A 59,675-nucleotide genomic window follows, 5' to 3' on the forward strand; every position below is an offset into this window, starting at 1 on the left:
TCAAAATTAAAACTAATAAAAAATTACTTAAGAACTTCGATGGGACAAGAACGGCTGTCAGACATCTCACTATTGTCCATAGAGGCAGAAACTTTAGAAAAACTAAAATCATCATCAGCCATAAATGATTTAATAAATCAGTTTGCCGATAAAAAGGCAAGGAGAGTGAATATTTAAAATTCGATTTTTATTTGTAAAATGGGTAAATTATGTGATAAATAAATATTACTTCTCACAATATTTTTTTTCTTTTGTGAAAAATCTTTACCTCCATATAAGGGCCTCCAAAAAAATTTTTATACGGGGCCCCGACAAGGCACGCTACGCCACTGTTGAGGGCCAATAGGGGTGTAAAAGCTTCTTTCGATATGTTATAGAGAATGAATTTAGCACAACTTCACAATAACAGGATTTTTTTTTCTTCGAAAACTGTTGTATGATTATATATTTGTTAGCAAAATAATTGTTTCAATATAAGGATGAATTTTTGTTGACTTCAAGTTGAGACATAGTTATTTAAGAGTGGCTATTTAAGAGTGGATATTTTTCTATTTTTACGTGACGTCAAAAAACAAACGATTGCGTCATCTACACTGTCTATACATGGTATTTCAACAACTAACTCAGTCAATTGTTTGTTTTCACTTGTTTTTCTTATGCATTATTTTCGTCATGGTAGATGTAGAAAATAATGAATTATAATGATACAAATAGTGCACAAGACCTTTGACAAAATTTCCACTATTTAAGACAGAAGTAGTTTGATGTAATTCTAGAACTCGTTTACTCTCATTATCCTTGAAAGACGGAAAATAAGACAATTATATTTTTACAAGTATAAAAATAAATAAATATTTTGAGTAATTTGTATTTAAATATCCAGTTGATGGGTGTTGAATGCTGATTGTCTGCCACTCTGCTAAAGTTGTTTATAATAATTAAACTTGTTTGAAAAAAAAACTACTATTTTAATTGTTTGTTCATTGGTGCAATAATAAAAATTTGTAAAAATGAAATTGTTTTTATTGTTTTCTCTCGTGTTGTTTGTGCGGGCGGAAGTCGAAAAGCAAAATAAAACTGGTGGTATGTAATAAATAATCCATTCATTTAAGGATGTACGAGCGCCAGGACAATTTTGGATAAAAGGCTTGATTTTTTTCTATATGAAGTTGGGCTGAGTCTAAATCAATTCTGAAAATTTTAGGGGGGGGGGGAGGTTACCCCATTATTCAAATAAATAAGTGACTTCAAAATTATCCATATTTAGCATTGGTCTTATGGAAAAACGGTAGATTGATGATATGTTTTCATAGATTTCTCCAAAACTAGTCGGTAGAAATTAAAAGAAAACTATTTAAGTTAAAGTTAAAGCCTTCATAAATTATTGAAAAATAAAAAAAATCCATTGTGCCTGACTACTTAAGAATGTACGAGCCTTGTAGTGGGGCACAAAACAAAAAATTAAATGTATTTTCTATGTTGATGGTAAATTATGTTAAATTATAACTTGACAATATAAAAGACGAAAAGTAAGAATACAATTTTTCGATATCTGGAGTAATTTTCAAAATATCGAAAATTTTGTTAAATTACTTAGCCTTTTATTTTTTGAGGCAGATATCGAAAAAATTTATTTATATTTTTCCCCTTCATTCATGAAGTTATAATAAAACCCATCATCAAAGTTGAAAATAAGGTACAAATAATTTCAGCCAGAAGTCTAAACTTGCCTTGGCGCTCGTACTACCTTAAGACTGTGTTTAATTGTGTTGATATATTTTATTTAAATAATATTTCAGGTTTTGGTTCATCTTTCAGTGGCATAACTTCAAAAGAGGTGAGTGAAATATTACATTTTAATTAACTTCCTGCATGCTTTGCGTGGTTGGTTTTCATAAACTGATTAATTTAATTCGGATAAGATGTCTGATAGCTTCCCAGACTCGCGCAGGTTCGTCATTTTATTCCAGAATTAATAACACAGAACAAAACCTCATGTTTTCAGATAATAAACATTTTAAAATACATTACGACCAAAACTCTTTGATTATGACTTAATACATGCTTCAAATCTTTCATACCTTTCAAGAATTTTTATTTCGAAAACTAAGCGTTTAGAGAAAAAATAGAGTGCTTTTTTGCTTAAAACTGATCAAAAAAAAAGTTTTTATTCACAATTTTAACGCTTTAGTGTACCATGTCCTTAAATCGGCCAAAAAATATTAATGATAATTGAAATCTAAAAATTGTTCAAATGTGAGAGATACTTTTCTAACTATCAACCCAACTTTTGTATATGCAACGCTTTTTAATGTTTAATTTTATATATTGCGACTAAAATTATTTATATTTATGTAAATAAAATTTTGAATTCAAATTTTGAATAACAAGAATTTGAAAAGAAAAAATTAATATAATAAAATAATAATTTTACTGATGAAGACGGCAATTTCAATCACGGAAAATTAATTTTCTTGCAGGGTACGATTGATTCAAGTGAAACACAACCAGTGGAAGTACATGATCAAAATGAGGACATAAACCACCCAAAATTGCTATCAGAACCACCAAAAAAAGAGAAAGGTCGTTTATCTGGTATAGGTCGTGGGATTGTTAAAGCAACAGGAAAAGGAATATCATCAGTTGCAGACACAGTAGGAAGCGGAATTTCATCAGCAGTGAAAGCAGGCACTTCATTCATACCAACACCAAAAACTGGTGGTTTCGATTCTATTATCGATAAAATTCCTGGTGCTGACACATTTGGGAAAGTTGCTGATGAAATTTTGGATCGTGCTCGTGCAATTTATCCAGGTTATAACTTTAAACTTGTAATAATGTAATAATCAAATGCATAATTATTGAATTTTATTTTGAAACTTTGCAGGAACTAAATGGTGCGGAGGGGGAAATATTAGTAAATCCGATCATGATTTAGGATTGTTTGCCGATACTGATGTTTGTTGCCGAGATCATGATATGTGCCCCAACAATATTGCCAGTGGGACAACAAAACACGGGCTTTATAATAATGGACTTTTTACACGGTACGATTATGAAATTTATTTTCCAACTTGTACTGCAGTGACATAATTAGCAATAAATAATTTGCCTTCTTTCCTGCAAAGGCATCTACCACTCCTTGATTTTTTTTTTATATTAAAAGAAAAATTGACTAAAAAGATTTTTAATTACCTACAATTTAACTATCTACAAAAAAGATTATTACCATTTTTGGCTTAAAGTGTACAGTTACGGGGTTAGAGGTTGTAACGTTTTTTCTAAAAATGGAGACACTTCCCCCATCCAAATTTGTAAGTGTTTGTAATGTGTATTTACATTCAGTACGTGATACTGAACCTATTTAAATAAAAAAATAATTTACTTAATTTAATGCAGAAAAAAATTATCTGTAATCTGAAGTAGGTACCGAAACACTACCCGATGTGTATCGCCTGAAGTCGAATTGAGGCTACATCTACTAAAGAAGGAAGTTAAAGGTCAAGTCCGTGGAATAAATATTTATAAAAACTCATGATAATTTAGAGAATAAGAAAACTCACAGATCAAAAGTAGGGGCACAATCAATAATATCAAATAATTTTCATGTTTTTCAGGTCTCATTGTGATTGCGATACTGAATTTTATGATTGTTTATTAAAAAATTCAAAATCTTCATTACCTTCATCACAATTGGGTATAACATATTTTAATATTCTTGGACCTCAGTGTTTTAAAGAAGATTATCCAATCAAAAGTTGTTTGAAATCAGTTGTAACAGACAGGTAAGTGTGACCTGAAAGCTCTAAAAAGCTTCTATTTATAATTAATAAATTAAATAACTTTGTAAAATATCTTATACTATTTTTTCTTTTCCAGTAATTTAACAAAGTGTACGGAATATGAGCTTGATACTTCATCTAAACCAGTTTTCCAATGGTTTGATAACAAATTGTTTTGGGGTGTTCCCTTAATTAATGGATAAATAAATAAAAATACTTCCAATGTTATTTAGAAAAATGAAAGTTAAATTATGTTTGTACAAAAATAAAAAATACTTTTAAATACTCGAATGTCGAATGTTTTAATATTATTTTTAATTATTCTAAATAATAAAACAAACGTACTAAAGGAATCCAAAATGTATCCAAAAATGAAGGGATTTTGTGTGTTACAAATTATTTATATATAAAATAAATATTTACATAAAAAATTAATTGATTTCAGTCATTTTAAAATGCAAGGCCAAAGTCAGAGGTCACAAATTTATCAATTTTGATTAAATTTTTAATCTCAGGCATCACTATATACTATTTCTCAAGTGATAGGGTAATGCTTTTTTTATTAAGGGGGGACATGAGTATGAGATATAAAAAAAAAGGGTATTTATGTGATTTTTTTGTAAACTGATAATTGTAACTGTATAAATTATTAAGTATTATTCTAAGAATATCTTGCTAAATTTTCAATATTTTGTTTTAGCAAAATATTCTTAGAATAGTACTTAATAATTTATACAGCTACAATTATCAGTTTACAAAAATATCACATAAATATCCTTTTTTTTTTTGGTATCTCATACCCATGTCCCCCCTTAATAAAAAAAGCATTACCCTTAAGTGGAACTGGTGAGAACCGAGCTAGTAAGGATTGTTTCATCTGAAATTAAAAAAACCAAAGGGATTTCTTTAGTTCACAAGTTTATCTTGAATTTGAAGGAAGGAATTAACAAAATATTTCTTTTTGAAGTTTAGGTGAAGGTGCATCCAAAAAACTTTGATTTTTGCCAAAAATTGCCCAAAAAGAGCGCTCAGAGACTCAATTGTTTCAATTTGTCTGTTTTGATCCAAATGATTTAAAATTTTCCAAGAATAATAGTATTAGAAAATAAAGAATAAAAATTCAAAAACTAATTAAGTTTCTTAAAATTTTCTTACTCTGTTTCTTTAACGGAGAAAAAATTCAAAAGCACCTCAGTCTTTTTCGTATTTTTTCAAACTTTAAATAATTAATAGCTCTGAAACTTTTAATTTTTTGGAATTTTAAAAAAAAATCAGTTTATTAGTTTATTATATTATAAATTTTCAGTACTTACATATATTTGTGCTTGGATACTTAGATAAATATAATACTTAGATAAATATATATGCTATGGTAGATGAATGCAAAAGAAAAATTTTGGATTTCCGAAAAAAAACATTGTGGCCTTGACCCTTAAGGTTATCACAATTTTAAAAATATAAGAAATGGTTATTACTTCCGTTATTTCTATAAAATGTTACTATTTATCAATTAAGTTACTGTTTGTTATGCATCTTTGAATAAATAATATCGAAATTTATTCTTTGTCCCTTCAACGCATATAGTTCTAGAGATGTAATGTTTCCCTTCGTAAATACGATGATGATTCGATGTTTGTGTTTCGGCTGAAAAACTCCTAAACAAGCAAGTGGCCGTCGGAGTCAGAGGATGATGTGCTTCTTTTGATAATTTTTATAAATCAACTTATAAAAACTACTTCGAATCGATGAGAATTGAAACAAAAAATTTATTTCATTTGCTCAAAAACGAATTATTAGTTAGTTCTGTTGCTACCTACATTTGGGTATGTTTACTTTTTCAAAATATCGAAAATTGAAAATTTTGTTTAATTATTCAGCTTTCGATATTTCGAAAATCAAGGCATATATTCTATAACATTGCTTTATATGTTTACTTTCTATTAAAAAGTTTCTTTTTAATTCATTCCAAGTGTAAATTATCAAAAATATGTCGTTTTTTGAGATTTCTCTATAAGAGCCAATGTATTTTATATCAAATTTCAAGAACTTTTTTTTTTTTTAAATTTGCATGGGTACCACTGCCTATAAAAAAATGTTGAGCCTTTAAATCAAAAATTGTTGTCATGCTCATACATTCTTAAAAACTCAAAAATGTTTATCAAATTTTTATTAGTTTTGAACTTTTATCAAACTACGGAAGTAGTTTGATGTTATTATTATATAATATCATCACGTTTTACTCTCATTACCCTTGACAGCTATGAAAGAAGATAAGACAAAAAAGAGTATAAATATATTTATTTTGGGTAAATAGAATTTTTAAAATCAGGAACTGATTATCAGCTTTGTCCAAGTTTAATAATTTAATTTGTTGTATTTTTTATTGAAATTTGTTATTGGTGGAATTAAAAGAAATTTTGAAAAATGAAATTGCTGCTATTGTTTGCTTTGGTGATGTTCGTTCAAGCGGAAGTGGAAAATCAAAATATAACAGAAACTGGTATGTCTTTAAATCATAAAATTTTTTTCATTTTTACTAAAATTTTTTTTTTTTTTTTTTTGATTTTCTAGGATTTAAAAGCTTTCCATTCAATAAAATATTTTCAAAAGGGGTAAGTATGTGGATTATTTATTATTTTGAATTTTTGATATTTATGATATCCCAAAAAGATCACATTTAAATATTAGTGTCATAAAGAGGGTAAATTTATTGCTCTTGAATGCAATATTTCATTTTTTGGTACATTAAACGTATATATCTCCCTAAATAAATAGAAAAAGACTTACAAGTCAAATTGTATTAAATTTTACTTATTTTCTAAAATTTTTCTCATAATTAAAAATTAATTTGGCTTATATAAATCAGTAAACTAAACTTTCTCTTTAAAATGGGGAGGGTTATGTGTTTGACTGATATACATTTATGTTCATCTGTTCGGACCTAGCTTCTAAACTACTTAGCATAATTTGGATGAGGTATCGTTGGAATCATCTTGATTGCCCGCTGGTTATAGACTATGTGGCGTAACATTAAATTGAATATGGCGCCTTCTAAAGGACATAATATTATGATCGAAAAAGCGATTTATAAAACGATAAACAAATTTACTTTAAGGGTGCGGGTGAAATAAATAAAACCGAAGAGACTACAACACGTGACCCAAATATAGTGGTTGCACCACCAAAAAAAGAAAATGGTCGTTTGTCTGGAATAGGTCGTGAAATTGTAAAAGCAACAGGACATGGAATATCATCAGTAGGAAGTGCAGTAGGAAGCGGAATATCTTCGGCAATAAAGGCAGGCACTAAATACATACCATCATCAAATACCGGTGGTTTCGATCAATTTATTGGTAAAATTCCTGGTGCACATGCGCTTGGAAAAGCTAAGGATGAAGTTTTGAGTCGGGCTCGTTCAATTTATCCAGGTTATATCTTTAAACTTATGTAATAATCAAATGCGTAATGAATGGGATAGGTATATATATTTATTTTTGTTTTGAAACTTTTTAGGAACTAAGTGGTGTGGAGGCGGTAATATTAGTAAATCTGATAACGATTTGGGTTTGTTTGCCGATACTGATGTTTGTTGTCGAGAACATGATATGTGTCCAAGTAATATGGACGCCGGTGCAACTAAGCATGGTCTTTACAATACTGGACTTTTTACACGGTAGGATTCAAATTTTTTATAAGTTTCTAATTCTCTCATTTCGTTTGCCATATTTTTTAAGGTAGCACTATCACCAGTCAGAAATAGTTCACAAATATCTGAATTTTCAATATACAAGTATAAACTAATCCTCAATAATCAAGAAGGAGGATTACGCCAAAATAAGGATTTTAAATTAGGAATATGTATCCAGAAATGCGTTTTCATAAATCTCATAAAAATTTCTAAACTTTTGTTTTGAATGTCCTTTTTTAAATATTCAGTTTCTCAAAGCAGTTTTTTTAAATATTTTAGTTTCTTTTAATAAAGGAGTTTCAAATTTTAAATTTTAGATATTTTCTATGTGTAGCCTTAAATGCGTAGATATAGGCATAAACTTGTTTACTTTAAACTGATGGCAAGAGGAAGTATGAAACAGCCATGTTTTGAAGGAGACACTTTTTGACAGATAATTTTTCGAATGTACAAAGATTTTGAATGTTTAACAATCCTTTAAAAAAACTGAGACTGCTAAGGGATACATTCAGAAACGCTCAGTTCAAAAAAATATGGCTCTTTCATGAAGACTCTCCTGACGAAATAAAAATTATTTACATACCCTTAATACCAGGTTACTGTTATCTTCTTAAAGTGGGTACTAAAAAATTTTTATTTACCTGGAAAAAGAAGAAACAATTAATGAAAAATTTTGAGTTATATTTGTAATAATCTGCACTTGGTTTTGGAAATTGTTACAATTTAAACTTTCAACTTTATTTATAATTAAAATTGTTCAAAATATTTAGTTTATTCTAAATTTTCAATTTCTAATTCAATTAAATTTTTTTCAGATCCCATTGTGATTGCGATACTAAATTTTATGACTGTTTATTAAATAATTCCAAATTTTCAATACCGTCATCACAATTGGGTGTTACATATTTTAACATTCTTGGACCTCAATGTTACAAAGAAGAATACCCAATCAAAGGCTGTTTACAATTCGTTGTAACAGAAAGGTAAGTCTTTGTCGAGTTACAACTTCTTTTTCAGAATTATCTATAGGATGTACAATTCCAATTTGAATTAATACTTTTCATTGTATTAGAAAATTAATTTACAAATTTTTTTAATTATTTATAATTTAATTATTATTTTCCAGTAATTTAACAAAGTGTACAGAATATGAGCTTGATACGACATTGACACCAATTTTCCAATGGTTCGATAATAAAATATTTTGGGGTGTTCCTTTAATTAATGGATAAATTAAAATCAGTATTTATTAACAAATGTTTTAATAAAAAATATTTAATATTTTAATAATTTTGTTAATTATTAAATTCCCAGTATGAAAATTATCCAAACATTCCCGCATCTTTACGAAATTATTTTGAAAATTGAACTCTTTAAAATGATAAAACGAGTACTTTCTGAGAAATTCGATTAATTCATTTGTCCGTTTATTTGGTAATAAAAATATTTTGTAAGGACGATACATAAGCTAACTTTACATTCAATGAGCCACCGTTGCATTACGACCGTTGAATTATCCAACCGTTTTCCTAGGAAAGTAAATCTTGCGCAGTGTTAAAAATGCAAGCGTTATATTAAAAAAATATTACTAAAATTATTGAAAATTTTAAACTATGGAATATGCAAATTTGTTGTCAGACAAATGAACTAAAGATTATTTCACAGCACGTATACAATAAGAGAAAAACTAATCATTGAGTCTTATAATTAGTTGATTATTCATGCATTTGCCATGTAAAATCATTTTTATTTTATAGTAACCTCCATTATTATTAGCCTATCGGTGCTTAATTCACGCTGGCGTACTAGTGCTTAATTCGTATTGAGCGGTTTTCTCATACTGGTGGTTTTTAACCACCGAACCATAAACAGGGGTGTTATAAGGTGATATGTGAGTGTGTCTTTACCCCTTGGCTTCTGTTGACTCTTAATAATATTATAACACATTGTATAAGCGTGTAGTAAATTTTAAGGTCAAATTATAATGATATTCAAATATGTAAAATGATTCCTTTAATGTAGGTTAAAATTATCCCTATTTTATGTGTAAAATTACAATATATAATATATAATAGGTAAAATGATATTTTTAATTAATTAAAGAGGTTATTTTGATTAATTTAAATACTAACCATGTTTCCTAAATGACGCCAATAGTTCCTGAAAACGTACTCTAATATTTCCTATTCTTCAAATACTTGGAAAAAAAAGTTTTAAAAATTAAATCAGATTGATACACCGGTGCATTAATAAGAAGTACGATTGTGGCAACTTTAATATTTCTGTAAATTATTAAATTTTATATTTCTGGATCTTTGTTACGTTTTTTTTTTACCATGAGCTGTTATTTTGTATAAATAGTTCTTGGAATTATTTGTCTAATAATGCGACTGTATCGTTTACAAGTGTTCACAAAATTTTGAATACTAAAGGCAGGAGTAGTTTGATGTTTTCCCACACAATTACCTACTCATTTCTAAAATTAACCATGAAAGCCAGAAAATAAAATGTATAAAATTTACTTATTTTAAGTAATTTTTTGTTTGTATTAGCGTTGTTATTGGTGAAATAAATTGAAATTTATAAAAATGAAATTTTATTTATTGTTTGCTTTTATATTATTTGTTCAAGCGGAAGTGAAAAATCAAAATAAATTGAGTGGTAAGAGTTTCATTTTCAGCTAATTTTTTTCCCACATTTAAATATTTAATTTTATCTTCCAGAATTTGGAGGTTTTCCATTGAATAACGTATTTTCAAAGGAGGTATGTGAAATTGTTTACACATATACTATTATATTTTTGGCAAATAAATCGGCACAACTCCATCTTTTCAAAATATCTCATTGATATTGATCCCAAATGAATTTTTAATTTTTTTTTACCCATTACACATTAACGTAACATATGAAGTAAATTTATTTGAAGGGCATTAGTGATTTAAATAAAACACATCTGGATGATTCACATATTCCGAATGACAATATAAATCACGCAAAAATAATAACAGCACAACCAAAACTAGAAAAAGGCCGTTTATCTGGCATGGGTCGTGATATTATAGTACATGCAGCAGAAGTAATGTTATTGGCAATAAAACCGTTCATACCAAAGCCCAAAACGGATGGTTTCGATACATTCATTAGAAAATTCCCCGGTGCAGAGCAAATAAAAAACGCTACGGCGGAAATTTTGAGACACTCTCGTGCAATTTATCCAGGTTATATCTTTGAAAATTTAAGGTTCTTGAATAGTTGGAATTTATTTTGATATTTTGTAGGAACTAAATGGTGTGGAGATGGAAATATAAGTGATTTTGATAATGATTTAGGTTTGTTCGCTGATGCCGATGTTTGTTGCCGAGAGCATGATAAATGTCCCACTTTTATTGTCCGTGGTGGAAGTAAATTTGGGCTTTATAATAACGGACTTTTTACAAGGTAGAGTAACTGAAATTTTCTGACTTTTTGTGTAAAAATTTAATTATAAAGAATATAAAAGCAAAATAATATTTTGACACCAAAAATAAAATTGCATTAGAAAAAAAATTTTCCCAGTTATAATTTTCGTTACTTTATGGCATTGTCATAGCTGCCCTTTTTTTGATCGAAAAAATTTTCATCATAGCTCTGATTCGATACACTTCATCGCTTAACCCGAAATATACTGTTAAAAAAATTCACAAAAGCTTATAAGAAAACATGCTGCAATTTGAATAAAACAGAGCCGCAGCAGATTTACCTATGCATCTTTGTCCTATAATTATTTATATTTTTGTCCTATATTTCAAAGTAATTTATTTCAGGTCACATTGTGATTGCGATACTGCTTTTTATGAATGCTTATTAAAGAATTCCAAATTATCATTACCGTCATTACAATTAGGTGTTACATACTTTAACATTCTTGGACCCCAATGCTTCAAAGAAGATTATCCAATCAAAAATTGCTTAAAATCAGTTTTAACAGTAAGGTAAGGCACATTAAATTCGGAATAAGTTAATAACTATTCCTTAATCTCTAAAAATTACCAAAGTAAAAGAGAAGCTAATTTGATTCTAATATGAAAATCGATTCTTCACTATTAAAATTTTCTATTATTGTTCTTTTTTTTTCTAGTAATTTAACAAAGTGTACGGAATATGAGCTTGATGCGACAGCTAACCCAGTTTATCAATGGTTTGACAATAAACTGTTTTGGATTGTTTCATTGCTCAATTGATAAAGTTTTTTGTATATTTGTGGTAAAAATATGTTAAAAAAAAATAAAGTCAGACTTTCATCAGTAAATCACTGATGATCTGTATCCATGAAAATCATATTACTCACCAACTGAGACCTTAATCTTATATCGCTTCGTTTTAATAAAATTATTTGTCTTGTTAAAGCTGCTTGACTAAAATTAGGATCATGGATTAATTTAGAATTAATTCATATCTTGATTTCTCTAATTTTGTGTGATGTATCGAACGCATTACGTATTGAATATTTCAATATCTATCAAACCATAAAATATAATTATATTTCATCTTTCGATATAAAAATCTATTTTTCATCAAGAAATACACAGTTTATTGGTAGCTACAGAAGAAAATAATGTATTAACAATTATCGATTTATTATCAGGAATATTCTTCAACCTTGTAACTTTATAATAAATTCAATTATTGTAACAATTAAAATAATTTTTTTTAATAAAAATTAATTATGAAATTATTAACTTTATTGTTATTGTTCATTGTCATTTTACATGCGAATTGCAGTGGATTACAGGTATGTTTTTTATTTGATAATTGATATTTTTGTTTATATATTAGAAACATTCCGCATTTCATTATTTTCGGACATTGATTTTACGTTTTTAACAGTATTTTTTATATTATTCTAGTAATTCGTTTTAACCCAAGGGTCAAAAGATTCATTTTAGCCCCTTTTTGTAAATGTTTGACCTAACTTATTTTATACGTTATAAAATACACAATGATTCAAATTATACATTCTTTTATATTTTTATCTCTAGGGATAAAAATGTTTCTCCATTGCACTCACAGTACATGCTTGACTAAGGCCACTGATCTTATTTAGTTTTTCGGCGACTTGACTTCTAATTTTTTGCTTTCCTAGCCGAAGTTTTGAGTCTTCGTATACATATTAAAATGGGGACTTGAAATTCTGCAGTTTACATATAGATAATTACCTCTTTTATTGTCACCCATATTTTACTAAATCAGTTTACAAAATTTCTAGAATATGTTACTAGTTTTATATAGAATTTCTTTTTTAATATTTTGTAGCTTGCAAATAAGGTCTTTTTAAATTAAATGACTCTTTTTTATATGCATTCTATTTTATATATCCAATCTTCGAAAGGACAAAAATAGAATTAAAAATTTTCCGACTAGTGCTCATTTCCTATTTAAGTATTACCTAAAATATTTATTAGTTGCCTATCAAGGAAAAAACGAAAAATAAAATGAACGTATTTTTAAAGGTACCACGTTTTGAAACTGCTACACCTAAACTAGAAAAAGGTCGCTTATCAACGCAACGTGACATAGCAAGTAAAGCGATTGATGGAATAAAAGATATTATTTCTGGAGCAATAAAATTTTTACCAATTGATCCCCTTGGAAGTTTGGATACACTTCTTGATATAATACCAGGCAGCGATGAATTGAAAAAAATTCAAAACATTATCTTGTCTGAAGCTCAAGTCATTTTTCCAGGTAAATCAAGTAACAACATGGAAGCTAAAATTTCAAAATAAAAAAGTTATTAGAAGTTTTCTGTCTCGATGTACCATTAATGAAAAAATTATTCGTTAATTTTATAATAATTTTTTAATAACACTAGGTCAATCATTTGCAACACAATTTTTTTTCAATTTAATTTTCTATACCATCTGTATTGTATTAAAGCTCGGAACACCTTATACACAGAAACCAAATTAAAACTAAACTTTTAGGAACAAAATGGTGTGGTGATGGTAATATTAGTAAATGCGAGGAAGATTTAGGTTTATTTTCGAGTACAGATGCATGTTGTCGATCACATGATATGTGTAATAATTTTATTATGCCGGGTGACCAAAAATATGGACTAGAAAATAGTGGTTTATTTTCACGGTAAGTAGTAAATAATTTCAAATTCATGTTAAAACGGAAATATATTGCCAATGACAAAAGAAGGGATTGTTTATGGCTTCAAAAAAAATTATGCAAACTACTTGAACTCGTAAACGTTGTATGGAATTTCCATAATGGAAAGTCCAGTTCATTTGCACTGACATCAATTGTGTAAATTACATGAGCGTGTAACCTTAGCCATTACTACTAATTTTTCGAGTAAAAGCATTTCATGTTGAGTAATAAAATTATTTAATTTTCTAAAATTTTTAGTTTCCATTGTGATTGTGATATAGAATTCTATGATTGTTTATACGAATCTTCGAAAACTTCAATAGTGTCTACCAATATTGGTATTACATATTTTAATATACTTGGCCCGCAATGTTTTAATGAAGAATATCCAATCAAAAGGTGTATGGAAACTATCATCACTACAAGGTAAAATATTGTTCCGATTTCCAAGTGTGAATATGTTTGAGTTAGTGAATGTGATAATCTAGTAGTATCAATGAAAATAGTGATGATTAAAAGTTTGTCCTAAAATTTAAACAAAGATTTTCAATATTCTCTTTTCCCGGATTAATATAAAATTAGAAGATATTTTTATATTTGTTGGAAACTTATAAATAACCATTTTAAGATACTAGATTTGATCATTAGATGTGGCCGTGTAAAGATTAAAATAAATAAATAATGTTGATAACACCGAAAGCAAACATTTACCTTAAAGTTTTTCCTTCTGGTTACTTGCATTGTAATTGTCTAAACTTGTCTAAAGTCTAAAATTGTTCAATTTTCAATAAGCACAGATCATATGATAACTTGGCACATCAAAGCACAGGGAATAAGACATATACCGTGGTATATCTTCCATTACAGCACTGCTTAAACGTACAGTTTAACTATTATATTATCTAAACTTAATACATGTTTTTGTTTTAGCAACCTAACAAAATGTGCATTGTACGAATTGGATACAACTGCTAAACCTGTTTATCAATGGTTTGATAGTAAATTATTCATTCCATATTTAATAAATCCAATGAAATGAAAGGTGAGTTTACTTGACGTAACACTCTTCAAGTTTATATCACCTTTTGAATAGAATATTTGACTTATATCTGGAAACCATCTCAAATTATAAGATGATATTTATATTTTGAATTATTTGATGTATTTTTCATCAAAACAATATTTGTAATATAAAATACTTATTAAATAAAAAATATAATTTTTCTGCCTCGAAAGGAACCCATCGATTAGACAATCATTTTTCTCGAAATAGTAAACAACTTTTTTTATATATTTTTTTATTTTTTTTTATTTTACTAACTTTTGAAATGTTATCCATAGGCTTTAAAAGATACCAAGATATTAAAATTCTTCATTTAATAAGGACCAAATAAGGTAAAAAAGATCGAATAAACACAAAAATCTAAATTACATGCAAACTAGATGAATAGTTCTCCAGATATCGCCGAAAGAGTGGTTGAGTTTTATCGAAATTGGGGATAACAAAACCTTTTTCAATTATTCACAAGTTTTTATATCCTTAGTGGCATGCCCAAAAATGTTTTGAGTCTCTCTTTAAATATTCTTCTAGAATAAACTTAAACATTTATTTTCATGAAGTCTTTGGAATCAAAGAAATAATAAATATAAATTTTTGATTGAACAAAATAAAGTCGTTTGCCACAGAAACTGATTAAAAATATGATAATGCAGATACTTAATGAAAATGAAAATGTTTTTAAAAAAAAGTTGTATGTAGTATCCAATAGCATCCATATATACGATTATTATTATGTATCATTTATCGTCGATTAATATACCATATTTTGCTTGATATATTGTTACTTTATGCACCAGTTCTAACATTCTAAACTAAAGATTTTCTATGCGAAGGAAAATTTGATAAGAAAAATTTTTAATGGAGAAGATGGCGAAAATTACGAAGATGTTTGTTGAAAAAAATTAGAAAATAGGTTCCCTTATTTTTTAACTAGAAGTACCATATTCCGACTGAATAGAAACATGAAAATCTTTTTCAAAAAAAAGGAAATTTAAACTATATTACCTTTTATAAGATTACTACAATAAAAATATAAAAATTTCAACACGTGGCTCAAGAGTTTGAGGTTTAAAAATTTTTTAAACCTTTTTGCCATTAGGCAATGAAGTAAAGGCGCCTTAACTACTGACTGGGAGGTTAAAATTAGTATCCCTTGATATGTTTCATATAAACATGATATAAAAAGCTTTACAGTAATATACAGAGGTAAAAAATGAAACATTTTAACAAAGATTTTGAACAAACGTGACATTTTTACCACAACACTGCGATTAAAATGTTTTACTATGACATCACCATAATGAGCATTAAAAATTTAAATTGTTGTTATCATCAAAGGCATATAATACATTTTATAATCTACAGAATGAGATATCTTTTATATTATTTTTGTAATATTAAGCTTTACTTGGTAAGGCGGATCATCACGGTACTTGATAATGATAAAATATAGTATATATATATATTTTAGAGCCTTTTCTAAATTTGTATATACCGCTGATTACAAATCACGTTTCCGTTTTTTAATCTTTAATTTTCATATACTAGTTCAGGTATCAGTTCGATTTTTTCATCTGAAAAATTGAGTAAAATATTTTATTTTGAACATATTCACATTAGTATTCATATTAATGATTTCTACGAAAATTTATTTTATCATCCTTCAACTTTTATGAAATAATTTTCTATTGCTAAACTATGATTGTGAAGGATTGACAGCGTATTTACGCTTTTAGCAAATGAAATTTAACATTCTAGTAGCCATACCTTTTTTTTGGAAAAATGTATACGTTCGAAGAAAAATTTAGAAAAATTGTTTCGTATGAAGCATGAACTTTTTGATGAAACTATGATTTATGAAGTGATTAAGATTGCCCAAATTTTAACCCTAAAGAGAGGAAGCATAAATATGCATAGTACAATTTATGGAAGATAACAAAAGATATCGGAATAGTCTTTTATCCAAAGAAGTGGATTTTATTTAGTGAGTATTACTTCCAAGTTTCGTAATGCGATTTTTGGGAAAAAACTACCTAAAACAAAATAAAATTTCAAATATACATATTACAAGTATTCAAAAAAAAATTAACTTAAGATAGTTGAGTTCAAAAAACAACTCCAATAAGAGAACGCCGATTCAAGAGACAATTTCCCAGGCGGATAAGTTATTCGTCATATTCCGCAGAATTTGAGCCACTCATCAGACCCGTGCCTTCAGTTTCTCTCAGTATTCATATATACAAGTAAACAAAAATAAAATTTCTTAAAGTTTATCTAGTAAAAAATACAATTATTAAAAATCCAATTTATGTAATTTTTTTACTAAATATTTTGAAAAAATTAATGGGTTACTTAAAAAAAATTTGTTTTACAGCGTTTTCAAAATGTATATACTTCTCTACCCCACCCTGTAAAATCAACGAATTGTTATAGCGATATTAACTATTTTTAAATTTGTTGTGAGGGGAGAACAAATTTCCAAGTCCCGTAACAAAATACGCCAAATATTTGAGAATTTTCCCAAATTCATCAGAACGAAACAAAACGAAATTTCAAATGATAGTCAATTAAAACAATCACTAATCTGAATTGCAGACTGCAAGTACCATGAAAAACGGAATGTAACCGTAAATATACTACCATTATATGAGTCTGACATCATTTATAAAATTCTTAAGTGTTTTTCTTATTGAACTGGTTAAACAATAAGAAAGGGGGCAAAAGAAAAATATGGTAAGGTATACAAAAAACATTTCCCATCAAAGTGATATTACAGAAGAAATTTTAATCTTGAAATATTTCTTTAATAAATACCAGCTGATACTTGTTATATTTTAAAAGATATTTGTTTAACCCACTTTGTAAACATTTTGGCAATGCTGATTATCTTAAATCTTAATACTTTTTAGTTTATCATATAATAAATTCATCGAGATTATAGCACATAATTTTCTTCACTTGAGAATATCAATATATATGTATATAATAAATACATTGTGGAAGGTTCCGTAGTCAAACAAGAACCTTCATATTTTTATTATGAAACTAAACGTGCAATTGTTTCAAATTGAAATGACAACCTCATCCCGAAGTTGACCGTTTCATATTGAAATAAAGTAAAAATATTTTCAAACAATTGCCTAACGATTGGAACAAGTACAACTAAATATTTGTATTTACAATAGAATGGGATTGAATTTGAAATATGAATTCATTGATACAAAATCACTGAAGTTAAATAAACAAAATCATTACTTCTATGAAAGAGATTTATTTTAGTTTAAAGTCATGCATTTTATTAATGGAAAATAAAAGTTGGAAAATATAATCGTGTAAATACAGCGAACCGATGAATTAAAAGAAAATTTCTTTGCGTTTTCTTTAAATAGAGGATTTGGTTGTGATGATCGCATATCTATCATGTCTACTAATGAAGATTGTTGTTGCTAACTTATACATTTTTATTTCCTGACTACAATTTGGAAATTTATGAAAACTTAACTCGTGTTTTACTTTTTTTGAAGATGTGCACATTGGCACGCTATATAAATCTTTAATAAAATTTTTGTTGTCAAAATTATGGCATGCTTTTATATATAATGGGTTACAGGCAATACTGCCAAATGTCCATATATAAATGTCCATTGCCATTTCAACCACTTATACACATTTAGTTGATATTAAATTCTTATGCAATTACATCAACAACTGGTCAACATAATCACAGATTTTATGTGATATAAACATGCGGTCTCTAATAGGGCTTTACAACGCTCTATCGGATATAATATAGCTCAAAATAAGTCGATTAAGATAAGCTTGCCTAAGTACGTCCGTTTGGGTCGAGCTAGACGGTCCTAAAGTTGAATTTTTTTAACAGACATTGTTTTACAAAAAAATTCTCGATTTTGTTAGAAATTTGTTTTTATTTTTTTATTTTTTTCTTCTATGACATCCAATCATTTCTAGCAATTATTTAATAAGATTGAAGTGATGGAAAAAAACCAAGGAAATTACAAATTCTCCAAAACAGGTTACTAAAAGGCTCATAATATCGATGATTGATTGCATTGTACAGAAATACCCAGTTAACATTCCCTTGAGGAATCCTATCTTCTATAACACGCTTATCATATTTATCATTTTGGTAATAAATTTCAGTAATTAAAATTATCCCAATCGAACATCATTATGATAATCCATGAAGCAAAATATTTATCAACGGGATCCCATAAAAATTTTATAAAATTGTTTACAGAACCGTAATTTGTGTGTAAAACATCACGAATATAACCAAAATTTCGTTTAATCTTTATAACATCATTTATATCAATTTTTTATTGGCATCATAAATTAATCCAAAAATTGAATTTTTTGTTCATACTTAATAATTTATTAAGATTATGAAAAATGATTCATATTCATAGAAAGTAATTATTATTCAACAACAATTTTTTTGTTATTAAATGGATATATTTTTTTGCATAATGGAAAAATATATCAAAATAAAATCAATTTATTTTATTCTTTTATAAAGTTGTTTCAATTTTCTTTTCAACATCTATAATAGAAAATTTTCTTTTTCCATCGTTTTTTTTTTTTCATTATTGGGATAAAAATTGGCAGAATTGAGAATATAAGTAGAACGTTTAGTTTTTGCTATACATACAATATTATTAATACAAAATGTTAAGAGACGGGAGTTCTATTACGTAACCCATTATAATTTATTCCACCTTTTTCGCTGCTTATTTCATTGCCACAGTTATTTTTATAGGCCGAGTGCACCTTCTTCATATGCACCTTCAAACTAATTTTTGTTGTGACTGATGGGAATGAAACACGCTACCCAAGGCATACCACGTACGGAATTGGTTGGATGTAGATCCTTATCTTATCAGTAATTATTTCTACATTTTTTAAGATAAGATATGTATCGAATAGACAGTCAGACAGTCATATAAGAAAGTCGATTAACAGAACTTTGTAAAGTTTTAAAATAGTTTATTTCAAATCAGAAACAATATTCATTTTATTAATGAATTGAAACCAATAATATTTCTTTATTAAAAATAATATATAAATAGTAGAAAGGTAATTAAAGATATTGTAAATATAAAGTAAAAATACCTTCTGGATCTAATAATAAATGTTTGTTATTCAATGTAATTTAATATTTAATTAAATACATTTGTTATATCATATTATATACTATTTCTATTGTACTTTTGTATCTATTAATATAACTAACAATGTGTTTATTCGAGTGATAATACAGGATGCAAGTAAAATATTATATTAAATTCGTTCAGGAATTAAGGCAGATTAAGACAAAGATAGAATGATCATGAAGGAATTTGTTCAAACCTTATTCTTAAACGTTTTTAGTAAGGTACTGTCCACAATAATATCCCAAAGAAAGTCCAATGTATCGAAAAGTTTCCCAGAAATGAAAAGTTGTACTTCTATGATTCTATGTCTATTCCAGTTTTTATGGATTTCAAAAATGTTTACAATAATGTCTACCCATAGTGGGAAATTCTACTTTAATGGAATGTTAGAAACAACGTTTTTTTATCAAATTAATTTTTTTAACGAAAGGAGTAATTGTTTCGAATATTTTTTTCCGAAAAAAGTTTCCGCACTTTAACTAGCTACGTATTTTACTTTCTTCTTGCGATTACCACTTCCCATTTTTAACCATGACGATTCGGTTTATTGAAATTAATTTAATAAAATGAATAATATAATTAAATTCAATCTTTGTCAACCTTATTGATAACTGTTCGAAACAAAAATGAATCGTAATTGAAATGAAAAGGTTAACTACCTACCATCGAATAATATGAATATTTAGCCCATATCAATATTAAATTTTAACTTATGTCAATACAACGGCTAGTGTCCGCCCGCTTCTCAAGACAAACCACATTTTGTTTATAGACAAATACCACCATGAGTATAATAGGTATTTCAGGTCTCAAGGGCTCTTGCCGAATTGCAAACAAAAAGACTTTCGTTTTGCTTCCAATTATTAGATGTTAATGTTTACAACCCTAAACAGAGGTTTCAGAGTGAGTATGGTTCAGATTGGCTTCATCCTATGTGCTCGCTGCGATTGAAAAATGTTTTTGCATCCCTAAAAAGGCATCACGAGGATTGATACGGAAGTTACCTGTTATTAAAATGAACAGAAGTTTGTGTATAGAAAGTATCATCTACGGATTTGTACTAATATTGAAAGACGAATATTCAGGACTTTATATATCTACTAAGAGTCAGCATTAAAAAGGGGGATATTTGATGGTAGCCTGTCGCATGGGGGAAATTTTATGCTAGCCTGCCGCATAATTGATGTTTTATATCAAAGGGTGTCAAAAGCAGCATTCTCAAGAACATTTAACATATTTCATAATTTTTCATGTGTGTCTTTTTGAGGCGAATTTTAAGAAGAAAAACTATGGTTGATGTGTTTCAAAATGAAAGTAATTAAAAAATGAATCGATTGAGCTATTCCGAAAAACATTTTGCCATTTGAGGTCAGTTAGCTTAAAATAGAACTGCAATTTCAGGATTAATATGGGTTTCAGCAGGTGTTCAATAAATAAATATATTTTAATTGACCATGGTAACATTTTCTTTAAATTTACGCCTGCTTCTTTGACTGTTTGACGTCATGAGTGATTTTACAAGAAACATTTCGAGAAATTACGAAAACACTTTTCAGGGCAAGAAAAAAACATAAACAAATGATTCCTTGAGGTGGGTTAACACGAATTTGCCTGTTTTGGTACTGGCTCTTTGCGTAACATAGCCAAAGAGAGACATGTTATTAAATAATAAACACTATACCCATATAAGTACCTAAAACAAAAGAAATTTTCCTTGAAAATGTGTGTCTCAAATGTTTAATCTTTAAAGTTTGTGAAGGAATTATTTATACAATAAATTTGTCGTTTAACTTATATAACATTCATCTTTCAAAAGGGGCTGCTAGCTACTAGCTGCTTCGTAAGGGCACATAGAAATATATATACACTTGGTTTTGTTCTCATACACATTTATAATATGTGATTTATTACATAAGTTTTCCTTTCGTTACCACACCTCTTACACTTTCTCTACCTTTGTTTAAGTACCTTTTTGTCGGTAAGGTCTCTAGAGATAAATGTCGACCGATTCTACAATACCAAAACATAAATTTGGTTGATTTTTTTCTTTTAACATGTTTTGTTTATATTTCAGCATTTTTTCTTATTACTTTTAATATCTAAATCGCTTTTTCAGATTTCATTCACAGATTAACAGGAATTTACATAATTTTTGTAAACGATTTCCACGGCAACAACGGTGTTCTCAAAAAACTCACGCAAGAGAGAAGACTGCGTATAAAGCAAGATCAAGAATAAAACAAAAGTGTGCTTACCTGTCCCTATTAATCAGCATGATTCACGCCTTTTTCTCATAATGTCAATATTATTTAAAAATAACTATTTGAGAAAAAATTTTTTTTTACGAAATTGATATTTCAATCGTTAAATGGTCGGCTGTCATCAATTCTTGTCTTGGCTGTGTAATATGATAAGATAATATGAGGATAGCTTTTAAATACTGCAACCAATAAATGATTTATATCGAAAGGTATACTCAGTGCACGGATTAAATATAAAACTATATGTAATCCGTGCATTTTTTGTGACACTGAGTATATATGCTGTGTTATCAAGAGAATATTCTAAATTTTGCAAATATTATTTGTTGAAATTATACCGGTGAGAATCGTAGGTCGTTAATAAGATTTGATGTTTGGCCTAGAAATTTAAAGAATATGTCCTGAAGATATGTCCTAAAGAATATGTCCTGTACTGCGAGTTTCTGCTGCATCAAAAAAAGGCAAAACAGCTCGTATAACAGAAATAACTTTGCAAGACATTGCATATGAAATACAAGAAGGACCAATGTATGGATCTGGGATTGCCGAATATTCCAAAGTGAGTGAAATTATCATCAGTTACTCTGCCGGAAATGTCTCTTTAACGCGCTTTTCTTGAAACTACATTTTTCGAGTTCTATGACATGATTTCTCAAATTTTACTTGACCGATTCCTTTGAAATTTGATAGGAATCTTCTTTCTAAATCTCTATATCGCCTGAATCTAGGATTTAAAAAATTTCAATTTTGGGTATTTTTAAAAATTCGAAAAGGTAAAAAAAAGTTTTGTCATGTCACGCCAGTTTGTGAACTTTTGCCTTACGTGAGATCCAACCGATAGCGAAATCTTTACTAATTAAGAATTTTTCAAATTTTTTTGTTTCGCATCACTACAAGAGCTGGAATCCTGTCAACCAGAGTACCGTGTTTTTTTGTATCCCTTACCTCACCGGTCTGTAATTTTTTAAGAATTTTTAATATAATATGAAAAAATGTCTACAAAAATGTTATTCATTTTTTTATAATCTTAGTTTGAAAAATGCCTCCAATTTAGGTTTCTAGACTAGAATACCCCTTTAATCAATCTTTATGTAACATGATGTTCAAAATTTCTACACCACTTCCCTTGTGTCACATTTTATCTCATTGTTGTTGGCAAAGGGAATACAAGAATTAATTTTTTGGAGGTGTAAAGACATTTTAGTAATCTTAAAATATGAAGATATCATAAAGTTATTGATTTGATTTTTCAAAGTGAATACAATTTTCAATCCGAAAATAAATTCGAAAATATAAAAATTTCTGATGTATACATTTCCAAACTTAACAAGCTTTTATCACGTGCTAATCCAGCATATACATAAAAATTTAATTGAAACTATAGATATGAACATCGAATGTAGTAAACATATCATTTGGGATCTCAATTTACACTTGACCGCTTTCTTTTCTATATCAACTGCATTATTTTTCATTTGACTGTTATGTCTATACGTACTTTTACTACAAACGTCGTCGGTTACTTGTATAAATAATAAAAGATCGCGTCTCTGTATGCAGTCAAATGAAACACAATTGTTATATAGAAACAAATAAAACTTTTATAACATCATTATTTTTCTATCTATCTTAGCTAAAATATTTTTATGAAATAATGAAGTGTATTTGGCATTATGCCAAATTTGTATCACAAACGAAACGAAACTCGATGAGAAACTCTTTCAATAATAATCCTTAATAAAGAAGGCGTTTTTAAATTTCTATGAAATATTTCAAACCTTTGAAGATTTTTTATACTATCAAATCAAAAAACTTACTTGTAAAACTGCTTTTTTGGTATGGAGTTTCGACCCATTAGGGGATAGTGAAACTACGTTTTGTAAGCAAAAAATAGTTGTGCTCCAAATTTTCGGACTTTATTCAGTTTTTCATTTATTACGCAGGTAGCAATATTTTTTTGCTTGCAATACATAGTTTCACACTTCCCAAAGAGATTCAAATAACATATCAAAAAAGCAACTTTAAATTACCTTCCGACTACCATTCGTACTAGTTTTCGAAAATTTTTCGAAAGTATCTTCTAGCATTCAACGTAGTTTCACACTCCTTTAAGGGGTCCATATAGCGATTTTATTTTATTACATTTTTTTTTGTAAAATTTCACTGGCATATTATACATTGAACTAACATTTGAGTTAATATGCTTGTTTTTAAATATGACACTCTAGTTTTAGTTATTTTACAAAATGAATGAATCGATTCTGCTCCTTCACGAGCCATTAAATAGTTCAAGGGCATTCCAAATAGTTATTGTTTATTTACAAATAAAAAATAATCACAAGTTTGTTACTAAAAAATTGTATAGAATTTTTTAACTCCTTCTTATGGACTTTGTACCAACTCAAATCTATCACGTCGGATTTTCTTGAAAACCTCACTTGAAAAATCGAAAATTCGAGTAAATCAAGTGTATAGTAGAGGAAATGCTGAATCAAGAGCGAACATCGCAGTCGTCGAAAATGTCAGTTGATCATATCCTAACAAATGAACGATCCCTGGCTATTTTGTGGTAATCCATGCCAGAAGAAAAAATATTTCAAAGACAAAAATATTAATTATCCCTACCTACTTCTTCAATTAATCAAATTTCAGATTTGTTTACTTTTCAAATGATTTTTGCAAGAAAATCTAACATTAGAGTAATAAAATAAAGCTTTATTCAACCTTCTTTGCTCTGTTCTTACTATAAGTTAAATTGTACCCTCTGCTTTAATATCAAAATTTCGATTACTTCTAAGTGAGTTATACATAGCTTTGAAATATCGCACACACTAACACAATTTTGGCTCTTCCAAACAGCAATACCAAATTATGATAATTATTTACTCTACAAAGAAAGTATAAAAATATGGTGGAAGAGTCGAGAAGAATTATTTTTAGACCTAAAAGAATTTGCCTAATGACACCACAAATCTTGTACGCTTATATTTCTTTTAGAATCTAAAATAAAAATTTTCTAAAATGGTTTTAGAGTTATAAGATACATCGAAAATTGGTCATAATGGTTTTTAGGAATGCCCGAAATTTATAGTTGAAGGAAAGTAAGTTTGATATAGTAAAAATTAGAAAATATTTAGAGTGATTGTTATCTTTATTTTAATTAAAAGCTTTCTCAAATAGTGCGTGAAAAAATATGAAAGTATGGTTTGGTAAAATATTTTATAGAAGGGCAAGTCGGCGACAATCTGGTTATAAAATTGATTGAAACTCAAATTTTATCTACAACAGATAAAATTTACAATTCAAGTATTCAATTTGTGCAGGCATAATGTCTAACTAGGCCAACCATACTGTGAAAGAGAGTGAATTACTTTAAGACAACTTGATGAGTTTGAGTGAATTATCTTATAAAATTTTTGAATCAACACAATATGTTATTTCGTAACTTTTTTAGTGAAGAAGAAAGATAGAAAATGACGTTTAAATATTATTTATGTTACAATATTATCGATTATTCTCTATTATTATCATTGTTTGTCAACAAACACAAATATCATATCCTGTATTTTTTTTTTGTTATTATTACTATACTAGAAGTTATATAGTACGAGAACCGATTGCAGGATCCTTTATCAGATAACATCAAAGCTCAGTTTACGTTAACAAGCTTTTAACACTTTGACCTTTGCGTAATATATGAATGTAATAGGATTTTTAAATATAAAGTATAGTTTTAAAACATGTGGGCTAAAAAGTACAAAATAATGTTTAATGTATTGTAAATGATACTGTCGTAACAAAATTTCTTTTATTATTTTTATACTTTATGGTTTTAAGACTAAATCAAAATTACGGGCATTGACCAGTATTGAATTTTCAGTCAGTAATCTATCAGTATTGATGTTTGTATATACTAACTGGAATTTGAAACTTTTGAACATTTAGCAAAGCGAGGCACCCGGTCTTTTGTGCGTTCTTGAACCTAGCATATGGGCAATTTTCGATATTTTGTGTAACTCAAAATTCGGTTTTAGGACTCCTGTAAAGGTCGGTTGTACGTCACTTATTTTAGAAATCTTGCAAAAAGGTCTAGATCGACTTTTATTTTATTTTTTTCTTAATATGGTGTTTGGTGGTCATCATATTGAATTTTCATTCCTTCGGCATATCTTCATTAACACTTACAAGATTAAGATAACTCGATTTACGTTGGAATAATCAAGATCAGCTCACTTTTTGCGTTTGGTCTCTGTCAGAAAGGAATAAACTTATTACTACTCCTTCGTGTCGCGCAGTCGGGTTAAAAGGGCTACAATTTTATCGAGTATAGTTTACTTCAATAAACTCTTGGACCATTAGGTGTTGTACCTAGTAGGTACTAGGCAGATAGATATACTACACATATAGAGTTAGATTGGTTATTCGAGTGTATAAAACAAATTTATTACCACATATCTGTACACTATTGAACACACAGTTCCAAAGATAAACCGTAACATCTGTTTCATGGCTTTGTTTTGGTTTATTATTGTTATTATTGATAACAATATTTCAACTAACATTTTATAACATGTAATAATAAATATAAACGTAAATATTATCTAAAGTTTCCGTATTACGCGTATTCCGTGTTCGTTACAGAGTGTATGTTTCCTTTGCCTAAAACCATATCTATATTTTTATTTTAAATTTACTATGTGAATCGAAATTCATTGCTTGGTTGAATTGATTACTTAATAGCTTTGAAGTCTCAACCTATGTTAATGTATATTTGGATTTTCAGATCGCCGTTATTTTTGTATAGAGAAAGGTTGATAATTGATAATTAACTACCTTTTTAATCTGGAAAAATTCTCCAAAGAATTTAAAGTTTAATTTATGTAAGAATGGAGGCGCGATGAAGCAGGTACCTCAGCGAAATCTTATTGTAGATTATATTCCTAATGAGTTATTTGAGTAATAAGAAAGTCCTTTCGTCATATAATTCATTATTCTAGTATTTATATTATTTCATTCGAACAAGTTTCTTAAATGACCTTTACATTTTCAGTTTAACTGCATAATGTTATACGGGAAATGTCATGGTTGTATAATGACCTGATAACAAACAAATTTTAGTATTTGGAGCTGAGATACAATAATCTATTTTGCAATATTAAGTGTAAAGATAAAAGCTTTTCTGTACTAAGTGGAAAAAATACTGTAAATAATACACTTTTTTAAGATTAATTAATTCCTATTCATCAGACCCGCTTCTTTCCCAACTATGGAAAATTAATAATACTTTTTTGGCAGCGACAGTTTTTCTAAGTCTTAAAACATTGAAAAGTGCAACAAAAAGGATAGCAAATACAAAGACGAGCAGCTAAGGCAAATAAACTGAATTACCTGGGATGTAATAAACATATTCTCTGTCCCTTTTTCATTAGAAAGGGCTCAAAATAGATAAAAGTTCGATGCGATTGCTTCAAGAAATCGATTCAATACTTGATATAAGAACAAAATGAAGCAGTATCAGTCGTCTGATTATCTAAAAGCACGTACATCAAAGCTTGCTAGATTTTTTGGTTAGTTCAAATATGCCAGAAATATAAATTTGATGTAGTCTACGTTCTCTTAAGGAACTAATTATTCCTTAAGGTAGTTCCTAAAAAGTGAATAAATGATCGTACTTGAGACTTCTATTTCGAATCTTATGTATAAATTCTGTTAGTTGCGATTTAAAGATTTTTATAAGAAAGCGAGATTGGTTTGGTCCTTCCAGGGGAACTTCCTTAATTATTAAATTTTTTTTTCAAATAACATAGATAACGAAATTATGGTATATGGAACTCTCTCTGTGCACAAGGTTTTATAAAACGTGACTATTTGTTTTGTTTTTATAACACTGATTAAAACACGTTGTTTTAATTGTGATTAAAAATAGATGTTTTATATAATAATTTTTGTCATTTGTAAAAAATGGATAAATTTAACAGTATATAAAAATAATACATCCGTATATAAATTAATCCGTACCCTGTATAGATGGGTACCCATAGACCAAAAATGTTATGTGCTAAACAGTAACTACATATATACTGTTGCTGCACTGCGTCACAGAGTTATACACTCTGCAATAACGAGCTATTTTCTAGTCAAATAGTAGTGCCTACCAAAGAGATACGAGATGCTTGTTTATGCTTTACTTTTGGTACCTATAACAAAACTGTAGTAGACTACTTCACATCCGAAAAAATATAGATACTTGAATAGAGTCAGCCTATTTCCTTCTTTTTATTGTTATCATATTCTTGTTTATATAATAGGGGAGGATGTAGTATCTCGGGTAAATTTTACCGTAAATCACTTTCAATGTTTCTATACTTAGTCACAGTTGAAGCAACCAAGATTATGCGTTTTTATTTTCAAGAAAAATCAAAATACTTTTTTGAAGTAGAAAAAGTAAAAATTTTAGTAGAAAAAGTAAAAAGTCTAAGTAGAAAAAGTACACAAAATTAAATATCTACAAAGAAAAAATGTTGCATCATTGAAATTTTTCACAATTGCTTATAAGACTGTAGCAACTTTGCACCGAAAAATCGACTATTCAAAAGAAGGGCTTATACGCCTTTTGTGAAGTTTAAGTTTTTGAGCGGGAAAAAACTACGCAACAATTTTTTTTAAATTATTCAAAAATTATTTGGAGCTGAAGTAATTGTGGGCATTTATCTTATTTATTCGAGCTTCTAGTTTAAAAATTGATCGAGATATGATAAATTTAAAAGCGCGCATTTTTTGTCTTATTCAAGGATGCGCGATATCCTCTCATTTAAATTTTCTGCAATATTAAAAATAGTATAACTTCGTCAATTTTTTGCGAATCAAAAAAAATCAAAAAGTATTTGAAATGGGAGACTTTTTTTTAATGATTTTTTAAAAAATTTTTTTAATTCATAATAAATACTTGATAAAATTAATTTGATAAAAAATTATTGCCAATTTGAGAATTGTTTAAAATATTTAATATCAATACTACTTACAACTTTTTTTATCTGGCCACTAAGAAACTTCTAAAAAAACTTTTCGTGATTTTACAAACCTATTCTACTTAATCACTGCTTATTGGTAATAATTTTAACAAAATGTAAAATTTCGAAGTTTAGTTTGAAAAAATATACCGTCAGGTTATGATAACAGATAACATTAAATTATATATTTATTTTCTGCTTTGTTTTAGCCTGCCATATATGGGCTAGTCTAACACAAGTGGAGAAAAAAAAGTCTCAATCGCCTCGAGACAAGAAAAATATTATTTAAGCCTGTAACAGGACGCTCACTTGTAGAATTTTCAATGTTAGAATAACATACATTATATGATGTTGTTTCCTACAGACTTAACTCTTAAGATTACATATTAATGAGAACGTTTTCTTGTACAATTGGTAGGGGGTGATTCTAGGCATATTAAGATGTGATCTATGGTACATTATCTTGTTGAACCACATATTTTGCAACATGGATATTAGCTTTTTATCGAAAGCAATTGAACATTTAAATTCTCCAAAAATGGATTCTGTGTAGGATTAATACAGTTATTTCCAATGCTATATTTTATTGTATGGCTTAAAAAATCGCATAAAAATAAATTTCGATGCCTGGCATGACACTTCCCCTTAAAATATAATAATGAAATGAAATATCAAATAACTTGTCACATAAAAGCTTCAAGCTATTATGCTAGTTAACCAAACTTGTTGTGTCTTCTCATCTTAACTTAATCATTATTACAAATTCGAAAGTCTGTTTTGAAAGTGTGTGTCCCTCATGCCAATCAAAACATATCAAATTGGTGATTTTTAGATTAATTTGATCCCTGGAAAATATAAAATTACCCTGTGTAAATTGTCAATTCAAATATACAGACTGATTGATAGATTGATGTCTTTCGTGAAAAGGGGAATAGTTAAATTGCAAACCATATTAATAATATACATCAGGTTGGAAATTGAACGGTTCACAAAACATATGCAGATTTTAAGTTATTTTTTTTAAAAATTTTTTTATATTAAAAGTAATAGTTTTTTATAAGTTAGCTGAAATGTGAAAGTGTTGAAAAACAACAAAATCTTCAAAACCGCTTTCCCTCTCTAACTAAAGATCAATTCAGATTTATTTGTAATTTTCTTTATTATGATGTTTATTTTGGTATAACTAATTTTCAGTTCACTGTCATATCTTGGTCACTATTACTTTTTCTGTCCAATGACCACATTCTGGTAAACTTTAAAACTTTATACTTTATAGTATTAAAGTTCATAAACAAATGGCTACAAATATTAATCAACTCTCACTGTACCAAATATAGTTTAGTTTTTCTTAAGATCATTGAACCAATGTGACAAAGTTTAAACTATAAATTTAATAATATATTTAAAGTTTTCTTACCATATTTATTGGTTTTATTAATAAATTATAATAACTTCATAAAAAGTTTGGAACTTTCTGTAATAAAATAAAATATAACACAAATATAATTTTCCTAAAAGAAAATGAAAAAAAACGCATAATATATCAGGTTTTTCAAACAGAAAAATTTTTCAAACTAAATCGTTGGACTAAAAGTACAAGTATTACTTTTAAAAAGTATAATAATTAACTAAAATGAAACAGAATTAACAGAAATATTTACAAAAAGAAATGTCACTAGATATCCTTGATATCCATTAGTAGGAATGAGCTGCATAAGTATCTCATTTAATACGTATACCAAAATACCACTTCCCAGTGTATATTGAAACAGGAAGTAACGTCAAAATCATAGTGTATCGTATATTAAACATCATTAAATATTCAAAATAATAATTTCATGTGGTGAAAATAATATCAAGGTTTATTATAATAACAATGTTCCTCAGATGTATCTATCCTAAGCTAGGCATTTATTACAATGTTCCCACAGGATCACACATATCTACGACAGATGTATATGGATTTGCAATTAAATTATACGATTAAAATTATACCTCATACTAAATACTTAGTTTACGACACCATACTAATAGCTAAATCAAATGAAATAGGTCTAATTACAATTTAAGGATGATATTATATTAACAATTAAAATTTAATTAGGGATTAACTTCTAATGAATGTAAAATATTTGTGTTACCTTTAGGCTAATATTAATCTAAGAGCGTTTATATTTTCGATAATAAGAATCAGTAAATGAAATATTTTATAAATAATCCGCCAATTTTAGTTCAGAAAAATTGTAAATTACTCCAAAAGAGATCTTCCAATTAAAATAGAATGAAGACCTCCGACAGAAGTGAAAACTTAAAACTTTGATATAACTGTGTTTTTTTTTTTTTTTTTTTTTTTTTTTTTTTTTTTAAATTATAAATAAAATTTCATAATTTTTAAATTGTAATTATTCATACTAACTAAACACGACCACGTTTCTCTGTGACTTTATCTGATACTAATTATTAGGGGATTAAATAAAAATAGCCTAGAAACACATTAGACATTTATATGACTTCCTTCCGTCTTCAGTTGTATATATTAAGAGAAAAGGTCGAAACCTCGGACTGCTTTCTTTCAGTCTTTTAAAGTCAAGATGAAGACATTACATTTTTACTTTAAAAGAAAAAATACCCGAAAAAATTGATTGTTTTTTAAATATAATTGAAAAATTTTATTAGAAGATTTTATGAAAATTCATTAGCGCAAAGGAGAATTTTCTTAAGAATTCAGCAAAAACACCGTCATTGATCATACGAAATTTATTTTAAAGTTTTTAAATGTTTATTTTCAACTTTTTAAATGTTTATAAAATAGTTCTGTATTAAAAACACTGCTCTACAAATATTAAAAGCAACAATTTATTTTCTGTATACGAACTCTAGGAAAACGCAATACTATGCTTAAAATTCAATCTTAACTTCGGATTAAAATCACAGTATCGCTAGTCTAAGTAGAAAATTAACAAATGTTAAAACACTTGGAAGCTAACATTATCATACGAAATGTTTCGAAATTTGAAACAGTGGAATCAAATTCAAAATTGTTGGTAGTTGACTAAAACTAGATTCAAAGTAAATTAAATTAATTGAGTTTTACATAGGTAATAGTTATAGAGATAACCACATACCTACTACATACATTTAGTTTATGCGGCAAAAGGTAAAAAACTATATCTACAGCTCTAAATAGATTATAACAACAGTAGAAGAGCTCTTCTAGATAACGAATTTGCGGCAATATAATATACAGGATGTCCCGGCAATATAATATACACTTGAATATCTTGTTTTCTTTTGATTAAATGCATATAATGATATACTTTTAAGAACATTTCCTCCGAAAGCTAACATATTGCAAAAAAATGTTTTTGACAAAAATTGATAGTTTTTTTTATGAGGATCAATTTTTTAAGTTAAAGTGGTATTCTATCTCTTACCGTTTAAGATCTTAATTAAAGAAACCCGAAGAACTAGGTCCAATCTGATATCAGAACATAATACTGATATAATGGTAAAAATTTTGAAACATAAAGAAATGCGGACATTAAATTGTTAGAATAAATATAATTTACATGTGTCGAGTGGAGTTGTGTCTTAATTAAAAAGAAAATAGAGGAAACAATTCTAACTCTTTAAATAAACCTCCCACATCGATACCCGATCTACTTTGAGTTGCTATTTGATCGGCTGGTGCCCTCCAAGATGCCGTGCCCGGATGCCACCCCTCTTGTAGTCCCGAGTAAAAACGGCCCTGTTGCAAAAGAAATGATAACACGTTACCTCAAAAAACTACTCTAAAATTAAAATTAGGTTTGTTTTTAATTCATAAAAAAAAACATTCGTTTATTTAAACCTATAATAGGGTATGTAAAAGCTCACTTTAAAAGCTTTGAACGTATTTCTATGTATCGCATAGACTATGCTAGCTATTCTATCTATAACTGAGTTATTTCCATATTCATTCAATAGTTGCATGCATGCATATCCTGTTCAATGGTTTCTGAAATTGAAGGAAACATATGTTCTTAAAAAGTTTATTTGTTTTTAGAAAGTTTTTAGAAATAAATGAAAATTGTAACATATTTTGTTTTTCAATGCTCAACAAATATTTTTCTAAACTACTATATTATAGCTATTATCTAAACACGTTTTTTTTAAAAGTTTTCTAAATACCAAATGACCTTAAAAATTTATTTCAAAGTTTTCTAAATGTTTATTTTCAACTTTTTAAATGTTTATAAAATAGTTCTGTATTAAAAACACTGCTCTACACACATTAAAAGCAACAATTTATTTCCTGTATACGAAGGAAAGCGCAATACTATGCTTAAAATTCAATCTTAACTTCGGATTCCAATCACAGTATCGCTAGTCTAAGTAGAAAATTCACAAATGTTAAAACACTTGGAAGCTAACATTATCTTTGTTATTGCTTGTTAGATTACGTTTCATTCAAACTATCCGCGGCTCCAATATGTACAATATTATGTTAATCAGAAAATGAGTCAATTAACCAACATTAAATAGTGTTTTCGTTAAAAGTGGAAAAAAATTGTAATATATTTTTAGTTTTATTTTTTTTTTTTAATTGTTTTTCGTTTAAAATATTTAAATTAAATAAATAAATATGCTAATTGGTATAAAATGGTACAGAACAATTAATTGAAAAACGTATTATAAATATACTAGCTCTAATGCGGTATCCGTGGCTAGATACAGTCTAGAAAAATATATGTAATACAAAATATTAATAGTAATTTACTTTCTTTTTATTTTAAGGCAATTTCATTACTGATATGATATAAAAATTACATAATGAACAAAATTAAAGTTTAATATTATTTCTCTATCCTGTTTTTCTTACGCAGTACATTTTTAGATCGTGAATCTATTTTTCTTCATTAGTCACTACGATTAGCTTTCAATTGAGAGATCAATCACAAAATTTGATTTAAAGAATAAGGAAGATAAAGTCTTTAAAAGTCGGAATAAAATAATTTCCTGCAAAAGATTAAAAGCTTAACGTTAGCTTATTGTACAGAAATCTGTAAGTACGTAAATTTGATTCAAATATTAAATATAAGTTTTACAAAATTCAATAGATTCAGTCTAATAGCCTCGGATCGAGATTTGACGTATGGGATATAAAACAATCATCTCTGTTTGCAATTATGACAATTATATTGTGGACTGATAAAATATATAGTTTTAGACAAACTTTCGGGTGGTAATTATAAATCAGAATTTAAAATTTGGTTTGAGTCTTTAATGGAGGGGGTTTTTTGAGTCTCCCTTTACGACGTCTTGGTTATATTTCTCAATTTTTATTCAAGAAAGAATTATTCTGTAGAGAATAAAATTCTATAAGGTTAATCATATTTTATTTCCATAAATAATATTTATATTGCCAATTTAACACCATCTTCTTCTGTTATACAAATACAACTTATATGCATGCATTATATAATACCTATAAAAGTATACCGATATGATAAAAGATAATGTGAAGTACCTCGGGTAACATAAAACTATAGGAAAACAAAATTTAGTACCTAACTAGAAGACAAGCAACCTTTGATTAATTTTCCATGTTTATTTGGTAAATCAAGTCAAACAGAAATAACATTTTTTAATGTCAACTGTTGTGTTTTCAATCACATTCTACTTCAATCACTTTTATTGATGGTTATACCGCTAAGCCATATTTCGGACGTAAATATAACGTAAAATATTAAGCAGAAAGTTTTAAAAGACGTACAATCACGTACTTTGAAACAAACAACCTACTGTACCATTGATACATGTTTATGATTGGTACGCACTAAATTCATTTCAGATAATGACTAGAGTAGTACAATGAAAAAAAAAAAAACTGTTGTTCAATCCAAGTCAATACTGACCCGAGTCACATCCATTTCGAGTCAAAACAAATATCAGTTGAAGCGGTTACATGAATGTCCACAGAAAAAGAAAATGTTTGTAAGAGAAACTTGTAGCGTTTCCTATGAAGAAGAGCGCCTTTAGGTACAACGGGTAGGAGTGATCCAAGGTACATAAGGGTGTGATCCATCGCATATTATGATCTTGCATCAAGTCGTTAACAAAACTGTTAACATGATTATAATTTTTCATCGATAGCTATTTAAATTATTTTAACTCTCAAAAAATGTAAATAAAAATACTATAAGTAGAGACTATTTCTACTGTGATATTTTAAAGAATGTCTTTAAGAAACACAAATGTAAATTTTAATCGCTGGTTCTACACTTTTCCTTATATACTCGAAGATTCTAACTGTGTTCTTCTTATAACTCATACCGACATCGCAACGGGTATACTTTAAAATTATAATTTATGCGAAATATGAAAATCCTACTCATTAATTTTATAAAATTTCGTCGATTCCTATTATTTTTAATTAATTGTTACTGATTACAACAAGAATTATACATGATAAATTTACAAATAAGTAATAGTATGGCTGACTAGTATAGGTTGGTAATCTATCAAAATATTATAAATTTCGTAATAAATCATTATTATTTAACGCTATATATATTTAAAATTAGTGAAATTGTTATAAAATGAATACCTAGGTAGCTAACCTTTAATTACCGGAACTTGTCACCTGGGGAATATTAAAAACCATCGTAATACATAATTATAATATGTATAATATACAGTGTGTTCAATTAAGTCGAGACCACATGGAAAATTTTTTTATTATTTGTGTTAAGAAAAAAAGTTATAATCGACAAAAAGTTTTACATAGCCTAGAACAGAATATGAAATAATCGGATATCAATTTTTTGTAGGTATTCGTATACGAAGTTTGTCTAAAATTCTGTCTATTTTGTCCTTACCATGAGAAGAATTGTATTTTAAGTCATGCAAAACTTTTTTGCATAAAACAAATAATAAAAGTTTTTCGTATGGTACCGACTTAATTGGACGCACTGTAAATTAATATGTTGAGTATACACATTATGATAGTAAATTTTTGAGGCTTGTTCAGTAACTTTCTGAATATGGTCCTTGGGAATCTTTTATTTTTTATCTAACATGTACGTTACCCACTTACAAAAGTTTCGAAAAAACCGTCTCAATCATATTCATCTTCACAATTTTATATCAGGGAGCCAATAACTTAACGCGGTGAGACTGTTTCAGGAATCTAATCCAGGTTAATGTTTGATTCTCGACAAAGTTCTAAGCTAATGCTATTTTCCTAAAATAGCAAGATTTATATCTCAAGACTAAACAAAATTGTAGACGTATAAATTTTTATTTTTTTATACCGATTTTCGGCGTGAAAGCAATAATCTTATATCAGAAATTTAAATAATTTGTATAATATATAACAAAATTGTGTATGCTAAGTATCTACATAAAATTATGTTATTATGTACTATATCTCGTGGGTGCATGTAGGCTTTTACAAAATTTATGTTAAATAATATTTTAGTATATACTTAATCATAATAAAGTGAGACACTTAAATTTTATCGTTACATATGCAATAATTTTCCATAAGAAACTGTCACTTGTTCAATATTTTTTGTTACTTATACATATAATAAATTAAAGAGAACGGCTGAATTGGCAGCAATATAAACCTTACTTAGTAAGGAGTCACAGTCATCACTTTTAATAAAGGGATTTATTTATTCAATGTTCAAAAATTTAATTTGGATATCACACCACTCCTTTGTAAGCGTATGTACTTATGAAACTGAATTCAGGCATATTTAAAATGAGTATTGCTTTATATAACTGAAAATACATTTCAGAACTACGTACAAGAAGTTACAAAACAGGAGGTGCACAACTAGACGTTACTACTCTCCAAAATCCAAAATATGAACGACTTTGGACGACTTTTAACGACTTTGACTACATTTACGACTTGAACGACTTTGGCTACATTTTCGTCGCGAAAAATAGCTCATAAGCTCTAAAAATTTTTTGCAAGATAAGTACACCGTCTCATTTGCGAAAGCGAAACTATTTCGATTTAATAACGGGAACACCAAGGTATTTGTGAACTAGAGCCTAAAACAATGAAAAATAGACATAGACTTTGCCAAGCGTTTCGCTCGTCATAATGATTCATTTCAATGGATTCCATAAATGATTCATTTAGTGGAAGAAGGGATGGGAGTTAAGTAAACATCAACTTTACTCTCATCTCTTTGGAACACACCAAGGCCTTCGGCCATGGAGCTCGCTGTGCTTCCTTAAAGATTGAAATATAAAAGTGATACAGACAACTTTTGTTTTGAACTATGAGCTCCTATAGCCATTTTTTACATTACTAAGTTCAAAATTGACCAAATTTCTTACAAACTTTCAACCTCTTTGGTAATGCATTTCCAAAAATCCCTTCCTAGTGCATACCTACGTAATTTAAGGAACGTATGTACAAAATTTCATGCTTTTAAATCCAGTGTTTTCAGCTGTGCGTTGATAAGTTAGTCTGTCAATTTCTTCTTTTATGGATCTAGTTAAGAATCGAAATATCGGCTCTTTTGATTTTGATTACAGTAATGAGGAATATAATATGGTTGAGAATATCAAGAAATTGAGGTGTGTAAAACTGAAAATTAAGAACAACATAGCAAAATAAACATGATTCGAAATATTGATTTCATTTATATGTCCCATAAGAATTGAAAGCAACCCATAAGAATTGAAAATTCATGATTGACATAAATAAATGTATGAACGAAGAAGGATGATTTTATGTCCAATGAAAACATAATATTTTAGTGTTGCTGTTATCTATCTTTGAACATATTTTATACATGTTTACATTTCTTGAGAAATATCTTATAATTTGATATATTATAGTGAGATTATATTGATGTAAAGGTTATTTATTACATATGTATGTTGAGATTGGAGATATTTGAAGATATTATACAGCGGTAATTGAAGTGGTAGAATTGAAAACTCTTATACTAAGAATTGAAAAATTAGAAAGAAAATGTTTTTATAATACAATTAGTTCTTTTCACAAAATAAAATAGTGAATTAGTAAGATGGCATTTATAGACCTCAGTCCCTGGATGACCGAACTTTTCTCTGTATTTTTTGGCTTAAAAAGACACCAGTTTTATCAATAATACAAAAATCATTTAAAATATCTCCACATAAATATCAATTTGAATGTCCCGATAATGTACTTTATTTCTTCGTCAATAGATGTCAGGAAGAGTCATATTTTGCAGTCAATGTTTCAGTTTTTCCTGAAAACACGGATAAAACGACATTTTCTAAAAATAAAACCTAGCTATATCGATTTTTCGCTCCAAAAACCCCCTGCATAGTAATTTTCAGGCAAATCGTTGGAGCCGTTTTGCAAGAATGCTGATATATATACAAGAATTGCTCGTTTAAATATATAAGATAAAAAGTGTTTATTTTTAATTATTTTGTGTATTTATTCAAAATAACAAATTAAATAACTCGATTTAAATCTATCAAAGCAGTATTTGTAATATAAAGTACATATTTGGGTGAAAGGCAATTTTTTTTTTCTTATAGAAATATACTAGTTTATCATGTTTTAAAAACCGCGTCCAAAAGACAGCTCAAAAAAAAAATTTTAAATGGTCGCTCAAAATTTTAAAATCATCGAAAAAGTTTTTTTTTAATTTATCTTCAAAAATAAAGTCGTCTAATAAACAAACTTCCCATTTTCGCCGGAAAAAACAAGTAATTTACCTCATATTATCGGGGTGAAAAGTTTTATGAACAAATCGAAAATTGAACAATAATATATTATTCAAATAAAATGTTACCGCATAAAATTAATCACAAATTAATGTGTGTCACATCGTAAAATGTTTCCAATTTAATTAGTTAATGACTGCGACCTATAAATAAAATATATGGATATACCAAAATTTAAAATTAGTGTTTGGTATATAAAAACTGATAAAAGACAAAAAAAAAACATTACAAAGTTATGATGAAGGTAAAATTAGAAATTATTTTACATTTAATATTCTTCTGTCAAGAAACGGAATTTCTGATTTTTACTGATATTTTCAATCTTTCTAATTCCTACATAAAACTTCTATTCATCTATTGTCATAAATATGGGAATGTAAAGCTATTGTCTTCGACTTTGTTAATGCGTTTCAAAACACACAGAATAAAAAAAATGTAAAAAATTGATATTTGGAGTACGATGGCCTAAAAATATCAATTGTAAGAAGCGTTTTCTGAAGGTTAAAAATTTGCAGGTAGCTGTAAATTGGTTCTTATTTGGTCTTAATTTCATACCAACACTATTAAGAGAAATGATCCTATAGGATCATTGAGATATATCTCAACGTGAAAAAATAATCTTTTTGGTACCATCTCCAAAGTATTTGTCTTAATTTTCATTACTGTAGATCTTATACTTTTAGAGGAAATCGATGCAAAAGAAAAAGAAAAGAGAAGAAGAAAATTCTTGGAAGTTACGTTGACTCTCCTAAAGCTTTTGTTACACAATTGCAAGGATTTTTTAGTTATTAGCCCATACGACTTTATCAAATACTTGTGAAAATTAATTTAAAAAAAATACTTATTAGATTTTAAAAAACATTTTTCATTTTGAGGCACGAAGAAAATTTCACAGAGAAGGCTAGAACTGTTAAAAGGGATCCCGAATCAAATTCTTAAACAATTTTGTTTTCAGTTGAAACTAGAATTTCAGTTAATATTTCTTTAAAATAAACTAATAGGAAATAAAATGCGACATTATCATTCTAAGAAAGTCCATAAAAGATAACGACCCTCTATAATCTCTGGATTCGATAAAATCACGAATAAAATGTCTTACCTACTCTTATCGAATATGATATTTTTTGAAGTATCAATACTTAATTTTAATGACTTTTCTTTTTAATATTTGGTTATTCAATATTTATATCTTTTACAAATTTTAAATTATATACAAAAAATAACAATTATAAAAACATAACTTGGTAAATACTACTTCACAAAAAAAAACGTGACTTTTTCGCTTATACAATAAGAATAACAGAAAAAGATTTTTTTTTGTGGCTATACGGCTTTGTTAGAAAGGTAAAATAAAATTCACCCACCAAAACTTCATTTGAATAAATTGTTAAATTGTGTTCAATTTCCTCTATATTTAGACGTTAATGTGAACAAATTAAAAAAAAAATTTCGTATGCTTTGATAAATTAAAAAATATAAAATAAAGTTTCTTATCTCTTTTTCATCTATAAATTGAGGAAGTAAATTTTTCCTCCGATTCAACTTTAATATTAAATTTTGTATCGCTTAGGATTAACATGCAAAAGAAAATTGACTTATATTTCGTTTATTTAATGTAGTTAACTACATTACTAATTAGTTCATGTAGCCTTAGAGTATAAAGGTTTTACGTTTATAATCATATGAGTTGCAATATTTGTATACATGTTTCAACGAGAATTGCTTTTTTTCAACTAAGTGAATTAGAAATAACCCACTTTTTGACATGAAAATGGTGGGAAAGGCATGGCGTTTATTAGAATGCTGGTATGGTATAGAGAGGGAGAGAAACTCAAAAAGTTTCTGATAATACTCTATATACTATTGTCGTAAGATCCATAACTATCGCGTCATTTACAATACTGTAAGGTATAAAAACATTGGCGCCACATTCATTCATAGTAAGTTCAACTCAACAGTATGGTTTTGAGTCCCACACTACATTGCAGATGTCTCAATGCTACTTGTCTTTCCAGGTATGATTTTTGGCTCGTTTATCAATACGCATTATTGAACTACGATCCTATTAAGTATAAGTGTAAACGCTATGTTTGTTGTCACACTGCTGGTCACTCTATTATTTTTGACCTATTTTGTTATTTTAATAAATATTGCTGATATGCCATTAGTAGCATCAGCGATATTACAGTGTTAACTTTTCGCCAGGAGTATTGTGGATATCACCAGCAAACCGTATTGCAACCTTGCTACTGTAAAACTGCGCAAACTATTTGAATATGTAAGCGCTGTGGCGTGTTTAGTTCTTTTGCACAAAACATGCACAAATCGATTTATGAAAATTTCATAAGCGAGTTAATCTATCTTAATGGAAGGAAATTTCACCACTATTTTATATTTTTGGAAAAGATAAAATCATAAAAATGGGTTCCGAAAGACTGCGATTACAGGAATTCTTACAAGCTGTACGATCTTAATTATAATGAAAAAAGGAATAAATAATGATTAGCAACGGTATTGTCGTTCCTAGTATATGGATCAAATAATGAGAAGATGTTTCTCACGCCCTTTTTCAACCTATTTGTGGTTCGTACTTACAATGCCTTTTATTTAATTTAGATGTATACGATGTTGATTGTATTTCGTTAATGAGATGAAGGAACTGACAATGGAAAAATAAATTTTCTATTCAATTTAAATAAATAATTAGTACAATGTATAAATATGTGTAAAAATTTTAAATTACCAGTTTGGGCAGAAAGTTCATTCACTAATTATGTTGTCTCTTATTTATTATTTTATAAAAACAACTTATCTAAGTTAAGTTTTCATTTTAGGTCGTGGGACAAAAAGGGTGCTTTGAAAAACGATTAATACATATTTGAAACTTCGTGAGTGGTTTTCTTTTGGCGAGTTTACCAAACTTTAATATAAGGTATCAGTGTCGGTCAGAAAAATCCTGACATGGAATTTGTTACGCACTATGGTCATTTAATAACATTAATAATTATTATATATAACAATTCACGTAGTTTCAAGTATGTATTAGTAATCAAAGAACCCTTTCTATCGCCCGATCTATTTGTAAGTTATTCGGGAAATTTTTACTCTTCCACAAAGCATCTACAAAAAATGCGAAGCGGTGAAGCTGTGTTAGCTAAGTGAATTCCCAGATAGATTCTAGAAAAAAGAGCAAATCGACCATTGAATTTTTAATTTTTTATGAATTTTTCTTTCGAAAACGAAACGTCTGTTTAAATTTGTTTAATTTTGAAAAAAAATCAAAGTTTTATACATTGTACAACTCCCTTCCCCATTCTTCGGAAATTCGCTTAAATGAAAGCGGAAAATGTGTGAGGATTGAAATAGAAGAATATAAACTTGGCAAGGATTTATACATATATTAATGTTGAAATACCTACGAAAAAATATATACACATTTGTACATATAACAGATTCACCTTCCTTTATATATCTTAATTATTCACGTAGGTAGGATGATTCCTTCATGCAGACACAGGAGTGTATTGTAACAGAATTACGAATTTATACGCATGAAGATCCACAGAAATAATTAACGTTTGCTTTTATTTTTTTATAATATTTTCAATCATAAAGTAAAACGAATTTAATACAAGAATAATAGAATAGTAATTAAAAGAAAAAGATGAACGCATGTACGTGCTACCTCCGTGTATGGCCCCTAAATGTCAGGGCATCTATTGAAATATTGAAATTGTTTATTGAAATAATCGAACCATTTTACTTCCCGGGATTATCTCTCAAGGTGGAATAGTAGACTTGCTGGACTACTGCTGTTAATTCGATGTCCATGTACGTTATTTTTTCTCATCTTCAAAATTTGATCATGAGATTTCAATACATTTTTACGCTTTAAAGCTCCTGATAGGCAAAATACTATTTTTACCTACTAATCTGTATTTGTGGATAGATTGACGAATTTATTTATATTAAGTATGTAAAATTAGGCATATACCTAATTTTTGTAATCCAGTCGCAGGTGAGTATAAACTTAATAAACTTAATTAATTCGGACAAACGTTTCAAGGAGAAGTGATTTTTTGATTAATAAATAAAGAATAACGTTCAATTATAAATTTGCCTCGCCTAAGTTTCCTACCAGAGTATATAGTGCTTCGATTACGAACATGTGCTACTTTTTAACCTCCTACCAGGCCCGTGGGCAGGAATTATCCAAGGGAAGGGTCCAAACGGGTCTAGTACGAAAAGTAAACTTTGGAGTACTAAAGAGTGGTGAATATATATATAATTTTTTTGATAATTTCTTAAACACAGTTAAAAATTACATGCCTATGTTTTGTTTTTCTTTTTTTTTTTTTGGGAGGAAGAAAAACAATTTTTTTTATAAACCAATAAAAATTTTGTACGAAAATTTCAAACATATTTTTTCCATCTTACATTTAAGATAAATTTTGGTCATCAATCAAAATCCAATCAATTTAAAATTAGGACAATTTAAAGATATTTTTTATGCTTGAATTGATACAAATCAACATTTTTTTTATATAAAACGCCTCTGGATTTTTTTGTTATTTGAAAGAAAATAAGTGAATAAAATAAATGAAAGAAAAAAAAATAACAAAAAAATACACGGAAATAAAAGCTTTTTTTTATTAAATACATATATACACAGTTACAGACCACAAGCCCATGCTGATATTATTTGGGTAAAATAATCCACCAGGAATCATGTTGAAAAAGATGCTCATATACGTAAAAGTAAGTCTAAGCACCATGGCGTCAGTTTTGCGCGGTACAGATGAGTGCAGGTGAGAAAAGGATGTCCCATCTCTTGGTATTTCACCCCTGCACCAGCAAATTTGTAATAAGTATTCGAAACGAATTACATAAATGCCGTCCAGAAATAAATCCGGTAACTTCGGTAACGAGAGTTGAAAAAAATTTGATCTCCCATCAATTACTGAAGCCCTACGGGTTTACTTCTTTACGGTATTTATGTAATACTTATGCAGAATTAGTATTCAACAACGCCGTACATATTTGCTGGTGCAGGGGTGAGATACCAAAAGGTGTGACATCCATAGTTTCACCTGTACTCACCGGTACCGCGCAAAACTAACGCCATGATGCTTAAACTTATTTTTACATTTAGGAGCATCTATTTTAACATGTTTCCTGGTGGGTCATTTCACCCGAAAAATTCCAGCATGGGCTTGTGGGCTATTAGAACTACCTATCCGCATTTAAAATCATGTTCCATAATAACATCAGAGATGGTTTATTTCGTATATTATAAAGTTCCATGTTGTATAAAATGGTATAATATAATTTAAGTGTAGAAATAATATCAAGTGCTTAAATTTCGCATACCTGTAATATAAACATCTAAAAAAAAATATACTGGACTTATTATTTGTTATATCATGACCTACATAATGTACCAAGAATTGTCTTAAAACTTGGCGTTCTTAACTTTATCATTTTTATTTGTTATTTTAAAGTGTTTTTATTTATTATAACAAATGAAATTAATCTATCTACAAGTTAAACATATTCGATAGTCACACTTATGCGGCAAATTATAATTTTTTGTTTTTGTTAAGTTAAAAAGTGTGTAATTTAACATGTAATTTTAAAAAATAACCCACATTATTCATGCGTATTTTATATGTAACTTAAAAAACTAGTCACATTTTCTACGTTTCTAGTATAACACAATGTCATAGGTTCGTTTTAATCAAGCGTAATTTTTGTATTTATTTAGAACTATTGGAAATATGTTCCTTATCTAACGTTATCGCTTTGATTTGTTTGCTGGTTGGGAGGTAAATCCAAAAAAGTACAACAACAAAAATAAACGACACCAAAAACCGACTCAATCGATTCAACTTGCCATGAATTTTGAGAAAATGCAAAAATTTATGATTTAAAAAAAAAAAACGTAATGTAGGCACATATTAGGTTGACTACTAAATAATAATAATGTCTTTTTTAAACTAATATTACAATTAATTCATACAGTGGAAGAAAAGTACCTAACTATAAAATTAAATTCAAACACGTATTTGACTTCTAAAATTAATAACTTAAATTTTCAGAAAAATTTCTTGCAAATTAAAGAGTAAGCGCTACATTTTATAATATATCAAGGTACGGAAGAAATATACTTCCTACCGGGTGTCCAATCCTACCTCTAGCTCTTTTTTTCGGTTTATTAGGCGACTTTCTATCAGATTATTTTATATAGTTTTTCTCTTTTTAGAGATTGTATGAAATGAAAATCGTATAATATAATTTGAGTGTAGATATAATAATATCAAATGCTTAAATTTCCTACATCTGAAAATAAAAATATAAAAAAATGCAATGGACTGGATTGTTATAGCACGTCCTACATAATATACCAAAAATTATGTTAAGTATAAGAGTCTTACATAATATAACAAGAAAGCTCAAAACTTTACGTTTGCTATACTATATGATTTTTATTTGTTATTTTAAATAGTGCTTTCATTTATTATAACAAATGAAATCACTTTAAAACAACAAATAACAAGTGAAAACAAACAATTGACTGTGTTTATTGTTGAATTTCTCTGTACAGAAAGTGTTGGGTAGCAGTGCTTGCATTGTTTTAATAAATTAGAAAAGTTTAAAAAACCAACATAATTATAGTGGTCGAAAGGTTGTTTTGTTTTCGAAAATATTCGAAAGTAATTTCTAGAGTTTTTTTTTTTTCGTTCTTCGAAAACCTTTCACGAAGACTACCTACAAGTTTTCAAGTCCGTATCATTTATAGTTTTGGAGTAAATAAATGATTTCACCCTTATTCACTGTTGGTTTTTTTGTGCAATAAAAATTATATATTTAGCAATAAATTATACAATCCTTCATTGTTGAAAATTTTAAAAACAATTTTCCAATAACAGAACTGAAACATCCTAATAAAGAGAAAGTACCATTTCTCGGCCCCCTATGCCAATTCATCATCGAATACCAACCGGTCAAAACAAAAGTTGATATATTCCCGAGAGTCACCTTATGTTAAAAACAATTGGGTCACAGTACATACGAAATATCATCCGTGCTATAACTCACATAATATGCAAGGTTTAACAATTGAAAACAAACAATTGATTAAGTTAATTGTTGAAATACCATGTAAAGGCAATGTTAATATCGCAATCGTTTGTTTTTTTCATGTAAATAAAGAAAGATAGTCACTCTTACACTCAAAGTCAGAAGAGTATCTTCGCACTTCCTCAGTAGAAATATGAATAAACAAACACATACATACATTCATACAATAAGTGTATACTTGACACAATACAATACATGTAAACCTTACCTAATTTGCGTCCTAAGGGGAAAATAGTGATGTTTTCGAAAAGTGTTTAAAACAAAAGTTGTTAATTTTTTTATATGGAACATTTTTTACATTTAAACTTTTGTTCTATCTCAAACGGTTGACAAGATGAGTCCTATACTGATACAAGATCCACTTGAAAGATATTGCTCGTTTACGAACTTCTCCTCACTTTTACGCACTGAGCACGCTATAAAATTTCAGCTTGATATCTGCTTTCGTTTTTGAGTTTGCGTGTCCATGTCACCCTTAGTAAATCAGTTGGTTAAAAACGTAACCAATTCCATTCGCGATCAGCCTAACGAGTTCAATTCCTGCCGTCTCAACAAAAGTTAATTTAATAAATAGTTGTTATGGGCTGGTGTAGTGCATGATATATGTATAAAGGAGGTGTACTCAGAGTCTCAAAATAATTTTGGAGCTGATAAATGAAATTATCTGCGGAAAAGGAGGTAAAATACATATATGGTATCACAATAGGTTCTATAGCCTAAGTGTGTGCGGGCAGAACCGAAAATGAACTAATTTGGTGATTTAAAGAACATCTATACTAAAATTTTATTCGTAGTATCAATATTTTTAAGAGTTAAAAACTTGGGGAGAAACTTAGTATACCTTGATATATTTCATATATACATGGAAAACTATGTCTGCCATTCAAATTATTTTGAATTGAAAATGCTGCAATATATCCTTAACTAATTAGTTACTTAGTAATTCATTCATTTTTCCTGAAAAGAAATTTGCATTTTTGTATATAAAATTGGGTTAAAATTTATTTATTTTATGAATGTACTAAAATTGCAAATTTTTCTCTCTGACAGACATAAAAAACTTTGATATCATGTAATTCCTTGATGAAAGATACAGGATCATGTTCACAGTTTTTTTTTTTTTATTCATATTTTTTATTTCATGCAAATACATTTCAAAAGCTTCTCGTATGTATACATTGACATAGATGTTCATTTGTTTCAACTTTAAATTCGTAAAATAGTTTTTATCGTGGGCAAGTGCAGAGTGTCCCAAGAAAGTGTGGCTCAGCTTAATAGTGTCATCCAAAATAGAGTAACTGTTTTCTAAATTTTTGGGGAAAATGTCGCAATTGATTTTTGTTATTGAAAGACAAACTTAAAAAGGTATTATCACAAACGAAGCTATGATCCGTAAATCGGCTTTTTCGTGTGTGCCCATAGTGTTCGTAACTCAACCCCAAAGCTTTATGAGAATTAAAAGTTATAGTAGCATTCTATCCATCCATCCCCATTCATGAATAAGGTTTCAGTTAAAATTTACAAACATTCGTTTCGGAGGGTAATCGAAGATAGATCCGGAAAAAATAGACCTAAAGTATTAACGATAACATATTTATTTTAGTGCAAAAACAGAAACCTGAATATTTCGAAAAATTATTTTTCAGTTTTATAATTCAAGAAGTTTGTAGGATGTTGCTTTCTCGTACGACAGTTAACAAATGTTAACATTTTTGAAGAATTTTTTCACACAAATTTACACGGTAGTTTTCTGGCCAATAGGACCTACTGGCTTCAGTGAAAATGTGCAGCAAAACCATTACTCGTCAACTAATTAGTGAATAACTTATTAGCAACTGGGAAAATCATTTTCCCATGCGACAACCTTTGTCATAAAATAAAACTACGATAACAGGATGGATCCGGATGATATTGGGTTTCGGCAGGTTTTGAATAAATATAAGAATATTAAGAAACCATAATAATATACAACAATACTGTTCACATGTATTAACTAAATATCTAATAAAAATAGATCAATATTTTAATGGTCTAGTAGTTCCATTCATCGCTACTGTTTTTTTGTGATTTGCGATTGCCATATATACTTAACTTTATAAGTGATTTTTCCAATATTCTGGATTGGATGTTAACAAACCATAGTAATTTATTAAAAGAATAACCATAATTATTGTTTAAGGAAAAAATCTTCAAAAAAACAATACCAAATTTTTTGTTATGATCAATGAATTGTTACTAATAATGTATTTCTGTGAACAATTATGCCCGGGGTTATTATTGATGAATAGATATTTAATATTTGTATAAAAGTCATGGACAAATCCAATGTCAGATTCATATTCTTGGTGCTTTGATTGGCATACAATACTAGTTTTTATACCATGTATATATGAAATATATCAAGGTATACTAAGTTTTGTCCCAAGTTTGTAACGCTTAAAAATATTGATGCTGCAAACAAAATATTGGTATAGGCGTTCATAAAATCACCTAATTAGTCCATTTCCGTCTGTCTGTCTGTCTGTGGTCTGTCCATCTGTCATCACGATATCTCAAAAACTAAAAGAAATATCAAGCTGACATTTTTATAGCGTGCTTAGGACGTAAAGAGTGAGGTCAAGTTTGTAAATGAGCAACTTAGGCCAATTGGGTCTTTAGTCCGTAGGGCCCATCTTGTAAACCGTTAGAGAGAAACAAAAGTTTAAATGTAAAAAATGTTTCTCAGATTTTGATGAAATGAATTTTACATTCAAAACTATATATATGCTACATATTTTGAGCAAAATGAACTCAAAGGCCAAAACAAAACCGTGTGCCGTCTTTTCGTCCAAAGTTTGATGAATTAAAAGCTGTTGTAAAAGGGGGTCAGTTAAGTGAGAGTATGCGGAGCAAAGGTTGGTATTTTTTAGGTTGACTTTGACAATACTGCGAACGAAATAAGCCTCGAAGCACGGTGAAAGGCCTTCTGATTGACAAAGGAAAGTGTTTTTTTTAATACTTGATTGGTATAGCCTAGCGATGCAAACGGGTAGTGGCTAGTGTATCTATAAAAACTCTATAAAAAATTTTAAATTAAAAACATAATTAATTTTATAAATTATTTCGGAAAAAATCTTACTAATGTAAAGAATTCTACTGAGAGCAAACAATTAATAATGATTTATGTATTATTGGTGTTATTAATTTCATGTTTTGATAGTTATGTGAATGCATATTGTGCAATTAATGTTCCAACAATTGATTGCGATTCCACATCAACTCTTAGTGAAATCAATAATTTATTGCCTACAATACGGGTAAATACAAAATTTTAATTTTTTAACATACATTGTTACACGAAGACTTTGTTGAAGAAGTAAAAGAAACTGATTTATAAAACTTAGTGTTGGTATGAGCGCCTTAAGCTAATGAGAAGGAGCTTTCGATTTAAAAAAATTCAGCTCGATACTCTTTTTGACAAACAAAATGAACTAATTAGATAATTTTATAAACACCTATATCAAAATTTGATTTGTAGCATCAATATTCCTGAGTGTTATAAACTAAGGACTATACTTAATATACTCTGATATATATCATATATAGGGTTTAAAAAATGATTTGTTTTAAATATATTCTTAGACTTGAATAGACCAAATAATTTAGTCGAACTATTTGATAAACTTTTAATAACTTCATCGATTTTCGTGTCATAAGTTGATTAGCGTTTGCGGAAAGGTGGGCCAGTTTTGCATGTTAGAAAAATAATTTCTACAAAAGGTAGCTTAGAACAGATTTTTGAAGTACATATTTTTGATTTTTGATTTTAGGCTGCAATAACAGAATTAAATTATGCTGGAACCAAAGACACAAAACTTACTACGGAATCATTTAAATTACCTGAATTACAAGCATTAATCATTCACGATACAAATATTCAAGAAATTCAAGAAGAAGCCTTTGCAAACTTAGATTTTTTAATACATTTAACATTAGAAGAAAATAAACTTTATTCTGAAATTCAACCAAAAACTTTTATTGGCTTAGTCCAATTAACAGAATTAACAATTACTAAATGTCCAGTAGAAGTAATTAAAAAAGATACCTTTCAAGGTCTTGCAGATTTGGAAACATTAAATCTACAAGATAATCAAATACGTGTTTTAGAAGTCGACGCATTGGCCTCATTACAAAACTTAAAACGTTTAAAATTGAATGATAATCAAATTAAAGAGTTACCTATGGAAATTTTTCTTTATAAAACACCAAAACTGGCGTATTTAGATTTACATAACAATAAAATCGGGAAAATTTCTCAAGAAGATTTTATAACAAATCAAAAAACAAAAATAGTTTATGGAGCAAGATTCATGCAAAGATTATCAACAATTGAAACAATTATTTTGGCTGGTAATCCAAATTTTCTATTACAACCCAATAATTTTGAAATAGAAAGCCTAGTCGAACTAGATTTGTCTTATATGGGTCTAACGATAATTCCACAAAGCCACGTATTTGGCTCCAAACTGGAGCATTTAAAATTAGATCTGAATAATTTAACAAAGTTAACAAATGGTGTTTTTGACAATTTAATTAATTTAAAAAGTTTATCGATTAAACATAATTTAATTAACTCAATAGATGAAAATTGTTTTAGTAATATGACTGAGTTAACGGATTTAGATTTATCTGAAAATCAAATTAACGAATTATCAAAAATGTTTTTTAAAAATTTAACAAAATTAGAAAATTTAAATTTATATAAAAATCATATAAAATTATTAAAATTCGATGATTTTGAATATTTAAAAAATCTTAAAACATTAAATGCCAAAGATAATAAAATAATATATTTATTACACGGAACATTTAACAATTTAAAATATTTAAAATCATTGTTAATCACCGGAAATGAGATTGTTATGATTCAGCCAAAAACTTTTGCAAATTTATTTAGCTTAACTACCCTCGATTTGAGTAAAAATAAGTTGCAAACAATCGATAAAGGTGTTTTTGATGCACGAAATAAAGATAATTATTCAAAACTGACATTGGTAGTAATAAATTACAATGTTCTAACACGATTAGGGAATGATAGTTTTCTACCATTAACTCGAGTTACACATCTTGATTTGCGTTCAAATAAAATAATGGAAATTGAAGTGGGCGCTTTTCGTACAATGGAAATGGTAGAAATAATTAGTTTACGATTTAATTTATTAGAAACTATACCAAATGGATTATTTACGAATTTAGCAAATTTAGAGGAAATTGATTTGTATGGAAATCGATTAAAAATATTACCAGATTATATATTTTCAAATTTACAATCTGTAAAATCTATTAATTTAAATTATAATAATTTAAATTATTTATCTCCGCTTGCGTTAAAAGATAGTTCCGTTAGGGATTTAACAATATATTTTAATAATGTAACATTTATTGAAGATGAGTTTTTTATAAATTCCCAATTGAAACGTTTCGTATTTTACAAGAATCCAATCCAATGTAAATGTTATTTTGAATTATTGAATATATTACAAGAATTGAATATTTTTCAAGGGTTTCATGCACAATCAAAAACTGGTGACATACCAGTGTGCACAAATACAAATTTAGATACTTGCGTTAAAGATCCAAATTTAAATTTAGATATTTTTAAATTCTATTTTCATATGATTAAAATTACACCAAAACGATGTATTGATCCAGATCTTTGTTAACAATATTAGCTACAGGTTATTTCATTATGATAAGAAATAGAAATATGGTGAAAGCGTTGTAAATATAAATTTGGTATTTGCTTCCCGTCGCTTCCACCATAATATAAAATACGTACAAAATAGTAATAAAATAATTTTTCAAAATAAAAAATATTTTTGTGATTTTTCTCCAGGCGCTTAGTTTTCGAAATAAAAACTCTTGCAAAACTTGCAAAATGCCATATTCAATTTTAAGAATAATTTGTTATTTTTTTTTCAATCTCGGAGGGAATTCGTTTAGCTAACGCAGCTCCAGTGCTACGAAATTTTTTGTTTGAAATTCAATATCGTATTTTTTTAAATTTTTATCGAATTGCTAGATCTTTCCAATATCGAATTTGAAGTTGGTGATGAATTTTAATTAAACTAGAAAATTTGTTCTTATTTGATCCAAATAAGTTAAAAAATAATTTTAGTCGGAATTTTCGACTTTTATTCAATGACGTAGGTACTAAAATGATTTGACATTGGTGAATAGATTCCCTTGAATGAAATAAAAATCGATGAAAAATTGAATTACTAATTTTTTGCATGACAATAATACATTTTTTCGTTATTTTCCAAATAGGTATTTTAAAGATTTAGGTTTATAAAATTTGTTTTGTAAATTCAAATACAAATTTTTTGAATAAAAGATTGTTTATTATATGATGTGATTTGTTATTTAATAAACATCCACAAATCATTTAATATATATTTGGCGATTTTCAGCTAGGGGCCAACCTAGACAGGAATGGACAGACCCATATCTACTATTTTATACAGTGTTTGTAGACTGTAGGTAATTAAGCAATTACATTGAAGGCAATTGCGGCATCCCATAGAAAATTTTTTGTTATTTGTTTTATGAAGAAATAGTTATTCTTGATAAAAACTGTGCAAGGCCGAGGTTTTCGTATGCGAGGTTTGTTATAAAATGTTTTTAAATGTAAAGTACCTTTATTTTTTTATACACTAATAGCGATATTTATTGATCACAATTGAAAAATACGGTCAGATATCGAATATTATTCATGTATCATGAAAAACATATTTTTGTTTGTATACTACCTCTTGTTTATCAGTCGATTTTTCTCATTAACGAACTTGACCTTTTAAATAGCAAAACCCATCTTGATACCAAATTTTATTCAAATCAGACTTAAATTGCGACCGCTCGGACACATAAACGTATAGATAGATATACATACATACACATATATAGAAATTTTAACGATGGTCATTTTTGACATCTATTAGGTAGGATCGATGAACATTTAAAGAAATTTTTTCAAAATTCATCATCATATGGTGTGTGCTAAATTGGACATATTGTATATAGACAAACACTCCGTTTTCCCAAACCTTGGCATCAATGTCCTGGGATTTGCCAAATTATTTCTTAAACAAATGTTACCTACAAAATCAAAAGTATAACCGACCTTGACGATCCTCCCATCTATAATCTAGGTTATTTTAAACTATAATTATTAAAAATTTTTTAGTACGTGAAATGTTTTTATAAGTGATTTCCCATTCAAGGCACGTAACTTTCTTATTAAACGATTTGATTTGTTCAAAAATTAACATAATGCTGTGCTACTGAATCGTAACATTGTGTGACGTACACCAAGCAGACATAATGCGACGAATATAATCACAAAAGTAAATACTAAAAAAAAAAATGAGATACAACTTTTTTATACAAAATTTAAGAATTTTTTAAGAAAATCGAAATAAAATCTAGTTATGAAAGTAATAACATGCAATTATTGTTAAATATGGATAAACATCTCGTTTTATTGAATTGTGTAAAGTCGTTGAAAACATAAAATAAATTATGGATGCACTGTATTCGAAAATTCTTCAGATTATAGAATCTGTACCCGTAAATGATCGGAATAAATCCAAATATGTTATTTTCACGAAAACTTTGTTTTATATTAATTTTTTCTGAAAAAAGAAAATTTATCCGTTTCGAAATGTTAGCTTCACAGTGCACAAATTCAAAACCGATGAAATTGATGTACTAACAACATCAATCAGAGGTCTTAAGCACACCTTAAATCTCGAATAGTTTATCGACATTTCTTGCAATTAAATACGGTGAAAATTTTTGTAAATGTCAGCATATTTCTAAATTGTCAAATGGTTTTTATCAGATACAGCTTTAATGTTCCTACTTTGTAACTAGCTGGCATTATACCTTTTAAGGGCTCGCGGCTCCCTTATATTTCAATATTCCGCGGGGCAGCACCCTTTTTATTAAATATTCAATACCTACTTGAAACTTCGTGAGTGGATACCCTTTGGCGAGTCTACCAAAGTTTCTGACTTTTTTCGAAAAAGCTGCATGTTTTCGGATGTTCTAGGTGGTAGAAAAGCTCATCGGTGCAGTATTTTTCTCGGGTAAAGTATTTTATTGTTTTAATAATTATTCATGTTATCAAGTAGTCATAGTGACCGACAAATTCATTACTGCGTTTTTTCAGGTCGATAAATTAAATATGACGTTATTTAGTATGCTCATTTTAAAACGCTACACTTTTGAAAAAAGTCGTAGAGAAAAAGGTTGGTAGACTCACCAAAAAGAAGCCACTCATGAAGTTACAAGTATATATAAATCTTTTTACAAAAAGAATGCTGTCCCGCGGACTATAAAACAAAGTTTGGTAATGAATATTTCTATCGATTTATAAATAACTTCTTATACGATCATATGATTTACATGATTTTATTGGCATCGAGAAATAAAATCTTTTTGCAAAAAATAGAATCTACTCCAAAGAAAAGCACAAATAATTAAAAAATAATTTTAAAGTAAATACTCCAATCAATCAATCTTGTGAGCAATTGCGCTTTGAAGTCATCGCCAATGAATCTATTTTTAGGTCGGATGATATGGTTAGCGTCGATTTCAAAGCTAGTAGTTGAAAAGGAAATTATTGATTGGAGTATTTACTTATATTTTAGTTTGTAGCGGACGCATCTTTCCGTTGGCTATTAATTATTCAATAATTAATGGACGAGGAAGGCTGTGACGATGCATTTACCATAACGACATAATTTGTATAAATATTCATTCGATTAATAAATTCTTAACTTTGAAGTCAGATTTATTATTTGCGCGTCTTTCAGGAGAAGGTACAAGTGAAGATTTCATAAGACGTATTAGTACATATTTAAAAACTACTGTACCGATTTGGATGAAATAGTTATAGGACTACCTGGGTATTCTTTCAAACAAAGATAAAATTTTCAAAATCGATTCGCGATTATCGATGAACATACATAAAAAAAACATAGAAACTACTCCTTTTTTGATGTCGGTTAAAAATAAAAATAAACTTCTGTGAGCGCTATAATCCTATCCATGATTTGCTATTAGGGATACGAATTAATAATCGGTGTTTTTGAAACATCAATATCTTTATATTAACATAGGGCTGCCAATTAAAATATAGCATGTAAATATTTTCTTGAAACTAAAGAAAATATTCACTCATATTATCAGGTTATGAATTTTCTTGCAACTAGTACTTTATTTTACTATGTAGATACAGTGTTTATTTAAATGAACATAAATTACAGGAACTACATGGGTAATATACCTATCGAAAATTCTTTTCTATCTTTCACTTCCATTTTTTCGATTGGCTTCAAAATGCTTCTAAAAGGCTGAGATTTGGTGTATTTCCATGAAAAGTTTATACTATTTCACAACCTTCAAATAAAAACTTACATACTTTTTAGCTCCCTTAGCAGCAGGAGATGGAGGACAATGTTTTCATTTCATGGGCTACTTTATTAGCCCGTGTATAAACAGTGATTCGATAAAGTTATTTACTTTTTATTAATATTATATTAATTTATTTTTTTAATTATCTCGCAAACTAGGCCTCAGATCCAAATTGGTAAATAACTTTGCCCTTCGTCTTTATGAGGTTATTCTGCAGGCCAACGATCTGTAGTCAGTAACAAAACACCCTATATAATAAAATAATTTTTCTAATAATAATTATTCGTACACGTGTACAACTATCCCGTACCCCAACTCATTCTAATTAAAATTACATTACACAAATGTTTTCTGTCACTTAACAACGATATTCGATTCGACCTTCTCATAATAATATCACAAACAGAAAGTTAATATAAAATTTAGATTGAATTAGTTTTCTGATCATATTACCACCGATATGTAATGTAGGTATAACAAACACACTTACGTTATAAAATCAATTACTTAAATAACAACATACAGAATAGAATCTAACATCAATGTTGTTAGTTGCTTATTAGATCGTGAGTAAAGAAATAAGCGTAATATCCATGATTTTTGTTTTTCTGCCTGTTTAGGAACAGGGAATATTCATAATTTTTTTAAATTATTTTTTGTGTTGTTTACTTTTAATCATGAATACGATATTTATTTACGTCAAAGTCTCTCGATTATAATTGACGATTTTAATATGATACATACAGCGTAGACTAAATATTGAAAATATCTTGGCTAGTAATCTTAATTAAAAAGAATTGAAAAAAATGCACTCGAACCAGGACTTTTGCTTTAATAAAAGCTCATTCATGTAACAAACAGCAGAAGAAAAATTATTTTTCGAATCACTATAAAAACAACCAAGATAAAAGCCATCAAAGATTTGTTTGATTCCCTTTCTAGCAAAACATAATTTATACGCCAGTCAATTTCTACATTAAAATAGCAAAACGCGTTGTAAAGCCATTTTTGCGTAACGTAATTTCACAGTCCTCTATGGAGTCCAAATAGCAAACCAAAAACGCAGCTTTACTACCCCCTTCCGGATGCCACTTGTTTAGTTTTTTTGAAAACATTTGCTAGTCAATGCAATACAGAAAGCGTGCTTACTCTAATCTCGTGGCAGGACTCAAGGTTTTAATCGTAGCATGAGTGTCGAGTTGTTCAATTTTGGTATTTATCTAAGTTATTTTTGCCTTATGTATATGTTAAAAGAAAGTAATTATAATACGTGAAAATATGGCAGGAACTTTACTACTGTCGAAAGGATTAAGAAATAGAATACAGTTGTAAAAAAAACCATACCATTTTCCAATTCTTTCGATATTTACAAAAAGTTTATCATTTTTTCTCGTATGTCCGTTGTGAATAACTAACTATCTTTTATCTTATAAGACAAAAAAAAATGTAGAAAAACACGAAAATCGAACAACTCGATTTTCATAAATTTCTTAATTTTTTTTTTTTTTTTTTTTTTTGATATTCATTGAATTTTGCTTCATTATGAGCTCACGGTCAACATTATTAAATTAAAATTTATATTTACAAAAATATTGATTGAATAACGAAAATTTATAAATAATTTGATTTGATTCATTAATGTTGTATATACAATGCATTACTTGAAATATTCGAATGCAAGTCAAAGTCAGTCAGTAAAAAGACGTAAGTATTTGTTTTGCATACTTTCATAAACAAATCAATTTGAAGAAAAAAAATTGGGAATTGGAATGGTCAATTATTTTTAAACTAGACAGAAAACTAGTTGAAAATATAACAGCGATTTTGTTTTAATCTATGGCCCAACACTGATTCAGCAAGATCGTTTAAAAAGTTTTTAGATTCAATTTGGGTGAAATTTCGGATATCAGAATTTTTTTTAAAATGGTGATCACATTACAAAATTTTTCGCACAAAATCGAATACATATTTTTGAAAGAATATAAATCCTTTCAACTTTCAAATGATATAACATAGATTACTGTACGATAATTATGGCAGGAAATACAGCCCTTTAAAGTCAAAAGTGTCAATTTTGCAGTAAATAAAATAATTAGGTCAAGAAGAATATTTAAGGGCACATTTTAAAGAGAAATAAATAAACTTTTAAAGTATTAAATTGAATTTCTCACAAAAAATTGCTAAAATTTAAATGCTGGCTTTTATCGGTAGAGAATTTATGATTAAAAGACATGAAACTATACGCTTTAAAATAAGCTAGGGGTGATACAAGATCGATCAGTTCTTGTAGATATAAAGTTGTTTCAAATTTCGTGCTTAAAATTTTCGTAGATATTTGGCATGACACCATACAATTATTGTTCAAATATTCGATAAAGTTTAATAACATTGTATTATTTTGTGTCTCTTAAAAAACTTTAAAATATGGTGGGAGCGCATATAAATACATATAACATAGTAAGTATTGATATATTACATAACTTAACTGCATTTCCACCATTTATTTGATGCATCTATAAAGTTATGTTTTTTCATTTTGATTTCATTCTGAAGATAAAATTCTCAATTCTTTATTTCTTTTTACAGTTTTCTGTGATCGATGTTTTGTAGATTCTAGATTTCAGCTTTAACTTACTAAAAACGCGTTTCTATGATTCTCTTTTCGTTCAAATTGGAAAATAAGTTTAATTTAAAATAATTTTTTATGTTCTGGTAAATTCCAGTTTCTTAATACTGTTATCTTCTTAAATTGGCACAAAATGGGTCAAAATAAACCCTATTTCAAACAATAGTATATCACAGGCCAAAGCTGCAGGATTTGTGATTATACTTCAAAACAAGCGGCACAGTCATGATCCAGTAATAATAATAACTTCATGTTAAGCAAATACTTAAGGCCCTTGTTTTTAAATACTTAAGGCCCTTAATACAACGATAATTGTAGGAATCTACATTGGCATTCTTAAGTTAAAATAAATTAGGTAAATCTAGAAAATTTACCAACTAAACTCCATCAACAACTCGAAAAGATTTATAATTAGATTGAGCCTCCCAAATTATTTAAATACTTGCTTTTTGAGTTATTTATTCGGCAGAATTGTTAAATTTCATAAATTTGCTTAGGTTATTTCACCTTACTTTTGTTAGTAAATTTCAGGTGCCTTAAAGGATAAATAAATAATACCAAATCAAGATAAATCATGAAAGCGAAAACTACCACAATTTTATCCTCTTTTTGAAACGTTTTCTCTCTAACCAAAGAAAATTTTCAAAAAGTTTTTTATTATTCTTAAAATATAAATAAAATAAAATCGTTCGAAAAACCTAGCATGCGTTCTATATCTATAATCGCTAATTGTATATTTCTCTATGCATAAATAATTCAACTGGCGGGAAAATGTTGCGCGAGTGTATAATTTTAGTTACAAATTAACAACAATAGACATAAAATATTTCAAATTTTAAAATAAAAATATATTTATTGTTTTGAAAAATTCAAGCTTACCTTTTTGTTGAAAAAGTGCTAATATATCTGAGCCCACTTCTTCCGAACGAGGACAAGGCACATATCCGTATTGGGGACTTTTTTTATTTGCCGGACTGATTCTACCGAATAAACCTCCTTTTTCGGACATGATGCGAGCGGACCAAGATGATACGCACTTTTTTATCATTGATAAAATCTAACATGTACATTTGACGACCGCATGTCATTTAAAGGTGGTTATAAATACATTTGTGTATAATAGTAATGATCTATATTGATATTATGATGATACTGTTTGATAAACGTGTAGATATGCATTGCAAAACGCAATGTTATCAAACTGTTACGGACATATATTTATTTGCCGCCAGTTACATTTACCGGTACGGTACTAACATGAGATAAATAAAACGGTAGTTTTATCATATTAGGTACAGAGAGAGAATATATGCAACCGCAGTAACAGACTTGCGCAACAGTATCAACTGTACATGCGTTGTTTTGTACCCGAAAATATTAACAATTGATTCCATTCATATTATTAAAATTGTATCATATTCATAAATTATATTGTCAGCGTATTATATTTTATATAAATGTGAGTTTACTTCCGTCAAAATTTACAATAGAAAGTGACCTCAAGAGGTTCTTTGAGCCCGTGTGGAGATACAATGTTTGATTGATTTGTTTGTCCATAGAAGGTATCATATAGGTTTAAGATTTTGAAAAGTTTTATCAGATTTTATA

At 28.1% G+C, this 59,675-nt stretch overlaps 5 protein-coding genes across 5 annotated transcripts; all 5 read left to right on the forward strand.

The window, feature by feature from the left end:
• The first annotated feature begins 867 nt into the window (after positions 1–867).
• Positions 868–4,007, forward strand: LOC123301821. The gene is made up of 6 exons (XM_044884731.1): positions 868–1,083; positions 1,800–1,837; positions 2,481–2,814; positions 2,888–3,047; positions 3,618–3,785; positions 3,880–4,007. The coding sequence occupies exons 1-6, from the start codon at positions 1,011–1,013 to the stop codon at positions 3,983–3,985; spliced, it is 879 nt and encodes a 292-aa protein (XP_044740666.1). The 5' UTR covers positions 868–1,010; the 3' UTR covers positions 3,986–4,007.
• Positions 4,008–6,083: 2,076 nt separating this feature from the next.
• On the forward strand, positions 6,084–8,707 carry LOC123301822. Its single transcript, XM_044884732.1, has 6 exons — positions 6,084–6,282; positions 6,354–6,394; positions 6,898–7,210; positions 7,296–7,455; positions 8,286–8,453; positions 8,597–8,707. Exons 1-6 carry the CDS (start codon positions 6,207–6,209, stop codon positions 8,700–8,702), a joined length of 864 nt encoding a protein of 287 aa, XP_044740667.1. The 5' UTR covers positions 6,084–6,206; the 3' UTR covers positions 8,703–8,707.
• Positions 8,708–10,081: 1,374 nt separating this feature from the next.
• Positions 10,082–11,690, forward strand: LOC123301106 (phospholipase A2-like). Its single transcript, XM_044883836.1, has 6 exons — positions 10,082–10,131; positions 10,194–10,234; positions 10,397–10,688; positions 10,749–10,908; positions 11,274–11,441; positions 11,588–11,690. Exons 3-6 carry the CDS (start codon positions 10,514–10,516, stop codon positions 11,688–11,690), a joined length of 606 nt encoding a protein of 201 aa, XP_044739771.1. The 5' UTR covers positions 10,082–10,131; positions 10,194–10,234; positions 10,397–10,513.
• A 1,251-nt stretch (positions 11,691–12,941) lies between these two features.
• Positions 12,942–14,647, forward strand: LOC123301107 (phospholipase A2-like). Its single transcript, XM_044883837.1, has 4 exons — positions 12,942–13,194; positions 13,434–13,593; positions 13,867–14,034; positions 14,539–14,647. The coding sequence occupies exons 1-4, from the start codon at positions 12,942–12,944 to the stop codon at positions 14,645–14,647; spliced, it is 690 nt and encodes a 229-aa protein (XP_044739772.1).
• Positions 14,648–49,113: 34,466 nt separating this feature from the next.
• Positions 49,114–51,765, forward strand: LOC123301108 (carboxypeptidase N subunit 2-like). Its single transcript, XM_044883839.1, has 3 exons — positions 49,114–49,278; positions 49,792–50,681; positions 50,844–51,765. Exons 1-3 carry the CDS (start codon positions 49,138–49,140, stop codon positions 51,682–51,684), a joined length of 1,872 nt encoding a protein of 623 aa, XP_044739774.1. The 5' UTR covers positions 49,114–49,137; the 3' UTR covers positions 51,685–51,765.
• The last annotated feature ends 7,910 nt before the right edge of the window (positions 51,766–59,675 follow it).

The sequence above is a fragment of the Chrysoperla carnea genome, chromosome 5 (assembly GCF_905475395.1).
Source record: "Chrysoperla carnea chromosome 5, inChrCarn1.1, whole genome shotgun sequence".
Lineage (NCBI taxonomy): Eukaryota > Metazoa > Arthropoda > Insecta > Neuroptera > Chrysopidae > Chrysoperla > Chrysoperla carnea.

Coding starts and splice junctions, on each gene's coding strand:
- LOC123301821 (XM_044884731.1), top strand. CDS start 1,011: ATGAAATTGTTTTTATTGTTTTCTCTCGTGTTGTTTGTGCGGGCGGAA. Junction 1,084..1,799: donor AAAGCAAAATAAAACTGGTG/GTATGTAATAAA, acceptor ATAATATTTCAG/GTTTTGGTTCATCTTTCAGT. Junction 3,786..3,879: donor AAATCAGTTGTAACAGACAG/GTAAGTGTGACC, acceptor TTTCTTTTCCAG/TAATTTAACAAAGTGTACGG.
- LOC123301107 (XM_044883837.1), top strand. CDS start 12,942: ATGAACGTATTTTTAAAGGTACCACGTTTTGAAACTGCTACACCTAAA. Junction 13,195..13,433: donor AGCTCAAGTCATTTTTCCAG/GTAAATCAAGTA, acceptor CTAAACTTTTAG/GAACAAAATGGTGTGGTGAT. Junction 13,594..13,866: donor AATAGTGGTTTATTTTCACG/GTAAGTAGTAAA, acceptor TAAAATTTTTAG/TTTCCATTGTGATTGTGATA.
- LOC123301108 (XM_044883839.1), top strand. CDS start 49,138: ATGATTTATGTATTATTGGTGTTATTAATTTCATGTTTTGATAGTTAT. Junction 49,279..49,791: donor ATTTATTGCCTACAATACGG/GTAAATACAAAA, acceptor TTTTGATTTTAG/GCTGCAATAACAGAATTAAA. Junction 50,682..50,843: donor ATTAACGAATTATCAAAAAT/GTTTTTTAAAAA, acceptor TAACAATTTAAA/ATATTTAAAATCATTGTTAA.
- LOC123301822 (XM_044884732.1), top strand. CDS start 6,207: ATGAAATTGCTGCTATTGTTTGCTTTGGTGATGTTCGTTCAAGCGGAA. Junction 6,395..6,897: donor ATAAAATATTTTCAAAAGGG/GTAAGTATGTGG, acceptor ATTTACTTTAAG/GGTGCGGGTGAAATAAATAA. Junction 7,211..7,295: donor GGCTCGTTCAATTTATCCAG/GTTATATCTTTA, acceptor GAAACTTTTTAG/GAACTAAGTGGTGTGGAGGC.
- LOC123301106 (XM_044883836.1), top strand. CDS start 10,514: ATGGGTCGTGATATTATAGTACATGCAGCAGAAGTAATGTTATTGGCA. Junction 10,689..10,748: donor CTCTCGTGCAATTTATCCAG/GTTATATCTTTG, acceptor GATATTTTGTAG/GAACTAAATGGTGTGGAGAT. Junction 10,909..11,273: donor AATAACGGACTTTTTACAAG/GTAGAGTAACTG, acceptor AATTTATTTCAG/GTCACATTGTGATTGCGATA.